Source organism: Anolis sagrei, chromosome 12 (assembly GCF_037176765.1).
Source record: "Anolis sagrei isolate rAnoSag1 chromosome 12, rAnoSag1.mat, whole genome shotgun sequence".
In the NCBI taxonomy this organism is placed as follows: Eukaryota; Metazoa; Chordata; class Lepidosauria; order Squamata; family Dactyloidae; genus Anolis; species Anolis sagrei.
In genome coordinates, this window is record NC_090032.1 from 12,035,517 (window position 1) to 12,106,865 (window position 71,349).

General features: G+C 44.7%; 1 protein-coding gene across 1 annotated transcript; it reads right to left on the bottom strand.

Annotated features, from left to right (window-relative positions):
• Positions 1–34,943: 34,943 nt before the first annotated feature.
• On the bottom strand, positions 34,944–50,287 carry LOC132769678 (secretory carrier-associated membrane protein 3-like). Its single transcript, XM_067472438.1, has 3 exons — positions 50,084–50,287; positions 49,800–49,917; positions 34,944–35,788 (listed from the first exon to the last, which is right to left on the bottom strand). The coding sequence occupies exons 1-3, from the start codon at positions 50,248–50,250 to the stop codon at positions 35,708–35,710; spliced, it is 366 nt and encodes a 121-aa protein (XP_067328539.1). The 5' UTR covers positions 50,251–50,287; the 3' UTR covers positions 34,944–35,707.
• Positions 50,288–71,349: the final 21,062 nt, after the last annotated feature.

Below are 71,349 nucleotides of genomic sequence, written 5' to 3' on the forward strand. Positions count from 1 at the left end.
TACTCTTTGCTACTCAAATCATGCATGTTAATGGAGAGGTTGGATGGCTATCTGTCAAGAGACCTTTCATAGAATCATAGAATCAAAGAGTTGGAAGAGACCTCATGGGCCATCCAATCCAACCCCATTCTGCCAAGAAGCAGGAATATTGCATTCAAATCACCCCTGACAAATGGCCATCCAGCCTCTGCTTAAAAGCTTCCAAAGAAGGAGCCTCCACCACACTCCGGGGCAGAGAGTTCCACTGCTGAACGGCTCTCACAGTCAGGAAGTTCCTCCTAATGTTCAGATGGAATCTCCTCTCTTGTAGTTTGAAGCCATTGTTCCGCGTCCTAGTCTCCAAGGAAGCAGAAAACAAGCTTGCTCCCTCCTCCCTGTGGCTTCCTCTCACATATTTATACCTGGCTATCATATCTCCTCTCAGCCTTCTCTTCTTCAGGCTAAACATGCCCAGCTCCTTAAGCCGCTCCTCATAGGGCTTTTTCTCCAGACCCTTGATCATTTTAGTCGCCCTCCTCTGGACACATTCCAGCTTGTCAATATCTCTCTTGAATTGTGGTGCCCAGAATTGATGGTGTTTGATGGTGTTTTTCTGCCTAGCAGAAAGGGGTTGGACTAGATGGCCCTTCGGGATCCCATCCACTATCAAAATATATTATATTGCCGAATGGAGCTGGTACTGAAGAAGGCACAGGAAATACAAAACCACAGAAGTCCAAAAGCAGAGACAAGAGAAATTTACTAAACTTATCCCAGTATTGGAAAATAAGACTCACACAGTACAAATGTAAAATCAGTACAAAAAAGCTAAGACGTGGCAAAGACATATAGTTTGGATGCAGCATGTCAACACTAGGGATGGGCAAGAGAAATGCCAAATAGTAAACAAATGGAAATATAACCAAGGACATGATCTTCAGAACTATATCTATGGCCCCAACTGATATAAAACGTGAATATTTTGTTGTTATTGGAGTTGGAAGGGATGGTGTTAGACTCAAGAGGGGAACCTTGCGTTTTCCCAAACTGAGCTCCAACAAGCCGATAATTGTCAATCAAGGGACCGACAAAGTTGACATCTAACAACATCTGTGGATGACTCCACAGGTCAGTGATAGGAATGTATAAGGAATTAGGAAGGCAAGTGAAGACAAGACACGGATGAGTTAGAGAGTTCATTAGATAGAAAAAGAGAATGCTGCTTCCGTTCAAGAATTAAAACACTGCCTGTTTCAAAGAGCAGTAGCACAGAAGGACTTGATGACAGGCTTAAGCCACGTACACAAAGCTCAGCAAAAGCCCTTCCAAGGGCTCCAACTTCAGGCCCTGCAGGCTCAGCTGTTTCTTCTCCCGGCTGGGATTCGTGCTGAGCTCCACCACAACTTCGGGGGGCAGGTGGGCGTGCGCTATGGAGACGGTACTCTCTTGGGCCTCGAAGTTGAGCACCGCCAGGAAGCGCTTGTTCTGGTCCCAGACCCGCAAGTAGGAGAAGACCCCTGGGCTGGAACTGCATATAATCTTTTTTGTAATTTTTAAAAAATGTTTTCAAATGTCAAGCATATCTAAAACAAAATGATAAAAGTGGCTAAGCTGTTCCTCTTCCTCCTCCTCCTCTTCCTCTTCTTCTTCTTCCTTCTCTTTCTCTTCTTCCTTCTCTTCCCGTTGTTCCTCCTCTACTTCCTCTTCTTCCTCCTCCTCTTCCTCCTCTTCTTCTTCTTTGTCTTCCTCCTCCCCATCGGTGGGGACGTCTGGAGGCAGACTGGCCAGCTCCTCCAGGACCACTTCCTCCTCTTCCTCCTCTAAGATGGTCTCGAGAGATGGAATGCGGCTAGCCAGCCTCCCCCTCTGGCCCTTCTGCGGGCGCACCACAGCCCTCCTTTCGGCCGAGATACAAGAGAATAAACTCTTTACCCTCTTCCAGAAGCTTCTACGCTTTCGTGGAATACTTAGTAGAAGCTTTTCCTCCTCCGTTTGAATGTCTGCAACACGATGGGGCCTCTGGAAAGGTAGTCTCCAGCGTGGCATGGCTGTAAGAAAAACAAGAACAGACTTAGCAAGTGTTATATGGATTAAAACAAAGAACTATACAATTTTCGAAATATCCTCCATTAAAGCACACACCTTTCCCCCCCAATCCCGCCTCGCTCTTCCCACCCGTGAACCCCCAGCCATGACTCCCGACATAGCATCTAACAATACTAGGCCTGGGCGGTTTCGTTCGTTAATTTTGTAATTCGTTAAATATTCGTTAATTTTAACAATTACAAAACGATTACAAAACATATTTTCAAACCCGGAAGTGTTTTTAAACATCGAAACGGCATCCTCCATCTTTTTTACGGGCTTCCGCCCGTTTCGGAAATGACGTTTTAGGGATGGAGGATGCTGGGTGCGCCGGGAGCCAATCCTGCGCTCCCAAGCACCGTGGCTGATTGTGATTGGGCGGGCTGCCCTTTAAAAGCGGCTCCGCATGGCCGCATTGCTCATTGCGAAGGAGACGGGAGGTGCGGGAGGGAGGCTTGATGGTTGGCTCTGTCTTGGCTGCTTGCTTCCATTCATTCATTCATTCATTCATTGCTTGTGCTTGCATTCATTCATTCATTCATTGCTGGGAGCAGCGGGGAGGCTTTGCCCTGTTTTCGCCCCACAACAGGGTAGGGCAAGCATTTTGTTAATTTTCCATTTTTAAATATTTCTGAAAAATATCTTTTTCTTTTATTCTTAAAAAAATTCAAAAAATATTCTAAAAAAAGAAAAGACCCTTGTGTGCCTGTGTGTGTGAGTTTGTCCCTGTCCTGTGGCTGTGTTCGCTCCACAACAGGGCAAGCATTGTTAATTTTCCATTTTTAAATATTTCTGAAACAATTACGAAACAATTACGAAATAAATTTTAAAAATTCGTTTCGATTTTAAGTTGCTCCTGAATGGTTCAATATCGCTTCGTTATAAAAAAAATAACGAATTGATAACGAATTACGAAATTAACGAACGAAACCGCCCAGCCCTATTCTAGAGGCATTTCTCCTGACATTTCGCCTGCATCTATGGCAAGCATCCTCAGAGGTAGTGAGGTCTGTTGGAAATAGGACAATGGGTTTATATATCTGTGGAATGACTGGGGTGGGGCAAAGAGCTCTTCTCTGCTGGAGCTAGGTGTGAATGTTTCAGCTGATCACCTTCATTAGCATTTGAAGGCCTGCCTGAGCCTGGGAAAACCTTTTGTTGAGAGGTGTTAAGATGTGCCTGGTTGTTTCCTCTCTGCTGTTTTGCTGTTGTAATTTTAGAGTTTTCTAATACTGGTAGCCAGATTTTGTTCATTTTCATGGTCTCTTCCTTTCTGTTGAAATTGTCCACATGCTTGTGGATTTCAATGGCTTCTCTGTGTAGTCTGACATGGTGGTTGTTGGAGTGGTCCAGCATTTCTGTGTTCTCAAATAATATGCTGTGTCCAGGCTGGTTCATCAGGTGCTCTGCTATGGCTGACTTCTCTGGTTGAAGGAGTCTACAGTGCCTTTCATGTTCCTTGATGCGTGTCTGGGCAATGCTGCGTTTGGTGGTCCCTCTGTAGACTTGTCCACAGCTGCATGGTACACGGTAGACTCCTGCAGAGGTGAGAGGATCCCTCTTGTCCTTTGCTGAACATAGCATTTGTTGGATTTTCTTGGTGGGTTTGTAGATTGTTTGTATGTTGTGTTTCCTCATCAGCTTCCCTCTGCGGTCAGTGGTTCCCTTGATGTATGGCAGGAACACTTTTCCTCTGAGTGGATCTTCATCTTGGCTCTCGTGGCTTGTTCTTGGTCTTGCAGCTCTTCTGATGTCTGAGGTGGAGTCTCCATTGGCCTGGAGAGCCCGGTTGAGGTGGTTCAGTTCATCTTGGAGGAGGTGGGCTTCGCAGATTCTTTTTGCACGGTTTGCCAAGGCTTTAATGGTGCTTCTTTTTTGACTTGGGTGATGGTTGGAGTTTTCATGTAGTATGTTATGCTTCTTTGATAACGTCTGCTAGCTCACGCCCGGCAAAATTGTTCAAAATAATTCGATCTCTAACGACGGTTCCTACTGTACCAAAAAGTGGTGATCAGACCCATCAGCCGAGGATTTTCAGAGCTATTTTGCAGACAAGATCTCGCTATTTTGCCGGGATCTCCCTGCCACAATTGATACAGTAAGAGAACTTGAGACTCCGTGGCCACTTGCTGGGCCCATCCTCGACCGGTTCATCCCGCTGGACGCAGAGGCTGTCGATAGGCTCATAGCTGCAGCTAGACGGACCACTTGCTCCCTCGATCCGTGTCCCTTTTGATTGGTGAAATCCTGCTTGGAGGGATTACGCGACCCTCTGTTGAAGATCATAAACAGCTCCCTTGAGCAAGGAGTCTTTCCAGAGGGTTTAAAAGAGGCGGTGGTCTCTCTCTCCCCTGCTGAAGAAACCAGATTTAGATCCTTCGGTTCCCTCCAGTTACCGCCCAGTTTCGAATCTCTCGTTCCTGGGCAAGGTGATGGAGAGGGCAGCAGCGGAGCAGTTGCAGCAATTCCTAGACGACACAGCCGGACTATTTCCCTTCCAGTCCGGCTTCCGTGCGGGGCATGGGACAGAGACTGTGCTGGTCTCCATCACGGATCACTTTTGATGCCAGCTTGACCAGGGCGGGTCAGCGCTGCTTGTGCTATTGGATCTCACAGCAGCATTTGACACAGCCGACCACAATCTCTTGACCCACCGCCTTGCTGTCACTGGAGTCAGGGGGAGAGCTCCTTTCTTCACAACCGTGGACAGCGAGTGGAGAGGGGAGGCCTGGTCTCTGAGAGGTCCCCCCTCTCTTGTGGGGTTCCTCAGGGGGCCATTCTCTCCCCTCTGTTGTTTAACATCTCTATGCGACCACTTGCTCAGCAGGTTCGAGGTTTTGGGCTGGAGTGTTAGCAGTACGCCGATGACACTCAGCTGGTGCTGAAGATGGAAGGCCGACCGGACTCTGTACCCGATAGTTTCCATCAGTGCCTCGAGGCCGTGACTGGATGGCTGCGTGCCAGCAGGTTGAGGGTGAATCCAGCAAAGATGGGGATCCTATGGCTGGGTCAACCGGGCAGTGGGGACATCCAGCTGCCTACCCTGGATGGCGAGGCGCTACGCCCATCATCATTGGTCAAGAGTCTGGGAGTCCTTTTGGACCCTCTGCTGACGATGGAGGCCCAGGTCTCCGCCGTGAGCAGAACCGCCTTCTTTCACCTGCGGCAGGCTAGACGGCTGGCCCCCTCCCTGTCCAGGGACAACCTAGCTACGGTGATCCAGGCTACGGTCATCTCAAGACTGGACTACTGTAACGCCCTCTACATTGGCCTTCCTCTGTCGGTGATCCGAAAGCTCAAGTTGGTACAAAATGCAGCTGCTCGGCTTCTTGCGGGAATTCCGATGAGATGCCACATAACCCCAATCTTACTACAGCTGCATTGGTTACCAATTGAGCACCGGATCACTTTCAAAGGGATGGTACTCACCTTTAAGGCCTTGCATGGTCTGGGGCCGATGTACCTGAGGGACCGCCTCACCCCCTACCAACCCCAGAGATCCCTCTGTTCTGAGGACCAAGATCTATTGGAAGTCCCCAGTGTCAAGACCTTGCATCTTTCTGTTGGTCACGGGGGTTCTGTGTGGGAAGTTTGCCCCAATTCTGTCGTTGGTGGGGTTCAAAATGCTCTTTCATTGTAGTGAACTATAAATCTCAGTAACTACAAATCCCAAATGTCAAGGTCTATTTCCCCCAAACTCCATCTGTGTTCGTATTTGGGCATAAGGAATATTTGTGCCAAGTTTGGTCCAGATCCATCATTGTTTGAGTCCACAGTCCTCCCTGGATGTAGGTCAACTACAACTCCCAAACTCAATGTCAATAACCACCAAACTCTTCTAGTGTTTTCTGTTGGTCATGGGAGTCCTGTATGCCCTGGTTTGTTCAATTATATCATGCTATTTGATTGTAGGTGAACTATAAATCCCAGCAACTACAATTCCCTATCTATCTGTCTATCTATCTATCTATCTATCTATCTATCTATCTATCTCTATGTCTGGATGGCTCTTTGTCAGGAGGACTTTGACGACGTTTTCTTGCCCTGTTGAACAGAGCTGGACTGGATGGCCTTAAGTATTTTCTGATGGTCATGGGGGTTCAGTGTGGGAAGTTTGCCCCAATTCTGTCGTTTGTGGGGTTCAGAATGCTTTTTGATTGTAGGTGAACTATAAATCCCAGCAACTACAATTCCCTATCTATCTCTCTATCTCTCTATCTATCTATATCTATGGCTGGATGGCTCTTTGTCAGGAGGACTTTGACGACGTTTTCTTGCCCTGTTGAACAGAGCTGGACTGGATGGCCTTAAGTATTTTCTGATGGTCATGGGGGTTCAGTGTGGGAAGTTTGCCCCAATTCTGTCGTTTGTGGGGTTCAGAATGCTTTTTGATTGTAGGTGAACTATAAATCCCAGCAACTACAATTCCCTATCTATCTCTCTATCTCTCTATCTATCTATATCTATGGCTGGATGGCTCTTTGTCAGGAGGACTTTGACGACGTTTTCTTGCCCTGTTGAACAGAGCTGGACTGGATGGCCTTAAGTATTTTCTGATGGTCATGGGGGTTCAGTGTGGGAAGTTTGCCCCGATTCTGTCGTTTGTGGGGTTCAGAATGCTTTTTGATTGTAGGTGAACTGTGAATCCCAGTGACTGCAACTCTCAAATGTCAAGGTCTATTTCCCCCAAATGCCACCTGTGTTCATATTTGGCCATATTGTGCGCTTGTGCCAAGTTTGGTCCAGATCCATCATTGTTTGAGTCCACAGTGCTCTCTGGATGTAGGTGAACTATAATTCCCAAACTCAAGGTTAATGCCCACCAAACCCTTCCAATATTTTCTGTTGGTCATGGAAGTTCTGTGTGCCAAGTATGGTTCAATTCTATCATTGGTGGAGTTCAGAATGCTCTTTGATTGTTTTGTTGTTGTTGTTCATTCGTTCAGTCGTCTCCGACTCTTCGTGACCTCATGGACCAGTCCACGCCAGAGCTCCCTGTCGGCCCTCACCACCCCCAGCTCCTTCAAGGTCAGTCCAATCACTTCAAGGATGCCATCCATCCATCTTGCCCTTGGTCGGCCCCTCTTCCTTTTGCCTTCTACTTTCCCCAACATCATTGTCTTCTCTAGGCTTTGCTGTCTCCTCATGATGTGGCCAAAGGACTTCAACTTTGTCTCTAGTCTCCTTCCCTCCAATGAGCAGCTGGGCTTTATTTCCTGGAGGATGGCCTGGTTGGATCTTCTCGCAGTCCAAGGCACTCTCAGCACTTTCCTCCAGCACCACAGCTCAAAAGCATCGATCTTCCTTCGCTCAGCCTTCCCTAAGGTCCAGCTCTCACATCCGTAGGTGACTACAGGCAAGACCATGGCTTTGACTAGGCAATGGATCTTTGTTGCCAGTCTGATGTCTCTACTCTTTATTTTACTATTTTATTTTTTTGGTTGTAGGTGAACTATAAATCCCAGCAACTACAACTCCCAAATGACAAAATCATCATTTTTTGATTGATGGTCACTCCTTGTGGTTCTGAGACGTTTTGTTGCCAAATTTGGTGTGATTTCGTTCATTGGTTCTTTTGTTTTTAAGCTACTCATTATGCACAGAGCATTTTTAGATAGATAGATGGGTGTTTGTTCTTAATAAAAATAGCACTTTATGAGATGATGATCATTACTTTTTCTCTTCAAACTAACAAAGTCTTAGCACTGAAATCCCAAGGGAAAAAATGTATTTTATTTCCAGTTTTGCATTTGGCTTACCTGATGGTGTGGTGATAGGATTTAAGAAGATGAGAAGTTTTGTATGGAAGGACTGCTCCTGGTTCAGCCACGATCTAACCTGAGGAAATAGAATGAGACACAAAGAAGCACAGGCTTAATTTGTAGGATATTTCTTAAAAGTTCAGTATAATTCACCATCTATCTACAAATCAGTTGCAAGAAAATGTATTGTCGAAGGCTTTCATGGCCGGAATCACTGGGTTGTTGTAGGTTTTTTCGGGCTATATGGCTATGGTCTAGAGGCATTCTCTCCTGACGTTTCGCCTGCATCTATGGCAAGCATCCTCAGAGGTAGTGAGGTCTGTTGGAACTAGGAAATGAGCAGGGTGGGACAAAGGACTGCTGGAGCTAGGTGTGAATGTTTCAACTGACCACCTTGATTAGCATATAATGGCCTGACAGTGCCTAGAGCAAAGTTTTGTTAAGAGGTGATTAGGTGTCCTTAGAATCATAGAATCAAAGAGTTGGAAGAGACCTCATGGGCCATCCAGTCCAACCCCATTCTGCCAAGAAGCAGGAATATTGCACTCAAATCACCCCTGACAGATGGCCATCCAGTCTCTGTTTAAAAGCTTCCAAAGAAGGAGCCTCCACCACACCCCAGGGCAGAGAGTTCCACTGCTGAACGGCTCTCACAGTCAGGAAGTTCTTCCTCATGTTCAGATGGAATCTCCTTTCTTGTAGTTTGAAGCCGTTGTTCCGCGTCCTAATCTCCAAGGAAGCAGAAAACACGCTTGCTCCCTCCTCCCTGTGGCTTCCTCTCACATATTTATACATGGCTATTAGGCTTATTTGATCGTGTTTGTTAGTTTCTAAAGTCGTTATTAAATTCGTAATGATTGTGTTCGTTAATTTCTAAAGTATTTAAATTAGCTTACGATCCAATATCGAGCCATGCAGGAATAGTGTGAAGAGTAATTAAGAATCGAAACAATTTTTCCAAATTTTCGTAATTATTTTGTAATTATTTCGTAATTATTAAGACGGGAAAGAAGGAGAGAAAAGGTGCCAGCGTTGCCTTTCCTCCCCATCCTCCTCCTCGTCCTGGAGATATTTTATTATCTTATTACTTATTTTATTATTTTATTTTATTATTTTATTTTATAATTTTATTTTATAATTTTATTTTATTTTATTATTTTATTATTTTATTTTATGATTTTATGATTTTATTATTTTATTTTATTTTATTATTTTATTATTTTATTTTATTTTATTATTAATTTTAAGTGATTTTAATTTGTATTTTTACTAACTTAACGTATTTTAATTTCATCCTGAATTTTAGAAGTTCCCCCGTCCTGTTTGGAGGTGTTTTTAGCGCATTGGGAAATCGCGTCCGCCATTAACGAATCGCTAGGTTCTTGTGGGTTTTTTCGGGCTATAGAGCCATGTTCTAGAGGCATTTCTCCTGACGTTTCGCCTGCATCTATGGCAAGCATCCTCAGAGGTAGTGAGGTCTGTTGGAATTAGGACAATGGGTTTGTATATCTGTGGAATGGCTGGGGTGGGGCAAGGAGCTCTTCTCTGCTGGAGCTAGGTGTGAATGTTACAGCTGATCACCTTCATTAGCATTTGAAGGCCTGCCTGAGCCTGGGAAAATCTCTTGCTGGGAGGTGTTAAGATGTGCCTGGTTGTTTCCTCTCTGTTGTTTTGCTGTTGTAATTTTAGAGTTTTTTTAATACTGGTAGCCAGATTTTGTTCATTTTCACGGTCTCTTCCTTTCTGTTGAAATTGTCCACATGTTTGTGGATTTCAATGGCTTCTCTGTGTAGTCTGACATGGTGGTTGTTGGTGTGGTCCAGCATTTCTGTGTTCTCAAATAATATGCTGTGTCCAGGCTGGTTCATCAGGTGCTCTGCTATGGCTGACTTCTCTGGTTGAAGGAGTCTGCAGTGCCTTTCATGTTCCTTGAACATGGCTCTATAGCCCGAAAAAACCCACAAGAACCTAGTGATTCCAGCCATGAAAGCCTTCGACAATACATTAACAAATCGATTCGTAATTAACAAGATTTCGTAAATTTCGAAATTTCAAAATCTTAAATTTCGGAAGTCCTCAGAAATTCGAAACGCTGGCGCCCCCTGGAAACAAAGCGAGTTTAGAGCCAAATTTTTTCTTGATCAAACAAGCCTAATGGCTATCATGTCTCCTCTCAGCCTTCTCTTCTTCAGGCTAAACATGCCCAGCTCCTTAAGCCGCTCCTCATAGGGCTTGTTCTCCAGACCCTTCGTCATTTGAGTCGCCCTCCTCTGGACACATTCCAGCTTGTCAATATCTCTCTTCAGTTGTGGTGCCCAGAATTGGACACAATATTCCAGGTGTGGTCTAACTAAAGCGGAATAGAGGGGTAGCATGACTTCCCTGGATCTAGACACTATAGAGGCCAAAATCCAATTGGCGTTTTCTGCCGCTACATCACATTGTTGGCTCATGTTTAACTTGTTGTCCACGAGGACTCCAAGATCTCTTTCACACATCCTGCTCTCGAGCCAGGCATCGTCCCCCATTCTGTATCTTTGCATTTCGTTTTTCCTGCCAAAGTGGAGTATCTTGCATTTGTCACTGTTGAACTTCATTTTGTTAGTTTTGGCCAAGCATCTCCCTAATCTGTCAAGATCGTTCCTTGTTTGTTTCCTCTCTGTTGTGGTGCTGTTGTAATTTTAGAGTCATTCCACAGATATAAAAACAAAAACAAACCAGACCTGAATTCCAAAGAAGCACAAGCCAAAAAACCCGAAGGACAGCAAGACACAAGAGCCACCTCCTGTCTCTCTCGCCAACGGTCAACAGTGAGATTCCAGGGCCAACAGCCTTTCCCTGGAATGTCAGCAACGCATCAGAATGGTCTCCATGGCTCCTCCCTGAAGGTTCCAACTGACATCCCCAGGATTCAATAGATTGACTTATTGATTTATCGTGCCTGAAGCAAGTTGAGGGTGCAGTCAAAATGCATAATAAAATAATATATAATAATATATTCAATTATAAAATAATATAATAAAAAGTATTATATTATAATCAGAAATACTAATACTAATATAATTATATTATGATATATGACATTATAATACAATGATATATTACAATACAAAATGATATCATAAAAATAATATAAGAATATATAATAATAATAATGGTATTATATCATTGGGCAGCCCCCGGTGGCGCAGTGGGTTAAAGCACTGAGCTGCTGAGCTTGTTGATCGAAAGGTCGCAGGTTCGAATTCGGGGTGCGGCGTGAGCTTCCGCTGTTAGCCCTAGCTTCTGCCAACCTAGCAGTTCGAAAACATGCAAATGTGAGTAGATCAATAGGTACCGCTCCGGCGGGAAGGTAAGGGTGCTCCATGCAGTCATGCCGGCCACATGACCTTGGAGGTGTCTACGGACAACGCCGGCTCTTCGGCTTAGAAATGGAGATGAGCACCACACCCCAGAGTCAGACATGACTGGACTTAATGTCAGGGGACTACCTTTACCTTTTTATATCATTATCAAAACCATTTTTTGAGTGATGGTCACTCCTTGGGTTAATAGGTGTGCCGTCGCGCCTGGGGCTATAGAGAAAGAGGCATGGACGTGACTGCTTTCCCCAGGGGATTGCTTTCATAGAATCATAGAATCATAGAATCAAAGAGTTGGAAGAGACCTCATGGGCCATCCAATCCAACCCCATTCTGCCAAGAAGCAGGAATATTGCATTCAAATCACCCCTGACAGATGGCCATCCAGCCTCTGCTTAAAAGCTTCCAAAGAAGGAGCCTCCACCACACTCCGGGGCAGAGAGTTCCACTGCTGAACGGCTCTCACAGTCAGGAAGTTCTTCCTAATGTTCAGATGGAATCTCCTCTCTTATAGTTTGAAGCCATTGTTCCGCGTCCTAGTCTCCAAGGAAGCAGAAAACAAGCTTGCTCCCTCCTCCCTGTGGCTTCCTCTCACATATTTATACATGGCTATCATATCTCCTCTCAGCCTTCTCTTCTTCAGGCTAAACATGCCCAGTTCCCCAAGCCGCTCCTCATAGGGCTTGTTCTCCAGACCCTTGATCATTTTAGTCGCCCTCCTCTGGACACATTCCAGCTTGTCAATATCTCTCTTGAATTGTGGTGCCCAGAATTGGACACAATATTCCAGATGTGGTCTAACCAAAGCAGAATAGAGGGGTAGCATTACTTCCTTAGATCTAGACACTATGCTCCTATTGATGCAGGCCAAAATCCCATTGGCTTTTTTTGCCACCACATCACATTGTTGGCTCATGTTTAACTTGTTGTCCACGAGGACTCCAAGATCTTTTTCACACGTACTGCTCTCGAGCCAGGCATTGTCCCCCATTCTGTATCTTTGCATTTCATTTTTTCTGCCAAAGTGGAGTATCTTGCATTTGTCACTGTTGAACTTCATTTTGTTAGTTTTGGCCCATCTCTTTAATCTGTCAAGATCGTTTTGAATTCTGCTCCTGTCCTCTGGACTATTGGCTATCCCTCCCAATTTGGTGTCGTCTGCAAACTTGATGATCATGCCTTCTAGCCCTTCATCTAAGTCATTAATTAAGATGTTGAACAGGACCGGGCCCAGGACGGAACCCTGTGGCACTCCACTTGTCACTTCTTTCCAAGATGAGGAGGAAGCATTAGTGAGCACTCTCTGTGTTTGTCCATTTAACCAATTACAGATCCACCTCACCGTAGTTTTGCCTAGCCCACATTGGACTAGTTTCCTTGCCAGAAGGTCATGGGGGACCTTGTCGAAGGCCTTACTGAAATCCAGGTACGCTACATCCACGGCATTCCCCGCATCTACCCAGCTTGTAGCTCTATCGAAGAAAGAGATCAGATGAGTCTGGCATGACTTGTTTTTGATAAATCCATGTTGACTATTAGCGATGACTGCATTTGTTTCTAAGTGTTTGCAGACCGCTTCCTTAACAATCTTTTCCAGAATCTTGCCCGGTATCGACGTGAGGCTGACCGGACGGTAGTTGTTTGGGTCATCCTTTTTTCCCTTCTTGAAGATTGGGACCACATTGGCCCTCCTCCAATCTGCTGTAACTTCTCCCGTTCTCCAAGAACTCTCAAAGATGGTTGCCAATGGTTCCGAAATGACTTCCGCTAGTTCCTTCAATACTCTGGGGTGTAGTTGATCTGGCCCTGAAAGGGGACTTGAACTCATTAAGAGCGGCCAGGTATTCCTGGACGACTTCTTTCCCAATTTGGGGTTGGATGTCCTCCAATCCCTCATCTTGCCCTCCTTTAGGGAAACTGGAACTCCCAAGGACCAGAACACAACAGTTCACTTGAAATGGTGTTTATTGTTAACAGTTAGCTTTCTTTCTTAGGTACAAACTTTATGTTTCAACGGGGAAAACCACTTTATAAACTCTAAGTTCAGGGTCCCAGGAGTAACAAGCTGAGAAGCTTTTCCTGTTCCCTCTCTCTCAATGGCTATGGATGCCGGAGCAAACCACAAGCCCAGTTCAGTGGCCTAAGCTGAAGGACAAGACCTTCCTATGGTGCCACAGAACCGGTGTGAAGGCGCCTGAGATCTTCACAATTCTATTCAGGGTGGTCTGAACATAAAGAATAAGACTCAGGGGAAATAAACCTAAGAACTGGTAGTAAAAAATGCCTTGACCAGGGGCTTTTGGGCCAAGCTTTTGGACACGTCCATCCAATGAGTCTTTTACTGAGGTAAAAAAGGTGAGGGAGAAACCTTCCCTTTCTCCCTTGGAAGGGGCGGAGCCTAAACAACTGAACTGGGGGAAACAAACCAATTGGCGTACAACAACAATAAATTGACAGCTATAGTAACCAATGAAATTTAACTATACATGTACAAGGTAGACAGAAATAAAATGGCAGTTTAAAATCCTGCAACGAACAGTTCAAAATATATGAGGCGCCACACGCGCCGTCACACTCCCGGCCTAGATTTCCGGACTTTCGGAAATCTAAACCAAATAAAGTTAAACACCTTTAACTATTATAACTTTAAGACTGTATGTCTTGCGAAAATAACAGGATTTATAAACACAGGATCTAATCTTTGCTCTCTTTAGTCTACCTCCAACCCTAAGGAGACCCTCATAGTCTAGGAAGGGGTACAAGTCTTTTAAACAACTATTTTTGGGCAAGGCAACCTTTTTGTTGGAAACAACCTTAACTTGGGCCTTGCGCACTCTATTGTCTGAGCTCGGATATAACTTAGAAACAAAAACCCTTAGTCCAATGGTGTCTGGGAGTGTCCTTTTCTTTAAGTTACTTCTTCTGAGAAACAATGTCTTTGAGTGGATCTCAGGATGACTGTTGAGGCTTTAGAAAGATATTGGGGCTGAATTGCACCAATGTTTTGCTGAATTGCACCAATGTTTTTGGTAGTGACACTTCTTCAACGTTGAGGACAGGAGAAGGCTCATCCATGTCTTTAGTGAGGTCTTCCTGCTTTTCTTCACGGTAACCATGCTTGGATTTGGTGTAAGGAATAGAAGGCCCTTTCTTGGCATTCTTCTTTTTAGCTTCTGGAGTTGGTGAAGGGGAGGGAGAACGCTTCCTTTTCTTATAGTTCCATCCCTTCTTGTCCTGCCGGTCTGAATCAGGGCTATTAACTTCATCAGTGAGAGTTTTGGCAGATATTTTCTTCCTACGTGAGATAGGACTCTTCTCATCATTGATTTGCCCTTGAAGCATGTAGTATTCTCTCGTTTCATCAGGCGGCCATTTGTGCTCTATCAGGTTTTCCACTGGAAAGTAGCTAAAGCTGAAATCTTGGCTTGGAGTTTCACAACTTTGTGAACTGTCCCCTGAGCCCATTCGTCTTCTTTTAGATGGTTGGCTGCCATCGTTTGAATTTTCTTCAGTAACATCCTTGAAGGACTGGGCTGCAGGAGTGGCCTGGTCGCTGTCACATGCCCGTGGGGACAGAACGGCCGTCATCACCGCCGACGGCTGTGGCGAGAAAGGTCCACCATCGGTCTCTTCCTCCTCCTCCGCACACGCAGTGGCTAGTTCGGCGTAGTTGCTGCTGAAAAGGTCTTCCACAAACTGGGTAATCTGGGTCTTCACCTTCGGATCCTTCAGCATCCTTCTTCTTAAGGACAGGAGACGATGAAGGGCAACATCTCTGTTGTTGGGTAGAGATGGTCTTTCCGGTTTGAAAGGTAAAGGTGCTATCCAATTACCTTGGAGGTCTTGAGTGACTTGGTGGTTCATCATCTCAAGGAACTTCTGTGCATTTTTCGAGAAGGCTGTTTGCTCATCTCTCTCTGTGACTTCGAAGATGGAAGAGTAATCGGGTATTACTCCCTGGCAACAAACTGAGATGTGGCTGGCACATCCTTGCATTAGTGAAGGTCTTTTAGTGACAGGCTGGAACATCTTGTTCAGGCAGACTGGGCCTAACACAGTCCATTCTAAAGGCAACTTCTGGGCAATGGGTGATCCCTTAGGACCTTCAATCTGGTTGCTAATACGGAACAGTATGGGGCAATCCGCGCCGATAAGCATGACGATGTCTGTTTCCAAGTCTAGAGCTGGAATTAGATCTTGGATGCCTTTGAGATGAGGATGGGCTTGAACCACCTCCTTTGTGGCTATTTGTTCTTTGTTCCTGGGGATCAGGCTGCATTCTATAAGGTCAGGAAGTTCGTAACTGGCCTTTTGTCCAAAGGGTGAAATTTTGAACCTAGTTGCAACTCTGCCACACATCTTGTTCCTTCCAGAGCAAGTGGACATGGTGTATTCCACTGTCTTGGTGTGAAGGTCGAACATGTCGAAGAACTCTGGGGTTGCAAGCGATGCATCACTTTGGGCATCCAGGGCGACGTAGACCTTTTTCCGATTCCACGGCTGCTTGTCTGGATACACCTCCGCCAGGCAGATTGGATGACAAATTCTGGGCTTGATGTTACTTTGACAAAGCTTCGTGCAGGCAACGGCAGGAGCCCTGAGGGCTACCTGAGGTTCTGTAGGCTTTTGGTCCTTCACTTCTTTGGTCACTTCTTTGACAGGGGACTTTGTATTTGCTCTGAGTTGAGGGGAATCAAAATTATGCATTGCGGAGCAATGCTTGAGGCTGTTGCAATGTTGACATTTCACCTTTTCTTTACAGTCTTTGGAGAAGTGAATAGTGGAGCCACAACATCTGAAACACACCTTGGCCTTCTGAACTATTTGAAGCCGCTCTTTATAGGGCTTCTTCGCGAACTCTCTGCATTCAGCTAGGCTGTGTGGCCTCTGATGAATGGGACAGGTAATGCTGCTGTTGCCAACTGGTTGAACTGAAGCTGGAGGAGTAGTGTCTGTCATCTTGACACTCAAGTTCCTTTTAAGTTCTTTGCCCTGCACTTTGTCTTCTTTGGAGGTCTTTTCAGGCTTTAGGCCTTGGTACAAAGCGGGAAGACCTGTTTGAGGGTCATTCCTCTCACGGGCTGTTCTGGTGACAAAATCCACCAAAAAGTTGAAGGGTGGGTATACATTTGCATTTGCCTCCTTGTACTTGAACACCTCTTTCCCCCAAGCTTCTCGAAAGGGAAAGGGAAGTTTGCAGAGAATGGCACTCTGCGACGTGTGCTGGTCCAGACATGCCAATCCTGGCAGCTCTGGATTTCCTTTGGCTGAAGCTAGCTCTAACAAAAGATCACTGAAGCCCCAAAGTTGTTTGTAATCTTTCATCTTCAGCGATGGGAACCTGTTGAGTCGATCCATGAGGGACGCTTCTATCTCAGTGCTCGAACCGTAGCGCTGGTCCAAGCGAGACCACGCTGTGGACAATGCTTTTTGAAGGTCTGACACGTGAGCAGCATAGAGCCTCTTTACTTGCTCGGCTGAGCTGGATCCAAGCCACGCCATAAGAAGAGACAATTCTTCATCTGCTTCTAATTTGAAATCTCGGATGGCCCTCTTGAAGGTAATTTTCCACAGAAGGTAGTCGTCTGGCCGGTCGGTAAATTTCTGGACGCCTTTGTCTCTGATATCTCTTCTGGGATTTCGCAGGAGGAAGCCCAATTGTGAGTCCGGTGTGTAGGGATACATCTGAGGAGTCTGCTGTGGTGTGACAAAGTCAATGTTCTTCGGTTGAACACGTCTCATTATGATGGTAGGAGATGTTGAGTTCAGCAGATTGCTGGCAGGCAGCGCCTCTGAAGCTTTAATCTTCAGCGATGAAACAATTGGCTTGGTATGCAGGGATGGATGAGGTGGACCACTCCCGGCCATGCCTTGCCAATCTGAGAGAACATCTGGATCCTGCTGAAAGACGTCATCCTTTTGTTCCCACATAGACAGGTGGTATCTCTGAGGCTTAATTACAGGGATGGACTCTGACAGAGACGATGGCACCCTCCCGGCCGTGCTTTGTTGAACTTTAGGGGAATTGGCTGGCTTTGAAGTAGCGAATACTGAAACAGGTGAGCGATCTTCAAGATGATCAAAGGAGACATGACTCTGCACTACAGGTGGTTCCAGTTGCAGGTGTGCTGAAACCTTTGCAATAGACTCTTGTGTTGGCAGGAGGCTAAGGTTTTCTTGAGTTAGCTCCTGTGATAGAGCTTTGGCTAAAACGTTGGCCCTGGCTATCTTTTGAGCTGTGTCTCTTTTTGCTTGGAGCAGATCTAGGTCCCGCTGTAGCGTATCCTGCTTGGCCTTTGCCACTGCAAACTCAATTTCTCTCTGGGCCTTAGCCTGTGCTAAGTCAGCTTCCTGTTGGGCTCTCGTCTGTGGCAAAAGCAGTTCCTGCTGGGCCTTAGCCTGTTGAAGGAGGAGCTCCTCCTCTTCGAAGGCGAGGCCTTGCTTAGCCATCTCCGCAGACGCCTCTGCTTCTAAAACCTCCTTCCTAATTTCTAAACGCATAGCCTCTCTGCTATAATAGGCTGCTTTGGAAGATGTACTAAGAAATGAATGTGCAGATTGGGAGGCACTATGCCTAGATGAATGTTTGGATCTAAGGCTAGCGGCCTTAGGTAGAAGTTTGAGCAGACTGGATCTAAGGCTTACACATGGGGAGCCTTGAACCTTTTCCTCTGCACCTTTGAAGGAGGAACTAGGCTCTAATTCAAATAAAACCGCTCTGTAGTGCCTCCTCTCTTCTTGCATACTAAAAGAAATTTCTTTAGCCCTCTCTAAAGCCTCTGGGGTATTCATCTTGTTCAAAACATCAATTATTTGTTCTGCAATAACACCACCATCATTGAAGGCTTTTAGAAATTCTTGTCTAAGAACCTCCCTTTCTTTTGGGCAAGTGGATGACTTCATTGAATTTGCTAAAATAGGTAGGGTCTGACAAATTTTCTTGAATTTCTGTGAAAGTTGGTTTTCCTGACGCACAAGACAGGACATCGCCTTCTGTGTGGGATGCCTTTCTCTGACAGGGTGGGGGGATTTTGCCCTCACTTGTGGGACCTCCAAGTTATGGCTTGCCATAATGCCAAATACAAAAGAAACTTATCCCACACTTTAAACAGTACAAGTGCAATGCAATTTAAGCATACAATTGCAAAGCACACAAAAAATGCAATGCAATGCTTTGAAAAGAACAATTACAAACAGCTGCCACCTCTTTAAAAGGTAAAACTTGCTTTGCTTTGCTGGTTGAAGCCACTTAGCAATGGTTGCTAAGCAGATTTTGAGCTCTAGCAGCTGCAGTCTTGCTTCTAGGGAAAGATGGGCCTAGCCTGTTTGAGAGGGAAAAACAGGCTATACTCAAGCCTTGGCTCACTTCTAGGCCGCAGGGCCTGACTTGCTTGTGAGGGGGAGACAGGCTTTACTCAAGTCCCCGGCTTGATTTGAGGCCTTGGCTCACTTCTAGGCTGCAGGGCCTGACTTGCTTGTGAGGGGAAAACAGGCTTTACTCAAGTCCCCGGCTTGATTTGAGGCCTTGGCTCACTTCTAGGCCGCAGGGCCTGACTTGCTTGTGAGGGGAAAACAGGCTTTACTCAAGTCCCCGGCTTGATTTGAGGCCTTGGCTCACTTCTAGGCTGCAGGGCCTGACTTGCTTGTGAGGGGAAAACAGGCTTTACTCAAGTCTCCGGCTTGATTTGAGGCCTTGGCTCACTTTTAGGCTGCAGGGCCTGACTTGCTTGTGAGGGGAAAACAGGCTTTACTCAAGTCTCCGGCTTGATTTGAGGCCTTGGCTCACTTCTAGGCCGCAGGGCCTGACTTGCTTGTGAGGGGAAAACAGGCTTTACTCAAGTCCCCGGCTTGATTTGAGGCCTTGGCTCACTTCTAGGCTGCAGGGCCTGACTTGCTTGTGAGGGGAAAACAGGCTTTACTCAAGTCCCCGGCTTGATTTGAGGCCTTGGCTCACTTTTAGGCTGCAGGGCCTGACTTGCTTGTGAGGGGGAGACAGGCTTTACTCAAGTCTCCGGCTTGATTTGAGGCCTTGGCTCACTTTTAGGCTGCAGGGCCTGACTTGCTTGTGAGGGGAAAACAGGCTTTACTCAAGTCTCCGGCTTGATTTGAGGCCTTGGCTCACTTTTAGGCTGCAGGGCCTGACTTGCTTGTGAGGGGAAAACAGGCTTTACTCAAGTCCCCGGCTTGATTTGAGGCCTTGGCTCACTTCTAGGCCGCAGGGCCTGACTTGCTTGTGAGGGGAAAACAGGCTTTAATCAAGTCTCCGGCTTGATTTGAGGCCTTGGCTCACTTCTAGGCCGCAGGGCCTGACTTGCTTGTGAGGGGAAAACAGGCTTTACTCAAGTCCCCGGCTTGATTTGAGGCCTTGGCTCACTTTTAGGCTGCAGGGCCTGACTTGCTTGTGAGGGGAAAACAGGCTTTACTCAAGTCTCCGGCTTGATTTGAGGCCTTGGCTCACTTTTAGGCTGCAGGGCCTGACTTGCTTGTGAGGGGAAAACAGGCTTTACTCAAGTCTCCGGCTTGATTTGAGGCCTTGGCTAACTTCTAGGCCGCAGGGCCTGACTTGCTTGTGAGGGGAAAACAGGCTTTACTCAAGTCCCCGGCTTGATTTGAGGCCTTGGCTCACTTCTAGGCTGCAGGGCCTGACTTGCTTGTGAGGGGAAAACAGGCTTTACTCAAGTCCCCGGCTTGATTTGAGGCCTTGGCTCACTTCTAGGCCGCAGGGCCTGACTTGCTTGTGAGGGGAAAACAGGCTTTACTCAAGTCTCCGGCTTGATTTGAGGCCTTGGCTCACTTTTAGGCTGCAGGGCCTGACTTGCTTGTGAGGGGAAAACAGGCTTTACTCAAGTCTCCGGCTTGATTTGAGGCCTTGGCTCACTTTTAGGCCGCAGGGCCTGACTTGCTTGTGAGGGGAAAACAGGCTTTACTCAAGTCTCCGGCTTGATTTGAGGCCTTGGCTCACTTTTAGGCTGCAGGGCCTGACTTGCTTGTGAGGGGGAGACAGGCTTTACTCAAGTCCCCGGCTTGATTTGAGGCCTTGGCTCACTTCTAGGCCGCAGGGCCTGACTTGCTTGTGAGGGGGAGACAGGCTTTACTCAAGTCCCCGGCTTGATTTGAGGCCTTGGCTCACTTCTAGGCCGCAGGGCCTGACTTGCTTTGTGAAGGGAAGACAGGCTTTACTCAAGTCCCCGGCTTGATTTGAGGCCTTGGCTCACTTCTAGGCCGCAGGGCCTGACTTGCTTGTGAGGGGAAGACAGGCTTTACTCAAGTCCCCGGCTTGATTTGAGGCCTTGGCTCACTTCTAGGCCGCAGGGCCTGACTTGCTTTGTGAAGGGAAGACAGGCTTTACTCAAGTCCCCGGCTTGATTTGAGGCCTTGGCTCACTTCTAGGCCGCAGGGCGTGACTTGCTTGTGAGGGGGAGACAGGCTTTACTCAAGTCCCCGGCTTGATTTGAGGCCTTGGCTCACTTCTAGGCCGCAGGGCCTGACTTGCTTGTGAGGGGAAAACAGGCTTTACTCAAGTCCCCGGCTTGATTTGAGGCCTTGGCTCACTTCTAGGCTGCAGGGCCTGACTTGCTTGTGAGGGGAAAACAGGCTTTACTCAAGTCTCTGGCTTGATTTGAGGCCTTGGCTCACTTCTAGGCCGCAGGGCCTGACTTGCTTGTGAGGGGGAGACAGGCTTTACTCAAGTCTCCAGCTTGATTTGAGGCCTTGGCTCACTTCTAGGCCGCAGGGCCTGACTTGCTTGTGAGGGGGAGACAGGCTTTACTCAAGTCTCCGGCTTGATTTGAGGCCTTGGCTCACTTCTAGGCCGCAGGGCCTGACTTGCTTGTGAGGGGAAAACAGGCTTTACTCAAGTCTCCGGCTTGATTTGAGGCCTTGGCTCACTTCTAGGCTGCAGGGCCTGACTTGCTTTGTGAAGGGAAGACAGGCTTTACTAAGTTTCTAGGCCACAGGGCCTAACTTGCTTCTAGGGCCTGGCTGCTGCTGAGGAAAAAGACAGGCTTGTGGCTTGCTTGAGTCCCCAGCTTGATTTGAGGCTTGGAGGCCCTTCTTTTTGGCTTTATTTTTTCTTTTACTACTTCTTTAAGTAGGCTTTTTTACTACTGATCAAGGGAAGTCATATTTTTACTACTGTGCCGTCGCGCCTGGGGCTATAGAGAAAGAGGCATGGACGTGACTGCTTTCCCCAGGGGATTGCTTTCTTGCCCTCCTTTAGGGAAACTGGAACTCCCAAGGACCAGAACACAACAGTTAACTTGAAATGGTGTTTATTGTTAACAGTTAGCTTTCTTTCTTAGGTACAAACTTTATGTTTCAATGGGGAAAACCACTTTATAAACTCTAAGTTCAGGGTCCCAGGAGTAACAAGCTGAGAAGCTTTTCCTGTTCCCTCTCTCTCAATGGCTATGGATGCCGGAGCAAACCACAAGCCCAGTTCAGTGGCCTAAGCTGAAGGACAAGACCTTCCTATGGTGCCACAGAACCGGTGTGAAGGCGCCTGAGATCTTCACAATTCTATTCAGGGTGGTCTGAACATAAAGAATAAGACTCAATAAGACCTAAGAACTGGTAGTAAAAAATGCCTTGACCAGGGGCTTTTGGGCCAAGCTTTTGGACACGTCCATCCAATGAGTCTTTTACTGAGGTAAAAAAGGTGAGGGAGAAACCTTCCCTTTCTCCCTTGGAAGGGGCGGAGCCTAAACAACTGAACTGGGGGAAACAAACCAATTGGCGTACAACAACAATAAATTGACAGCTATAGTAACCAATGAAATTTAACTATACATGTACAAGGTAGACAGAAATAAAATGGCAGTTTAAAATCCTGCAACTAACAGTTCAAAATATATGAGGCGCCACACACGCCGTCACAGTAGGTGTCTTGTGTCTTAATTTGGCGGCAATTTGTCCAGTGGTTTTCAAGTTAGGTTAATCCCACAACCAAACACCATATAGGAGACTAGAGACAAAGTTGAAGTCCTTTGGCCACATCATGAGGAGACAGCAAAGCCTGGAGAAGACAATTATGCTGGGGAAGGTGGAAGGCAAAAGGAAGAGGGGCCGACCAAGGACAAGATGGATGGATGGCATCCTTGAAGTGACTGGACTGACCTTGAAGGAGCTGGGGGTGGTGACGGCCGACAGGGAGCTCTGGCATGGGCTGGTCCATGAGGTCACGAAGAGTTGGAGACGACTGAACGAATGAACAACAAATATATATATATATATATATATATATATATATATATATATACACACACATATACACACACACACACCTATATATACTAGCCGTCCCCTGCCACGCGTTGCTGTGGCCCACATGGGGTTCTGTGTGGGAGGTTTGGCCCAATTCTATCGTTGGTGGGGTTCAGAATGCTCTGTGGTTGTAGGTGAACTATAAATCCCAGCAACTATAACTCCCAAAAGTCAAGATTCTATTTTCCCCAAACTCCACCAGTGTTCACATTTGGGCATATTGAGTATTCGTGCAGAGTTTGGTCCAGATCCATCATTGTTTGAGTCCACAGTGCTCTCTGGATGTAGGTGGACTACAACTCCAAAAGCAAAGGACACTGCACACCAAACCCTTCCAGTATTTTCAGTTGGTCATGGGAGAACTGTGTGCCAAGTTTGGTTCAATTCCATCGTTGGTGGGGTTCAGCATGCTCTTTGATTGTAGGTGAACTATAAATCCCAGCAACTGCAACTCCCAAATGACAAATCATAATTTTTGAGTGATGGTCACTCCTTGTGTTGTGAGATGTTTTGTTGCCAAATTTGGTGTGATTTCGTTGTAGGTGAACTATAATTCCCAAACTCAAGGTTAATGCCCACCAAACCCTTCCAATATTTTCTGTTGGTCATGGGAGTTCTGTGTGCCAAGTTTGGTTCAATTCTATCGTTGGGGGAGTTCAGAATGCTCTTTGATTGTAGGTGAACTATACATCCCAGCAACTACAACTCCCAAATGACGAAATCATCATTTTTTGAGCGATGGTCACTCCTTGTCTTGTGAGATGTTTTGTTGCCAAATTTGGTGTGATTTCGTTCATTGGTTCTTTTGTTTTTAAGGTACTCATTATGCACATACACACACACACACTACACACTAGCCTTCCCCCGCCACGCATTGCTGTGGCCCAGTCTGTGTATTTTGTGTGTGTGTAGTTTTGTGTATACGTTGTAATGGGTTTTTTTTATGTTTTGGCTTTTTAAGTCCCTTCTGTTGTGTTTTTCGGTGTTTTTATGAGTGGTAGTCACTCGTTGGCCTGAGAGGTGTCTTGTGTCCAAATTTGGTGTCAATTCATCCAGTGGTTTTTGAGTTATGTTAATCCCACAAATGAATGATACACACATACACACTAGCCGTCCCCTGCCACGCGTTGCTGTCGTCTAATCTGTGTATATGTGCTTTGTGTGTGTATATGTTTGTGTATATATGTGTATTTGCATATATGTGTGTGTGTGGTTTTACATATGCATTGTAATTTTTTTTTCAAAAAATGACTTCTTAAGTCTCCTCTGCTGTGTTTTTCAGTGTTGTTATGAGATGGTCACTCGTTGGCCTGATACGTATATTGTGTCCAAATTTGGTGTCAATTCATCCAGTGGTTTTTGAGTTATGTTAATCCCACAAACGAACATTATATACACATGTGTGTGTGTGTCTTATATAAATAAAAATGTAATTTTCGTTTGTGGTATTCACAGAACTCAAAAACCACTGGGGCAATTGGGACCAAATTTGGACACGATACACCTAACAACCTAGCAGATTGGAGGAGGGCCAATGTGGTCCCAATCTTCAAGAAGGGAAAAAAGGATGACCCAAACAATGACCAATGTCCGGTCAGCCTCACGTCGATACCGGGCAAGATTCTGGAAAAGATTGTTAAGGAAGTGGTCTGCAAACACTTAGAAACAAATGCGGTCATCGCTAATAGTCAACATGGATTTATCAAAAACAAGTCATGCCAGACTCATCGGATCTCTTTTTTCGAGAGAGTTACAAGCTGGGTAGATGCGGGGAATGCCGTGGATGGAGCATACCTGGATTTCAGGAAGGCCTTCGACAAGGTCCCCCATGACCTTCTGGCAAGGAAACTAGTCCAATGTGGGCTAGGCAAAACTACGGTGAGGAGGATCAGTAACTGGTTAAATCGTCGAACCCAGAGGGTGATTCTCCCCAAGGCTTCCTCTTCATCCTGGAAAGAAGTGACGAGTGGAATGCCATCCGCAGGGTTCCGTCCTGTGCCCGGTCCTGTTCAACACCTTTATTAATGACTTAGATGAAGGGCTAGAAGGCAGGATCATCAAGTTTGCAGACAACACCAAATTGAGAGGGAGAGCCAAGACTCCAGAGGACAGGAGCAGGATTCAAAACGATCTTGACAGATTAGAGAGATGGGCCAAAACTAACAAAATGAAGTTCAACAGGGACAAATGCAAGATGCTCCACTTTGGCAGGAAAAACGAAATGTAAAGATACAGAATGGGGGACAATGCCTGGCTCGAGAGCAGTACGTGTGAAAAAAGATCTTGGAGTCCTCGTGGACAACAAGTTAAACATGAGCCAACAATGTCATGTGGCGGCAAAAAAAGCCAATGGGATTTTGGCCGGCATCAATAGGAGCATAGTGTCTAGGTCCAGGGAAGTAAAGCTACCCCTCTATTCCGCTTTGGTTAGACCACACCTGAAATATTGTGTTCAATTCTGGGCACTACAATTCAAGAGATAGATAGATACGTTTTATTGATTGGCCTATTGGCCGTATCAAAACATTTAACAGATAATTCAAGAGAGATATTGACAAGCTGGAATGTGTCCAGAGGAGGGCGACTAAAATGATAAAGAATCTGGAGAACAAGCCCTATGAAGAGTGGCTTAAGGAGCTGGGCATGTTTAGCCTGAAGAAGAGAAGGCTGATAGCCATGTATAAATAGGTGAGAGGAAGCCACAGGGAGGAGGGAGCAAGCTTGTTTTCTGCTGTCCTGGAGACTAGGACGCGGAACAATGGCTTCAAACTACAAGAAAGGAGATTCCATCTGAGCATTAGGAAGAACTTCCTGACTGTGAGAGCCGTTCAGCAGTGGAACTCTCTACCCCGGAGTGTGGTGGAGGCTCCTTCTTTGGAAGCTTTTAAGCAGAGGCTGGATGGCCATTTGTCAGGGGTGATTTGAATGCAATATTCCTGCTTCTTGGCAGGGGGTTGGACTGGATGGCCCATGAGGTCTCTTCCAACTCTTTGATTCTATGATTCTATGATTCTATGATTCTACCTCAACATCTCTAAACACCGGCCCAGCTTACTTGTCCGAACTTATCTCCCTCTATGTTCTGCCTCATAGTCTAAGATCCACCGGGGAGGCCCTGCTCTTGGCCCCACCAGCTTCATAAACATGGCTAATGGGGACAAGGGACAGGGCCTTCTCGGTGGTGACCCCCCACCTGTGGAATTCACTCCCCCGTGAAATTAGATTGGTGTCCTCCCTCCTTTCTTTCAGGAAAAAGCTGAAGACATGGTTGTGGAACCAGGCTTTTGGCTAATGCACATTACAGCACTTGAACATTGACTCGGACCATATGATTGTTATAACGGAAATGGCTTCACGATTGTATAACTAATGTTTGTTTTTAATCTATTGTATTGTATGATTTCATCTTGCTATTATAATTGTAATTATTGCGGCATCGAATTGTTGCCATACCATTGCACTTAATTTCCGGGCCTCCCAGAATTTTGGGGCTTGCACAAATCTTGGCCCGGCCTTTTAAATTTTTAAATTGCCTTGAACAAGCAGGATTACTTTTAATATAGGTGTGTTATGGCGACAATTTTTATGCTTATATTTTGTTTGGTTAATCTTATGGTTATGTTGTTTTTACTTTGTATGTTTTGTGATGTTACCTGGGAACCACTCTGAGTCCCCTTGTGGAGATAGAGCGGTATATAAATATAAATATAGATCCCTTCCAGTCTGGCTTCCATGCGGGGCTCGGGACAGAGACTGTGCTGGTCTCCATCACGGATCACCTTCGATGCCAGCTTGACCAGGGCGGGTCAGCGCTGCTTGTGTTATTGGATCTCACAGCAGCATTTGACACAGTCGACCACAATCTTTTGACCCACCGCCTTGCTGTTGCTGGAGTCAGGGGGAGAGCTTTAAACTGGCTGTCCTCCTTTCTTCACAACCGTGGACAGCGAGTGGAGAGGGGAGGCCTGGTCTCTGAGAGGTCCCCTCTCTCTCTCTTGTGGGGTTCCTCAGGGGGCCATTCTCTCCCCTCTGTTGTTTAACATCTATATGTGACCACTTGCTCAGCTGGTTCGAGGTTTTGGGCTTGAGTGTTACCAGTATGCCGATGACACTCAGCTGGTGCTGAAGATGGAAGGCTGACCGGACTCTGTACCCGATTGTTTCCATCAGTGCCTCAAGGCCGTTACTGGATGGCTGCGTGCCAGCAGGTTGAGGGTGAATCCAGCAAAGACGGAGATCCTATGGCTGGGTCGACCGGGCAGTGAGGACATCCATCTGCCTACCCTGGATGGTGAGGCGCTACGCCCGTCGTCATTGGTCAAGAGTCTGGGAGTCCTTTTGGACCCTCTGCTGACGATGGAGGCCCAGGTCTCCGCCGTGAGCAGAACTGCCTTCTTTCATCTGTGGCAGGCTAGACGGCTGGCCCCCTCCCTGTCCAGGGACGACCTAGCTACGGTGATCCAGGCCAAGACTGGACTACTGTAACGCTCTCTACATTGGCCTTCCTCTGTCGGTGATCCGGAAGCTCAAGTTGGTACAAAATGCAGCTGCTCGGCTTCTTGCAGGAATTCCGATGAGATGCCACATAACCCCAATCTTACTACAGCTGCATTGGTTACCAATGGAGCCCCGGATCACTTTCAAAGTGATGGGACTCACCTTTAAGGCCTTGCATGGTCTAGGGCCGATGTACCTGAGGGACCGCCTCACCCCCTACCAACCCCAGAGATCCCTCCGTTCTGAGGACCGAGATCTATTGGAAGTCCCCTGTGTCAAGACCTTGCGTCTAACCGCAACCAGATACAGAGCCTTCACAACAGTGTCACCATCACTCTGGAATACTCTGCCACCTGAAGTCCGTGCCTTGTGGGACTTACCAGCTTTCCGCAGGGCATGTAAGACATACCTGTTTCAACAGGCTTTTAATGTTTGATATTGTTGTTTTTAAATGGTTTTAAACTGCTTTTAAATTTTGTTAGATTTTAGCTATTCTTGTAAGCCTCTCCGAGCCCCAGGGGAGTGGCGGCATATAAGTTTAAATAATAAATAAAATAAAATAAAATAAAAAAATTCAAAATCGAATTGCCAGCGCCCCCTACATCCGAAACGAGTTTAGAAATATTTTTTTCATTGATCAACCAAGCCTAATTAGCTTGTGGACGAAACACACCTATTAAAGCAACAGACTGGAATCCCGTTAAATAGAAAACAAGATCAAGATATTGATATGTTCAGACTAAATAGGAAGAAGAATAAGTTTAAGAACAAGAGAGAAGGGATAGGGAAGATAAGAGGAGTAAATAGGTAAAAGATAGGAAGGGGAGAAGGAAGTGTTGCATTCCAGAGCAGGGAACGAGGCCCTAAGATAACTATCCACCACGCTTGGCTGTGAAAAACAATCCTTTTTTATTGAAGAAAAATGGTTACAAAATAAAGGAAAAATGCAAGTCAAAAGCCACAGCAAAATCAGCAAACATGAATTTAAATGGACAAAGCAAAACCAAAAGCCTCACTGGGAAATACTGGAATCTGTTAGCAATCCACTATCCGTACTTGATATTCTAGAAATCTTCCCAAACTATGGCCAGGGAACCGAGAGAACTGCCAAGGTCTTCATCAATTCTGAAACGATGCCTGAACTGAGACAATCAGCCCGGCGTATTGCAATTAAAACTCAAGAATTGGTTCCGTGAACCGCCCTTCTGTTTTGAAGCCAATGTTTTTAATTCTTGAATTCGCTAGGATCGACGCAAACTGAGTGATTTACTTCTGTCTTTCCAAATTTGGCCCCTTCTGTTGTCAGGTGCAGAAGGGAGGGAAAGTTCAAGGTCTCCCTCTGAAACATTCTCAGGAACACTGGTACTTTCATTTTCCAAATCTACAGAAGTTCCTTCCTCACTAATTTCAGGAACATTGGCATTTTCCAAACCTACAGCAGTTTCTTTCTCACTAATTTCAGGAGCATTGGCATCAAAAGGTACATTTCCACTAGCATCAGTAAATATACTTTCATTAGCATCAGGAGGAACAAACAGAGAATCAGGTTCAAGTTCAAACTCAGGCTGAACCCCAACAGGAAGACAAAAGAAGAAGAGAAACGATAGGAGGAACAGAAGGGAAAGAAGGAAGGAGGATGAAAGAGTGGGAAAGGAGGGGGGGAAAAGAAGAAGAAATTGGAAACTACGACTGCTCGAAATCAAGAAATAGGAGCACCATGGAAGAACTAACAAACTGCACTTTTGAAAACCATGCTAGAGAAGAGTGGAAGTTACAAGCATCTGTCTGTTTTTTTGTAGTTGTTGTTTTTTGTTGTTTTTGTTGTTTTTTTCTTTTTTGCTTGCATTTGTTAAATTTTTGATTTATTATTATTATTATTATTATTATTATATTTTATTTTATTGTTTTCTTTTTTCTCTCCCATTTTTCTCCCTTTTTTCTCTTTCTCTCCCGCCCTTTTTCTTTTTTCTTTTTCTTTTTCTTCTTTTTCTCTTCTCAAAACAAATATTCCTGTTTTTAATCATTGTATCTTTGAAAAATTAGTAAAAACTATTTAAAAATATATAATACAAATGTTTGTTAGCTCCTGACACAATAAATAAATAAATAAATAAATAAATAAATAAATAAATTGTATATGCTGAATTTGTATTTTTCCCATGTTTTTAATATACATTTTATTGAGTTTTCAGATAACACAAAAAGAGGGGGAACATTTGTTGGTATAGGAAAGTAGGAAAGCATAAAGCAGGGATCAAAAACATAGATATAAAGATAAGAGAAAGAAACAAGGGTGGACACTCCCCTCCCCAAGACTTGGGGTTGGGGTTAGGATGGTGTGTTTGGTTGACTTCCAGTCTTCTTCACCTCGGATAAGTCTTTTATCTCTCCTGAAAATTAGACAAGCTTCTTTTCATAGTCTTTTTAAAGAGCAATTCTTGTTTACCTTTATCTTATATCTATTATCCATTTCAGTTCCTTCCTTTGAGGATTTTTCTTCAGTTTTTTTTTCTCCAATTCCGTAATTGCAGTCATTATTTGTTTGGAGGGAGATACCTTCAGTTGTGTTTAATTCAAAGAATTCTCGTAGAATCCCTTTATTTCTTTGTATGTCTTCTTCTGTTCTCAACAATTCTGTATTTAACCTCCATTTTCTCTTAAATTCCCCAGTGTCCCATTTAAATTCTAAGGGACAATGATCAGAATTTATTCTTGGTAAGATTTTTATCTTTTGGATCTTAGTCGAAATAACATTTGTTGTCCAAATCATATCAATTCTTTACCAAGTTTGGTGGCAATCCAAATAAAAGGTAAAGTCTCTCTCTCTTGGATTTCTACTTCTCCATACATATTGTAGGTTAAATTCTTCCTTCAGATTGGCGAAATTTTTGGTAGTTCCCCAGCCTTTTTTGTCTTTATTGTGTTGTGTCAAAATGTTTCTGTCTAATTTGTTGCCTAGTACTCCATTGAAGTCTCCCATAATAATTAGCTCCTCAGACTCTTGTTTAAGTATCTATTCTTTTAAATTCTTGACAAATTTTGTTTTTGCACCATTTGGAGCATAGATGTTGCAAAGTAAGATCTTACTTCTGGTTATTCAAGGTAATTAGAACTCCAATATATCTCCCTTCATGATCTTTAAATGCTGTCTCTGCAGGAATTCATGTGTCTATATATATTACCACTCCTTTTTTCTCATTGCCTAGCGCATTGAATTCTTTTCCTAAATCTTTTTGGATAAGATGGGAGGCATGTTTTTGTTTTATGTGGGTATCTTGTAGAGCAGTTATTGTATATTTTCCTTTCCTGATTTGGTTGAAATTTTTTCTCCTTTTTGATGGGGAGTTTAGGCCATTCATGTTGTTCACGAAGCATTTGATTTCCATCTTAACTTCTCTCTTCTTGGTCTGGTTCTTTTTCTGATTCTTGTTTCTCTTCTTCTCCCTTTTCTGTTTGTGGTTCCAGTGTCGTCATTGCCAGTCCAAAATGCATCTCGTAGTCTTCAGGGGATAGCTCTCTTAGTCTCTTACTACCTGGTTTTGTCTGAAATCTTCTTCTTTGGATTGTTTTTGTTTTCCAGATTCAGCACTTTTATTTTTCTTTTGGTCCTTCATCAGTTTTTGGTAAAATTCTCTAGCTGTCTCTTATCCAATGTCTCACTTCATTGTATGTGAGCATGAGGCCTCTATTCTTTATATTTCTTCTCTTGAGTTCTTCCGTAAGAAAGGTATATTTCCTTCTTTTAATTAGGGTTGATTGTGGGAGTTCTTTTAGTATAGCCACCTTAGATTGGTTAAAGTATATTGTATTTTTTGCATTGTTTTTCAAAATTTCATCTCTTACCTTTCTTCTTCCAAATTGGACAATAACGTCTCTTGAGACTTTGTTTCTTCTTGCATAATTAGTATTTATTCTGTACACTCTGTCAATATTTTATTCTATTTGTTCTTGAGGGATCTTGAGAAGGTTTACTGTTAAATTGACGATGACTTGTCGGATATTTTCTTTAGAGTCTTGTAGATTTCTAAATCTTAATTGGAATTCTAATTCACGTTTATTTCTTGTCTTTTTTTGAGCTTTGAGTCAACTTCTTCTAGTTTAAGATTTTATTCTTGTTTTTACCTGTTCTTTTTCTGTTTTCTTACAATCCTGTTTCAATGCTTTTAATTCATCTTTAAAGGTTATCATCTCTTTTTTCATGATATCCACGTCTTCTTTTATATCTTTTTGAAGGCCTGTTATTTGTTCATTGAATTGTTGTTGAAGTGAATCTTGCTTAGAAGATCTCTGCCATTATATCTTTTATATCTATCTCTCTTGGAGTAGACCTTCTTCTAGGAAGGGGTGGTTTCTTCTGTTTCTCTTTCTCCATCTTAGCTTTTGGTGTTGTCATAATACCCCCTCAATTTTTTTGTGTCAGTTTTTTTATTTTTTTTATTTTTTTGTCAAAATGAATGAGTATCTCAATTGAAATTAATTTCTTAATGTTATCTTAATATTGTAACTATTTGATACAGTCTGATATAGGTTTTTAGATTATTCTCAATTCTCAGTTCTGTTAATTAATAGTATATATCTGTTAATGAATTGATCAAATGTATTGTAATCAAATTGATTTTTGAAGCGTCTTACTTTGATCACTTTAATTATTGGAACTCATCCATTTTTTTGAAATTTCATTAATTAATTAATCAAGTCTCACTCAAATGGTTACTTTTACAGTACTTCTTTGTTGAATCTTCTCTCTGTCTTTTAATTCTTCTTCCTCCCTTCCCTTCTCTGCAGTCCTTTTTCCGGCTCTGAAACTTTCCTTTTATTTGTTTGTTTATTTTGACTTGGCTTGCTTTGCCTTCTTGTTGTCTTCAATCTACTAGTTTCGTGAATTTCCGCCCTTCTCTTGGCGTTTGCCTCTTTTGCCCTTCTTGCGTCTCTCGTCACTTCCTCTTCCTCATTGGGCATTTCTCTCCTTTCCCTCCTCCCATTTGTAGTCTCGCGATCTTTCCCTCTTAGTTCCGCCCTTCTCTCTTTGGTCTTTGCCCTCTTTGTCCTTCGTCCGTCACTTCCTGAGCTCCTCCTGTCTCCTCTTCCCTCTCTGGCTCGATTGGATGTTTATGAAGATGGGCTTCACTAGACTAAACAAACTTCCTCTCAAGGTCAGCTTTGTCTTTCTTTCTTTGCAGTAATTGCACTTTTTCTTATAGCATTAGATATTAACTTATAATTGTCTCTTTGCCTTATCTTCCTCCCCCCGTTCCACAAGGCAATAATATAGTAGGAAAAAAAGTTTTTATATATGTAGTTTTCTCTCTTTTCTTCTCTGATTTTGCTCTTAAGTTTTTTGCTTTTTCATATAATATCAAGTTGCCTCTTTTCCTTGGTGAATAGGTTTTTTTCTTGGAAACTTACATTTCATTTGATTTCTTGACTCTCCTCTCCTCTCCTCTTCTGTTCTTGTCTTTAAAATGTGGATTGGTCTGCTGTAGCCGAGTCTCGTCCGAGACTCGGACCGCATTGTCTGTTTCGGAAAAGCTTTGGCTTTTCCCTCTGTATTAAGCCAATATCTTGTGTCATTTAAGGTTGCAGTGATTCCTTCTATCTTTTCCCATCTAAATTTAAATTTTCTTTTAATCTGTTCTTCAGTTAGAAAGGAGTATTTCCTTCGCCGGGCCAAGCTTTGTTATGAGATTTCCTTCATAATAATTACTCTCTTGTCTTTATAAAATATTGGTCTTCTTGCATCTGCTTTGAGTACGTGATCCCTGGTCCTTTTTCTGCTACTTTAAAAAAATGTTTTTTGTCATTTAAAAAACTCCTTTAAAAAACTTTAAAGAACTTTAAAAAACTTTTTTTTGTTGTGTCAGGAGCTATTGCTCCTTTAAAACACTTTTAAAAACTTTAAAGAACTTTAAAAAATTTTGAAAAACTTTGAAAAACTTTGAAAAACTTTGAAAAACTTTGAAAAACTTTGAAAAACTTTGAAAAACTGGATTGTGTTATGTGGTGTACCAATGAATCTATATTCATACAATGCAAAGCTTTGGGGCCACTGTGTACACATAGGGAGTAATATTCTCTGTAGACCAACAGGAATTGGTCTGCATTACAGCCTATGAGAAAAATGGTTCAAAACATTGCAAGGTTTCAGTATCATTGTCGTTTGAAAACATCAGCACATTCTATTAAAATAAGGAAAACATATTCACGCTCACTTTAGCTTGAAACCGATTTCAAGTCTTGAATCAACCAACGCATACTTTACAGTAGAAATATATTTTAAAAATATAAATATTTGTTACTCTATAAATAATTAGTTTAAACATTTGACAACTGTAAAGAACTGTATATGCTACTTTAAAAAACTTTTTTTTGTTGTGTCAGGAGCAACCGCTCCTTTAAAATACTTTTAAAAACTTTAAAGAACTTTGAAAAACTTTGAAAAACTGGATTGTGAGGATTAAAAGGACATTTTAAATAAGAAAACATTTAGCAACTGAAGAAGAGAACTGTTTCTAGAGCAGGTGATGGGAAACTTGTAGTTCTTCCATATGATGTTGAATTCCAACTCCCATCATTACTAATGATGGGACTAATGGGAAGTAAAAGCCCAACCGCTAAAGGTTCCCCAGTCTAGCTTGCAGTGATAGATCTGACTGGCAGAACAAGGACTGCTGTTATGTAGTGTACCAATGAATCTATTAATATAATGAAAAGCTTTGGGGCCACTGTGTACACATAGGGAGTAATATTCTCTGTAGACCAACAGGAATTGGTCTGCATTACAGCATATGAGAAAAATTGTTCAAAACATTGCTTGGCCATAACAAGGTTTCAGTGTCATTGTCGTTTGAAAACATCAGCACATTCTATTAAAAATAAGGAAAACATATTCACGCTCACTTTAGCTTGAAACCGATTTCAAGTCTTGAATCAACCAACGCATACTTTACAGTAGAAATATATTTTAAAATATATAAATATTTGTTATTCTAAAAATAATTAGTTTCAACATTTGACAACTGTAAACAACTGTATATGCTACTTTAAAAAAACTTTTTTTTTGTTGTGTCAGGAGCAACCGCTCCTTTAAAACACTTTTTAGAACTTTAAAGAATTTTGAAAAACTTTGAAAAACTTTGAAAAACTTTGAAAAACTTTGAAAAACTTTGAAAAACTTTGGAAAATTGGATTGTGAGGATTAAAAGAAAACATTCTGCTAGGCCTGGATCAGCTTTGGTCCACTTGGAGAAAACCAAAATGGCTCCTCCTTGGTTCAAACCAGAAGGGGAGACACTCCACACTGAGCTCTCCTTTCCAACGGGCTCACGCTTGCCTTCCTTCCTGTGGCTCGGAAAGGGTTTCGAAAGAATAAGCCGTTGGAAAGCGTCGTCCCTCGACCCGGCGAGCCTGCCTTCCCTTAGCAAGCTTTTCCTTTGATTTTCCTCCTTGTAATTCCCTTTCCGGTGGCGTGTGTCATGGATGTTGCTTGCCTCCGATAATCAGCTGGTGTATTCTCAGGGGGCAGTTGCTTTGTCACAAATTCTGGTTTTGCTCTAGCAAATCATCTTTGTTTTGTGCTGGTGGCGGTGTGGGTATTGGAGGCCAATGGCTTCCTTGCTGTGGACATCCCTCTTTGTGCGCCATTGCCGGGCATTTTGGAGGCACCTCCTTGAGGGGGGTGCCCCTTCTGACACCGTCGGCCGGTCGCACGATGAGGGTCTTACCTCCTAGACCTCTGACCGTCTTTCAAAGGAGGGGGTTATTGTGCACCCAGACTCACATGTCTCAGCTGTCTCTCAGAGCCCTGAGAGACTTGTCATCCACAATGCACAATGGTTTGAGTCAAGAAGCCTTCTTTTTTTTTTTTAATAAATTTTTATTAGTGAATTTTCTTTAACAACAATATAAAAACCAAGGTTAGGGTCAGGGGGTAGGGGAGGGGGGGGAAGTGGGGGGGTAGTGCAAGTGGAAGGGTGGATAGGGTAAAAATGGATTGGGGGAGGGGAAAAAATTGTTTATATTTCTCCCAGGTCTTCAGCAGGGCGGAGCGTATGAAGTGGTTTCCAAAATTTTTTTCAATACATTTCCTTCCTAGCCAGAGGTATGCGTGCCATCCCGCACGCAGATCGTGACCCTCTAATATCAACAGTTTTTTATTTTTCAAATTTATCCATTCCTGTATCCAATGTAGAGCGCAGGCTTCACTGTAGAGGGCCAGGTTTGGCAAGAGTCAAGAAGCCTTCTTGAGTTAGGACTGAAGCACTGCTAGAGCTGCCAACGCACAAATTTGCTACAGGAGGGTCTCAACCAACCGGAAGTCCTTCCTCCTCCACTTCTTTTTTGTAATTTTTTAAAAATGTTTTCAAATGTCAAGCATATTTAAAACAAAATGATAAAAGTGGCTAAGCTGTTCCTCTTCCTCCTCCTCCTCTTCCTCTTCTTCTTCTTCCTTCTCTTTCCCTTCTTCCTTTTCTTCCCGTTGTTCCTCCTCTACTTCCTCTTCTTCCTCCTCCTCTTCCTCCTCTTCTTCTTCTTTGTCTTCCTCCTCCCCGTCGGTGGGGACGTCTGGAGGCAGACTGGCCAGCTCCTCCAGGACCACTTCCTCCTCTTCCTCCTCTAAGATGGTCTCGAGAGATGGAATGCGACTAGCCAGCCTCCCCCTCTGGCCCTTCTGCGGGCGCACCACAGCCCTCCTTTCGGCCGAGATACAAGAGAATAAACTCTTTACCCTCTTCCAGAAGCTTTTACGCTTTCGTGGAATACTTAGTAGAAGCTTCTCCTCCTCCGTTTGAATGTCTGCAACACGATGGCGCCTCTGAAACGGTAGTCTCCAGCGTGGCATGGCTGTAAGAACAACAAGAACAGACTTAGCAAGTGTTATATGAATTAAAACAAAAACTATACAATTTTCGAAATATCCTCCACTAAAGCACACACCTTTTCCCCCCAATCCCGCCTTGCTCTTCCCATCCGTGAACCCCCAGCCATGACTCCCGACATAACATCTAACAATACCCAAGGCTCAAATTGTTAACAAACCCCTCATCAGGTTCTTGTTAGGGCTGGGTGGTTTCGTTTCGTAATTTCGTAATTCGTTAAAAATTCATTATTTTTTTTGATAACGAAGCGATATTGAACCATTCAGGAGCAACTAAAAAATGAAATGAATTTTTCCAATTCATTTCGTAATTGTTTCGTAATTGATTCGTTATTGATTTGTAAATGTTTCGTTATTATTTCCGCATGTCTGGTGCAAGTTTTAGGGTTGCTGTTTGTTTTCTCAGTGAAAAAAAATATAATTATCACAACAGCAGTCAACAACAGAGAGAGAGGGAAGTTTCAGAAGTTTTTTTAGCGTATTGTGTGATCGCGGCCGCCATTAACGAATCGATTCGTAATCGATTCGTAATCGATTCGTAATTGTTTTATAATTTCCGAAATTTCATAAATATTGAACTTTTTTAAAGGAAAATTTCAGAATTATTTTAAATAACGAAACGCAAAAAACCCCTAAAAACAAATCGAGGTTAGAAACAGATTTTTCCGTGTTTGGACAGCCCTAGTTCTTGTGGGGTTTTTTCGGGCTATAGGGCCATGTTCTAGAGTAGGGCTGTCCAACCACGGAAAAATTTGTTTCTAAACTTGATTCGTTTTTAGGCGGTTTTTGCGTTTCGTTATTTATAGAATCAGAGAATCAGAGAATCAAAGAGTTGGAAGAGACCTCATGGGCCATCCAGTCCAACCCCTTTCTGCCAAAAAGCAGGAATATTGCATTCAAATCAACCCTGACAGATGGCCATCCAGCCTCTGCTTAAAAGCCTCCAAAGAAGGAGCCTCCACCACACTCCGGGGCAGAGAGTTCCACTGCTGAACGGCTCTCACAGTCAGGAAGTTCATGGAATCTCCTCTCTTGTAGTTTGAAGCCATTGTTCCGCGTCTTAGTCTCCAAGGAAGCAGAAAACAAGCTTGCTCCCTCCTCCCTGTGACTTCCTCTCACATATTTATACACGGCTATCATATCTCTTCTCAGCCTTCTCTTCTTCAGGCTAAACATGCCCAGCTCCTTAAGCCGCTTCTCATAGGGCTTCCAAAATTTTTCTTTAAAAAAGTTTGATATTTATGAAATTTCGGAAATTACGAAACAATTTCGAAACAATAACGAATCGATTCGTTAATGGCGGGCGCGATTGCGCAATACGCTAAAAAACCCTCCAAATGGGACAGGGGGAACTTCTGAAGCTTCCCTCTCCCTCTGTTGTTGACTGTTGGTGTGATAATTTATTTTTTTATCACTGATAAAACAAACAACAACTATAAAACTTGCACCAGACATACGGAAATAATAACGAAATAATAACGAAACAATTTCGAAACAATTACGAAACAATTACGAAATAAATTTTAAAAATTCGTTTCGATTTTAAGTTGCTCCTGAATGGTTCAATATCGCTTCGTTATCAAAAAAAATAACGAATTAATAACGAATTACGAAATTAACGAACGAAACCGCCCAGCCCTATTCTAGAGGCATTTCTCCTGACGTTTCGCCTGCATCTATGGCAAGCATCCTCAGAGGTAGTGAGGTCTGTTGAAAATAGGACAATGGGTTTATATATCTGTGGAATGACTGGGGTGGGGCAAAGAGCTCTTCTCTGCTGGAGCTAGGTGTGAATGTTTCAGCTGATCACCTTCATTAGCATTTGAAGGCCTGCCTGAGCCTGGGAAAACCTTTTGTTGAGAGGTGTTAAGATGTGCCTGGTTGTTTCCCCTCTGTTGTTTTGCTGTTGTAATTTTAGAGTTTTTTTAATACTGGTAACCAGATTTTGTTCATTTTCATGGTCTCTTCCTTTCTGTTGAAATTGTCCACATGCTTGTGGATTTCAATGGCTTCTCTGTGTAGCCTGACATGGTGGTTGTTGGTGTGGTCCAGCATTTCTGTGTTCTCAAATAATATACTGTGTCCAGGCTGGTTCATCAGGTGCTCTGCTATGGTTGACTTCTCTGGTTGGAGTAGTCTGCAGTGCCTTTCATGTTCCTTGATTCGTGTTTGGGCAATGCTGCTGCGTTTGGTGGTCCCTCTGTAGACTTGTCCACAGCTGCAAGGTATACGGTAGACTCCTGCAGAGGTGAGAGGATCCTTCTTGTCCTTTGCTGAACGTAGCATTTGTTGGATTTTCTTGGTGGGTTTGTAGATTGTTTGCATGTTGTGTTTCCTCATCAGCTTCCCTCTGCGGTCAGTGGTTCCTTTGATGTATGGCAGGAACACTTTTCCTTTGGGTGGATCTTCATCTTGACTCTCATGGCTTGTTCTTGGTCTTGCAGCTCTTCTGATGTCTGAGGTGGAGTCTCCATTGGCCTGGAGAGCCCAGTTGAGGTGGTTCAGTTCATCTTGGAGGAGGTGGGGTTCGCAGATTCTTTTTGTACGGTCTGCCAAGGCTTTAATGGTGCTTCTTTTTTGACTTGGGTGATGGTTGGAGTTTTCATGTAGTATATTATGCTTCTTTGATAGCGTCTGCTAGCTCACGCCCGGCAAAATTGTTCAAAATAATTCGATCTCTAATGACGGTTCCTACTGTCCCAAAAAGTGGTGATCAGACCCATCAGCTGAGGATTTTCAGAGCTATTTTGCAGACAAGATCTCGCTATTTTGCCAGGATCTCCCTGCCACAATTGATACAGTGAGAGAACTTGAGACTCCGTGGCCACTTGCTGGGCCCATCCTCGATTGGTTCGTCCCACTGGACACAGAGGCTGTCGATAGGCTCATAGCTGCAGCTAGACCGACCACTTGCTCCCTCGATCCGTGTCCCTCTTGATTGGTGAAATCCTGCTTGGAGGGATTACGCGACCCTCTGTTGAAGATCATAAACAGCTGCCTTGAGCAAGGAGTTTTTCCAGAGGGTTTAAAAGAGGCAGTGGTGTCTCTCACTCCTGCTGAAGAAACCAGATTTAGATCCTTCGGTTCCCTCCAGTTACCGCCCAGTTTTGAATCTCTCATTCCTGGGCAAGATGATTGAGAGGGCAGCAGCGGAGCAGTTGCAGCAATTCCTAGACGACACAGCCGGACTATTTCCCTTCCAGTCCGGCTTCCGTGTGGGGCACGGGACAGAGAGTGTGCTGGTCTCCATCACGGATCACCTTCGATGCCAGCTTGACCAGGGCGGGTCAGTGCTGCTCGTGTTATTGGATCTCACAGCAGCATTTGACACAGTCGACCACAATCTTTTGACCCACCGCCTTGCTGTTGCTGGAATCAGGGGGAGAGCTTTAAACTGGCTGTCCTCCTTTCTTCACAACCGTGGACAGCGAGTGGAGAGGGGAGGCCTGGTCTCTGAGAGGTCCCCTCTCTCTTGTGGGGTTCCTCAGGGGGCCATTCTCTCCCCTATAGTTTAACATCTATATGCGACCACTTGCTCAGCTGGTTCGAGGTTTTGGGCTTGAGTGTTACCAGTACGCCGATGACACTCAGCTGGTGCTGAAGATGCAAGGCCGACCGGACTCTGTACCCGATTGTTTCCATCAGTGCCTCGAGGCCGTTACTGGATGGCTGCGTGCCAGCAGGTTGAGGGTGAATCCAGCAAAGACGGAGATCCTATGGCTGGGTCAACCGGGCAGTGGGGATATCCAGCTGCCTACCCTGGATGGCGAGGCGCTATGCCCGTCATCATTAGTAAAGAGTCTGGGAGTCCTTTTGGACCCTCTGCTGACGATGGAGGCCCAGGTCTCCGCCGTGAGCAGAACCGCCTTCTTTCACCTGCGGCAGGCTAGACGGCTGGCCCCCTCCCTGTCCAGGGACGAGCTAGCTACGGTGATCCAGGCTACGGTCATCTCAAGACTGGACTACTGTAATGCCCTCTACATTGGCCTTCCTCTGTTGGTGATCCGGAAGGCCAAGTTAGTATAAAATGCAGCTGCTCGGCTTCTTGCGGGAACTCCGCTGAGATGCCACATAAGCCCAATCTTACTACAGCTGCATTGGTTACCCATTGAGCACCGGATCACTTTCAAAGTGATGGCACTCACCTTCAAGGCCTTGCATGGTCTGGGGCCGATGTACCTGAGGGACCGCCTCACCCCCTACCAACCCCAGAGATCCCTCCGTTCTGAGGACCAAGATTTGTTGGAAATTCCCAGTGTCAAGACCTTGTGTCTAACAGCAACCAGACGCAGAGCTTTTACAGCAGTGGCACCATCACTCTGGAATACTCTGCCACCTGAAGTCCGTGCCTTGTGGGACTTATCAGCTTTCCGCAGGGCATGTAAGACATATCTATTTCGACGGGCCTTTGATCTCTGATTGTTTTTAAATTGTTTTAAATTGTTTTTAAATTGTGTTCGATTGTAGCCTGTTCTTGTAAGCCGCTCCGAGCCCCAAGGGAGTGGCGGCATATAAGTTCGAATAATAAATAAAAAAATAAAATATATTTAAATTCAACTGTCAACAACAGGAAGAAAATCTTTTTAAAAAGTACTAGCTGTCCCCTGCCACACGTTGCTGTGGCCCAGTCTGTTGATATGGAAAATAACGTAATGAGAAAACGTTGGTTTCTTCAGGGGCCCCTTTCAAATCTATGATACAATATTTGTGTGTGTGAATCATGTCTATCTATCCCTATGGCTGGATGGCTCTTTGTCAGGAGGGCTTTGATTACGTTTTCTTGCCCTGATGAAGGGAGTTGGACTGGATGGCCTTAAGTATTTTCTGTCGGTCATGGGGGTTCTGTGTGGGAAGTTTGCCCCGATTCTGTCGTTCGTGGGGTTCAGAATGCTTTTTGATTGTAGGTGAACTGTGAATCCCAGTGACTACAACTCTCAAATGTCAAGGTCTATTTCCCCCAAATGCCATCTGTGTTCATATTTGGGCGTATTGTGTGCTTGTGCCAAATTTGGTCCAGATCCATCATTGTTTGAGTCCATGGTAGTCTCTGGATGTAGGTGAACTACAACTCCCAAACTTGGTCATGGGGGTTCTGTGTGGGAAGTTTGCCCCAATTCTGTCGTTGGTGGGGTTCAGAATGCTCTTTGATTGTAGGTGAACTATAAATCCCAGTAACGACAACTCCCAAATGTCAAGGTCTATTTCCCCCAAACTCTATCTGTGTTCATATTTGAGCATATGGAATATTCGTGCCAAGTTTGGTCCAGATCCATCATTGTTTGAGTCCATGGTAGTCTCTGGTTGTATTTATTTATTTGATGCACTTATTAACCGCCATTCTCAGCCCTTACGGGCGACTCATGGCGGTGTACAGTACACATAAAAAGACAGTTACAAAACTGTCTTTCAGAATGCTTTTTGATTTCAGGTGAACTGTGAATCCCAGTGACTACAACTCTCAAATGTCAGGGTCTATTTCCCCCAAATGCCATCTGTGTTCAAATGCCATCTGTATTTGGCCGTATTGTGTGCTTGTGCCACGTTTGGTCCAGTTCCATCATTGTTTGAGTCCACAGTGCTCTCTGGATGTAGGTGAACTATAATTCCCAAACTCAAGGTTAATGCCCACCAAACCCTTCCAATATTTTCTGTTGGTCGTGGGAGTTCTGTGTGCCATGTTTGGTTCAATTCTATCATTGGTGGAGTTCAGAATGCTCTTTGATTGTGTTGTTGTTGTTGTTCATTCGTTCCGTCGTCTCCGACTCTTCGTGACCTCATGGACCAGCCCATGCCATAGCTCCCTGTCGGCCGTCACCACCCCCAGCTCCTTCAAGGTCAGTCCAGTCACTTCAAGGATGCCATCCATCCATCTTGCCCTTGGTCGGCCCCTCTTCCTTTTGCCTTCCACTTTCCCCAGCATCATTGTCTTCTCTAGGCTTTGCTGTCTCCTCATGATGTGGCCAAAGGACTTCAACTTTGTCTCTAGTCTCCTTCCCTCCAATGAGCAGTCGGGCTTTATTTCCTGGAGGATGGACTGGTTGGATCTTCTCGCAGTCCAAGGCACTCTCAGAACTTTCCTCCAGCACCACAGCTCAAAAGCATCTCTCTTCCTTCGCTCAGCCTTCCCTAAGGTCCAGCTCTCACATCCGTAGGTGACTACAGGGAATACCATGGCTTTGACTAGGCAATGGATCTTTGTTGCCAGTCTGATGTCTCTACTCTTGACTATTTTATCGAGACTGGACATTGCTGTCCTTCCAAGAAGGAAGCGTCTCCTGATTTCCTGGCCACAGTCTGCGTCTGCACTCATCTTTGCACCTAGAAATACAAAGTCTGTCACGGCCTCCACATTTTCTCCCTCTATTTTCCAGTTGTCAATCATTCTTGTTGCCATCATCTTGGTTTTTTTGACGTTTAGCTGCAACCCGGCTTTTGCGCTTTCTTCTTTCACCTTGATTAGAAGGCTCCTCGGCTCCTCCTCGCTTTCGGCCATCAGAGTGGTGTCATCTGCATATCTGAGGTTGTTACTGTTTCTTCCAGCAATTTTCACCCCAGCTTTGCATTCATCCAGCCCCGCACATCCTCGCATGATGTGTTCCGCATACAAGTTAAAAAGGTTGGGTGAGAGGATGCAGCCTTGCCGGACGCCTTTCCCAATCTTGAACCAGTCTCCTGTTCCGTGGTCAGTTCTGACTGTTGCTCCTTGGTCCTTGTACAGATTCCTCAGGAGAGAGGGAAGGGGGCTTGGGATGCCCATCCCACCAAGAACTTGCCACAATTTATTATGATCCACACAGTCAAAGGCTTTAGAATAGTCAATGAAGCAAAAATAGATGTTTTTCTGAAACTCCCTGCCTTTCTCCATTCTCCAGCGGAGATTGGCAATCTGGTCTCTCATTCCTCTGCCTTTTCTAAACCCAGCTTGAACATCCGGCAACTCTCGCTCCATGTATTGCTGGAGTCTTCCTTGCAGGATCTTGAACATTCCCTTACTGGCATGAGAAATAAGGGCCACTGTACGGAAGTTTGAGCAGTCTTTCGCATTTCCCTTTTTTGGTTGTTTTGTTGTTCATTCGTTCAGTTGTCTCCGACTCTTCGTGACCTCATGGACCAGTCCACGCCAGAGCTCCCTGTCGGCCGTCACCACCCCCAGCTCCCTCAAGGTCAGTCCAGTCACTTCAAGGATGCCATCCATCCATCTTGCCCTTGGTCGCCCCTCTTCCTTTTTCCTTCCATTTTCCCCAGCATAATTGTCTTCTCTAAGCTTTCCTTTCTTCTCATGATGTGGCCAAAGGACTTCATCTTGGCCTCTACTCTCCTTCCCTCCAATGAGCAGCTGGGCTTTATTTCCTGGAGGATGGCCTGGTTGGATCTTCTCGCAGTCCAAGGCACTCTCAGCACTTTCCTCCAACACCACAGCTCAAAAGCATCGATCTTCCTTCGCTCAGCCTTCCCTAAGGTCCAGCTCTCACATCCGTAGGTGACTACAGGCAAGACCATGGTTTGACTATGCAATGGATCTTGGTTGCCAATCTGATGTCTCTACTCTTTATTTTACTATTTTATTTTTTTGGTTGTAGGTGAACTACAACCGGTGCCTGGCCGCTGTAATGGTCTGGATGAGGGCGAACAAACTGAAACTAAATCCAGACAAGACAGAGGTACTCCTGGTCAGTCGCAAGGCCGAACAGGGTATAGGGTTACAGCCTGTGCTCGACGGGGTCGCACTCCCCTTGAAGGCGCAGGTTCGCAGCTTGGGTGTGACCCTGGACTCATCGCTGAGCCTGGAGCCTCAGGTTTCAGCGGTGACCAGGGGAGCATTTGCACAGCTTAGGCTCGTGCGCCAGCTGCGCCCGTATCTTGGGAAGTCTGACTTGGCCACGGTGGTACACGCTTTGGTCACATCCCGCCTCGACTACTGCAACGCTCTCTACGTGGGGCTGTCCTTGAAGACGGCCCGGAAGCTTCAGCTAGTCCAACGCGCGGCAGCCATGTTGTTAACGGGAGCAGGACGCAGAGAGCATACAACGCCCCTGCTGTCCCAGCTCCACTGGCTGCCGATTTGCTACCGGGCCCAATTTAAGGTGGTGGTGTTATCCTACAAAGCCCTAAACGGTTCCGGCCCAAAATACCTTGCAGACCGCATCTCGGCCTACGAGCCCACGAGGGCCTTGAGATCATCCGGGGAGGCCCTTCTCTCGGTCCCGCCTGCCTCACAGGCACGTCTGGCGGGGACGAGGGAGCGGGCCTTCTCGGTGGTGGCCCCCCGGCTGTGGAACACCCTCCCTGCTGAAGTTAGACAGGCGCCCTCCTTGATGGCCTTTCGTAGGGGCCTGAAAACATGGCTTTTCGAGCAGGCCTTCAACTGAGTGTATCTTGGAATGAGACTGGAATGAACTAGGACTACGAATTTCGGCTATGACCCCAGGACTTGACGAAGCGGATGTTTAGTATATGTTGTGTTGTATGTGTCTGGTTTGTATTGTCGTGATTCACTGTACACTGTCTTTCCTTGTTGCTGTTCACCGCCCCGAGTCGCCCTCGGGCTGAGAGGGGCGGTCAATGAATGCAAGAAATAAATAAATAAATAAACTATAAATCCCAGCAACTACAACTCCCAAATGACAAAATCATCATTTTTTGATTGATGGTCACTCCTTGTGGTTCTGAGACGTTTTGTTGCCAAATTTGGTGTGATTTCGTTCATTGGTTCTTTTGTTTTTAAGGTACTCATTATGCACAGAGCATTTATATATATACAAAGTCTCAGCACTGAAATCCCAAGGGAAAAAATGTATTTTATTTCCAGTTTTGCATTTGGCTTACCTGATGGTATGGTGATAGGATTTAAGAAGATAAGAAGTTTTGTATGGAAGGACTGCTCCTGGTTCAGCCACGATCTAACCTGAGGAAATAGAATGAGACACAAAGAAGCACAGGCTTAATTTGTAGGATATTTCTTAAAAGTTCAGTATAATTCACCATCTATCTACAAATCAGTTGCAAGAAAATGTATTGTCGAAGGCTTTCATGGCCGGAATCACTGGGTTGTTGTAGGTTTTTTCGGGCTATATGGCCATGGTCTAGAGGCATTCTCTCCTGACGTTTCGCCTGCATCTATGGCAAGCATCCTCAGAGGTAGTGAGGTCTGTTGGAACTAGGAAATGAGCAGGGTGGGACAAAGGACTCTTGTCTGCTGGAGCTAGGTGTGAATGTTTCAACTGACCACCTTGATTAGCATATAATGGCCTGACAGTGCCTAGAGCAAACTTTTGTTAAGAGGTGATTAGGTGTCCTTAGAATCCTAGAATCAAAGAGTTGGAAGAGACCTCACGGGCCATCCAGTCCAACCCCTTTCTGCCAAGAAGCAGGAATATTGCATTCAAATCACCCCTGACAGATGGCCATCCAGCCTCTGTTTAAAAGCTTCCAAAGAAGGAGCCTCAACCACACCCCGGGGCAGAGAGTTCCACTGCTGAACAGCTCTCATGTTCAGAGGAAGAACTTCCTTTAGAGATTGTCGGGAGAGCTTTGATAGTATTTCCTTACTGGTAAAATGGGCTTGGGCTAGATGGCCTTTGGGAGTTCCTTTCCAACTTTAATACAATATAGACTGCCTGGGAGCTTCCAAAGAAGGAGCCTCCACCACACTCCGGGGCAGAGAGTTCCACTGCTGAACGGCTCTCACTGTCAGGAAGTCTTTCCTCATGTTCAGATGGAATCTCCTTTCTTGTAGTTTGAAGCCATTGTTCCGCGTCCTAGTCTCCAAGGAAGCAGAAAACACGCTTGCTCCCTCCTCCCGGTGGCTTCTTCTCACATATTTATACATGGCTATTAGGCTTGTTTGATTGTGTTCGTTAGTTTCTAAAGTCGTTATTAATTCGTATTTAAATTAGCTTACGATCCAATATTGAGCCATGCAGGAATAGTGTGAAGAGTAATTAAGAATCGAAACAATTTTTCCAAATTTTCGTAATTATTTCGTAATTATTTCGTAATTATTAAGACGGGAAAGAAGGAGAGAAAAGGTGCCAGCGTTGCCTTTCCTCCCCATCCTCCTCCTCGTCCTGGAGATATTTTATTATCTTATTACTTATTTTATTATTTTATTTTATTATTTTATTATTTTATTATTTTATTTTATTATTTTATTATTTTTTATTATTTTATTAATTTTAAGTGATTTTAATTTGTATTTTTACTAACTTAATGTATTTTAATTTCATCCTGAATTTCAGAAGTTCCTCCTGTCCTGTTTGGAGGTGATTTTAGCGCATTGGGAAATCGCGTCCGCCATTAACGAATCGCTAGGTTCTTGTGGGTTTTTTTGGGCTATAGAGCCATGTTCTAGAGGCATTTCTCCTGACGTTTCGCCTGCATCTATGGCAAGCATCCTCAGAGGTAGTGAGGTCTGTTGGAATTAGGACAATGGGTTTATATATCTGTGGAATGGCTGGGGTGGGGCAAAGAGCTCTTCTCTGCTGCAGTTAGGTGTGAATGTTTCATTAGCATTTGAAGGCCTGCCTGAGCCTGGGAAAATCTCTTGCTGGGAGGTGTTAATCTGTGCCTGGTTGTTTCCTCTCTGCTGTTTTGCTGTTGTAATTTTAGAGTTTTTTAATACTGGTAGCCAGATTTTGTTCATTTTCATGGGCTCCTCCTTTCTGTTGAAATTGTCCACATGCTTGTGGATTTCAGTGGCTTCTCTGTGTAGTCTGACATGGTGGTTGTTGGTGTGGTCCAGCATTTCTGTGTTCTCAAATAATATGCTGTGTCCAGGCTGGTTCCTCAGGTGCTCTGCTATGGCTGACTTCTCTGGTTGAAGGAGTCTGCAGTGTTGCCTTTCATGTTCCTTGAACATGGCTCTATAGCCCGAAAAAACCCACAAGAACCTAGTGATTCCAGCCATGAAAGCCTTCGACAATACATTAACAAATCGATTCGTAATTAACGAGATTTCTTAAATTTCGAAATTTCGAAATCTTAAATTTCGGAAGTCCTTAGAAATTCGAAACGCTGGCGCCCCCTGGAAACAAAGCGAGTTTAGAGCCAAATTTTTTCTTGATCAAACAAGCCTAATGGCGATCATATCTCCTCTCAGCCTTCTCTTCTTCAGGCTAAACATGCCCAGCTCCTTAAGCCGCTCCTCATAGGGCTTGTTCTCCAGACCCTTGATCATTTTAGTCGCCCTCCTCTGGACACATTCCAGCTTGTCAATATCTCTCTTGAATTGTGGTGCCCAGAATTGGACACAATATTCCAGATGTGGTCTAACCAAAGCGGAATAGAGGGGTAGCATTACTTCCCTGGATCTAGACACTATAGAGGCCAAAATCCAATTGGCGTTTTTTGCCGCCACATCACATTGTTGGCTCATGTTTAACTTGTTGTCCACGAGGACTCCAAGATCTCTTTCCCATGTACTGCTCTCGAGCCAGGCATTGTCCCCCATTCTGTATCGTTGCATTTCGTTTTTCCTGCCAAAGTGGAGTATCCTGCATTTGTCACTGTTGAACTTCATTTTGTTAGTTTTGGCCAAGCATCTCTCTAATCTGTCAAGATCGTTCCTCGTTTGTTTCCTCTCTGTTGTGATGCTGTTGTAATTTTAGAGTCATTCCACAGATATATATATAAAAAACCCAAACCAGACCTGAATTCCAAAGAAGCACAAGCCAAAAACCCCGAAGGACAGCAAGACACAAGAGCCACCTCCTGTCTCTCTCGCCAACGGTCAACAGTGAGATTCCAGGGCCAACAGCCTTTCCCTGGAATGTCAGCAACGCATCAGAATGGTCTCCATGGCTCCTCCCTGAAGGTTCCCACTGACATCCCCAGGATTCAATAGATTGACTTATTGATTTATCGTGTCTGAAGCAAGTTGAGGGTGCAGTCAAAATGCATAATAAAATAATATATAATAATATATTCAATTATAAAAGAATATAATAAAAAGTATTATATTATAATCAGAAATACTAATATAATTATATTATGATATATGACATTATAATACAATGATATATTACGATACAAAATGATATCATAAAAATAATATAAGAATATATAATAATAATAATGGTATTATATCATTGGGGAGCCCCCGGTGGCACAGTGGGTTAAAGCACTGAGCTGCTGAGCTTGTTGATCGAAAGGTCGCAGGTTCGATTCCGGGGAGCGGCGTGAGCTTCCGCTGTCAGCCCTAGCTTCTGCCAACCTAGCAGTTCGAAAACATGCAAATGTGAGTAGATCAATAGGTACCGCTCCGGCGGGAAGGTAAGGGCGCTCCATGCAGTCATGCCGGCCACATGACCTTGGAGGTGTCTACGGACAATGCCGGCTCTTCGGCTTAGAAATGGAGATGAGCACCACACCCCAGAGTCAGACATGACTGGACTTAATGTCAGGGGACTACCTTTACCTTTTTATATCATTATCAAAACCATTTTTTGAGTGATGGTCACTCCTTGGGTTAGTAGGTGTCTTGTGCCTTAATTTGGCGGCAATTTGTCCAGTGGTTTTCAAGTTATGTTAATCCCACAACCAAACACTATATATATATACATTAAGTCCAGTCATGTCTGACTCTGGGGTGTGGTGCTCATCTCCATTTCTAAGCCGAAGAGCCAGCGTTGTCCGTAGACACCTCCAAGGTCATGTGGCCGGCATGACTGCCCTTACCTTCCCGCCGGAGCGGTACCTATTGATCTACTCACATTTGTAATGTAAATGTAATAATAATAATAATAATAATAATAATAATAATAATGGAAATGTAAATGTAAAAATACCAGTAATAATATCATAAAATAATAAATGTTATAACAATAATAGGGTAAAATTATAAATGTAATAATAAGAGTAAAATTATAAATGCATTAAAAATAATAACAGAGGAAAGTAGTAAATAACCTTGACTCGAGTATAAGCCGAGGGGATTTTTTCAGCCTAAAAAAAGGGCTGAAAAACTAGGCTTATACTCGAGTATATACAGTACATACAATATATTATATTATTAGCATAGTACGATATCAGTATTATATATTACTATATTGTACTATACCATTATATTGCAATATTATTAGTAATATTACATGTAATATCAAATATTTAATTATAATATCATATTATTACATTATATGGAGCCCCCTTGTGCCGGCAGGACTGAAGACCGACAGGTCGCAGGTTCGAATCTGGGGAGAGGCGGATGAGCTCCCTCTGTCAGCTCCAGCTCCCCAAGCGGGGACATGAGAGAAGCCTCCCACAGGGATGATAAAAAAATCAAATCATCCGGGCGTCTCCTGGGCAACGTCCTTGCAGACGGCCAATTCTCTCACACCAGAAGCGACTTGCAGTTTCTCAAGTCGCTCCTGACACGACAAATTACATTGTATTGCATTATAATATTATAAATATTATATGTATATACAATATATTATATTATATTATATTATTAGCATAGCACAAGAGACAAGATGGAACTGTCCCCTGGCCCCCTCTTTGCTTTGGCTTTGATAGAAGAAGAACAATCCCTATGAGGAGCGGCTTAAGGAGCTGGGCATGTTTAGCCTGAAGAAGACAAGGATGAGAGGAGATAAGATAGCCATGTATAAATATGTGAGAGGAAGCCACAGGGAGGAGGGAGCAAGCTTGTTTTCTGCTTCCTTGGAGACTAGGACACGGAACAATGGCTTCAAACTACAAGAGAGGAGATTCCATCTGAACATGAGGAAGAACTTCCTGACTGTGAGAGCCGTTCAGCAGTGGAACTCTCTGCCCCGGAGTGTGGTGGAGGTTCCTTCTTTGGAAGCTTTTAAACAGAGGCTGGATGGCCATCTGTTGGGGGTGATTTGAATGCAATATTCCTGCTTCTTGGCGGAATGGGGTTAGACTGGATGGCCCATGAGGTCTCTTCCAACTCTGATTCTATGATTCTATGATAGAAAGCCTGAGACAGAGCCAGCCTGCGGCCTTGGCACTCACCCGTTTGAGCATGATAATGCCCAGTCCAGCCACAGCCGTGAATTGGGTCGCAACCAGCATCATGAGGACGGCCACACCAGTGTTCAGCTTCAGGGCTGAGAGGCTCACGATCCAACCACTGCAAGCAAAGATGAGAAAAGAAGAAAACAGTATACTCTTGATATGTGTGCATTTCACAGTGACCACGACGGAGAAACAAATAAATATGGCAGGACAGAGCCCTCCTTCTAATCCAACCCACAACATAAGACAAACAATGCAAGGATGCAAGGATTTCGCCCCACCTGAAGCCCCAGCCGGGAATGCCGATGGCCTGCAGAACAAAAACCACGTCCTGTGCAAAGAAGATGAAGAAGAAGACGAAGAAGTTGAAAGAGCTGTCGCTCCTGGAAGAAAAGAAGAGAGCAAGGAGCCAGTTAGCACATCTTGTTCTCTGAGCCTTACCCACCATATTGGTCCAGAAAATTTGGGGAGTAATATTCACCACAAAAAAATGGAGAAAATATTGACAAAAATATTCATAAAAATACTCAAGAAAATATTTCCTTCCCCGAGTTAAAAAAAGACTTTTGGGTCTAAATATAGCTTTATTGAGATGGATGCTCATCTGTTGTGAGGACTTTGATGGTGTTCTGGAACAGCTGTTCCAGGAGCTACAGATTTATTTGCTGTGTTTATATGTTTGTGTGCAAACCCATGCTTGGGATTTTGCAGCAGGGGGTTTCCTGTTATAATTTGCATTTATAGGGTAGGCCACCTGCCAATTATAGTTAGGATTCCTGGTCCCGCCCCTTTTTTGCTTTTTGGAGGGAAGGGAGCCTTTTCCAGTCAGTCACAGAAAGGTTAGCCAATGTATAGGATGTGTTTACTTCCCTGTACAAAGGCTTCAACCTTTAAGAGCTCCAGGGAAAGAACACCAGGGAAGCATTCCCACAGCTTTAAGGGTCTCCTAAGAACTCCAGGGATTCCTTCCTACAGCCTTGGGAGTTTCCAGGAAGACAGCCAACTCTAAAGAACATCCATTGCCTGTCTGCTAGGTCCTCTCAGTGTCTCGAGAAGCAGTTCGGCCTGGCAGAGGAGCCCACACCAGCGGGGGTTGGATTTTAGTTAGCCTTGGGAGAAGTTAAAAAGGGGAATTTTCCTTTGAAGAAAGTTATGTGGACAAGTTTGAGAGAGCTGATACCTTACCAAGAAAGCTTTACAATTCCTGTTGGATTCATTAATAAAAGACTTTGTTGTACCTTTTAAGCCACTTGAAGATTCCTTCTGTAAAGGAAGCCTCTGAGAACTTTTCCTAGGGTCCCTGGCTTCCCGCTGGGTAAAGGTTGCACATCCTATATCTAAAGTCAACTAGCTATAGGCCCAGCGGTGACAGAACATTAAAGATTGGAGCCGGTGGCTTCTGCCACCCGGGAGGACAGAAAAGGACTTTTAGAGTTTCAAACATTGTATAAAGAAGCCTGTACCAGCCATTTCAAGCCTTTATTACCAGCATCCATCTGTGTGTGTCTGAGGAGTTTCAGCCATCTTGAAGAGGAGCCCATCTGTTCGTGCTTCTTCATTTTCGGCCATTTTGGAAGACCAGAAGGGAGGGGCTGGCAACCTCCTCCTTTGCTTCAGCTCTCTTCCCACCATTTTGAAGATCTACTCAGTTTGCAAGTTGCTACATTTCTCCTCCAGCTTTTGCACAGCAGGTCTGCATGGAATTGCAACAGTTTGTTCCAGCTACAGTTTCCAGACAGGAGCAAGCTTTTCCCGCCCTTTTTGAAGCTCAGCTCTGCAGAAGCCTTTGGTGCTTGGCTTCCAGATTCCTGGAAAGGGTTTTTTTTTTTTTTGCAATCGCCTTTGGCTTTTTACAGCCTTTCAGCAAGAGTTCAATGTGCATCTGAATTATTGCATCTGCTGTGTTTATTCTCTGCTTTAAAGTTATAAGGTTTTGAGTGTGTTTGCAACTGCATTGATTGAATTGCTTGCCCTGTCCTAACTGCATTGCTTTAAAGTGATAAGCCATTTGTGTGTGCGCATTATTGCTTTGATATATTGCTTGTTTTATCTGTTATACTTGCATTGATTCACTGACTGCTTTATTACTGCATTTCCATATTGTGTGTTCCATTGACTGCTGGTTATTGATATACTGATTGCTCCAATTGGCATTTTACCTGTATTGCTATACTGTTTGGGCAATTTGCTGTCATGGCTCACATCTCAGGTTCCCCAAAGGCTTTAAGTGTACAGAGCAGTCAGGAAGGTGCTTCTGGCCAAAGCAAGCACAGCCACACCAGCAGGAAGCATAGCAACAGACATGGCTCCGCGTCAGGATCGTCTGTCTCCAGAAGCAGCTCCTCATCGATGGCGGCCTTTTACAACAGGGAAACAAGGTGTCTCAAACTGCAAGAAAAAATCCTAGAAGCAGAAGCTGAGGCCGCAGCGGCAGACCTAGGCCTGAACTTCGAGCGGGCTCAACTAGAGTTAGAGGCGAAGCAAAAGCAGTCACAAGCCGAGTTAGAGGCGAAATTAAAGTTGTCGTGCATCCAGCAGGAGGCAGCGCAGAAAAGAGTCCGTGCCGACATCTTGGCAAAGGCGCTGCAAGGAGAACTATCTCAAGAAAATGTCAACCGTTTGCCAACGCCTCCTACCACACCTCTTCTGCCAACCCACGTTGGTTTCCAAGACGGCAACCTGGTGCATGCGGACAGCGACATTGCGCCACACAGGCTGGTCGAGCAATTCAGGGCCAGGAGCCCACAGCCATCAACTCAGGTACCAAAGTCTAGTCCAGAAATCAGAGTTTCGCCCAGAAGGACAAAAAAGGGAAAGAAGGAAGGAAGGACGCAAAAGGGAAAGAAGGAAGGAAGGAAGGGAGAAGGAGGGAGGAAGAAGGAAAGGAAAGAAGAGAAGGAAGGAAGGAAGGAAGAAGGGATGAAGACAGAAAGATGGAAAGAAGGAAGGAAAGAAGGACAAAAAAGGGAAAGAAGGAAGGAAGGAAAGAAAATAGGGAGAAGGAGGAAGAAGGAAAGGAAAGAAGAGAAGGAAGGAAGGAAGAAGACAGAAAGATGGAAAGAAGGAAGGGAAGAAGGATAAAAAAGGGAAAGAAGGAAGGAAGGAAGGAAAAGGGAAAGAAAGGAAGAAGGAAAGAAGAAAGGGAGAGGGAGGGAGGAAGAAGGAAAGGAAAGAAGAGAAGGGAGGAAGAAGGGAGGAAGACAGAAAGATGGAAAGAAGGAAGGAAAGAAAAGGGAAAGAAGGAAGGAATGAAAGAAAGAAGAAGGAAAGAAGAAAGGGAGAAGGAGGGAGGAAGGAGGAAAGCAAAGAAGAGAAGGAGGGAAGGAAGAAGGGAGGAAAGACAGAAAGATGGAAGGAAAGAAGGAAGGACGGAAAAGGGAAAGAAAGAAGGAAAGAAGAAAGGGAGAGGGAGGGAGGAATAAGGAAAGGAAAGAAGAGAAGGAAGAAGGGAGGAAGACAGAAAGATGGAAAGAAGGAAGGAAAGGACAAAAAAGGGAAAGAAGGAAGGAAGGAAAGAAGAAAGGAAGTAAGGGAGAAGGAGGGAAAAAGAAGGAAAGGAAAGAAGAGAAGGAAGAAGGGAGGAAAGACAGAAAGATGGAAAGAAGGAAGGGAAGAAGGACAAAAAAGGGAAAGAAGGAAGGAAGGAAAAGGGAAAGAAAGAAAGAAGGAAGGAAGAAGGAAAGAAGAAAGGGAGAGGGAGGGAGGAAGAAGGAAAGAAGAGAAGGGAGAAGGGAGGAAACACAGAAAGATCGAAAGAAGGAAGGAAAGAAGGACAAAAAAGGGAAAGAAGGAAGGAAGGGAAAGAAAGAAGGAAGGAAGAAGGAAAGAAGAAAGTGAGAGTGAAGAAGGGAAGAAGAAAGAAAGGAAAGAAGAGAAGGAAGGAAGACAGAAAGATAGAAAGAAGGAAGGAAAGAAGGACAAAAAGGGAAAGAAGGAAGGAAAGAAGAAAGGGAGAAGGAGGGAGGGAGGAAGAAGGAAAGAGGAAAAGAAGAAAAGGAAAGAAGGAAGGAGACAAGAAGGAAGGAAGGAAGGAGGAAGGCAAGAAGCTGCACCCATACCTTGGGAAGTCAGACTTGGCCACGGTGGTCCACGGTCTCTTTACATCAGGATAGACTACTGCAACATGCTCTATGTGGGGCTGCCTTTGAAGACTGTTCGGAAGCTTCAAATAGTCCAATGAGAGGCAGCCAGGTCAATAACTGGGGCGGTACACAGGGAATACACAACCCCCATGTTACGTCAGCTCTGCTGGCTGCCTGTTTGCTACCAGGCACAATTCAAAGTGCTGGCTTTGGCCTTATAGCCCTCAATGGCCCAGTTTACCTGTCCAAACACGTGTCCCTTTACAAACCACCACAAAGACTGAGATCTTCTGGGGAGGCCCTGCTCTTGGTCCCACCACCATCACAGGCAGGTTTGGCAGGGACGAGAGACAGGGTCTTATCAGTGATTGCCCCCCAGCTATGGAACTCCCTTCCTGGTGAGATTAGACCAGCCCCCTCCCTCCTGTCCTTCAGAAAGATGGTGAAGACTTGGCTGTGGGACCAAGCCTTTGGGGCAGGGCAAGGAGGCAATCCTAGTATGGTGTCCTGAGATGGATTTTAAGCAGCTGATGTTAAAGCGGATATACGTGATTGTAATGTTTGTGTATATTTATGGTTGTATGTCCCAGCATTGAATGTTTGCCGCATATATATTGTGCTCCGCCCTGAGTCTCCTGCGGGGTGAGAAGGGCGGATTATAAACGTTCCAAATCAATCAATAATCAATCAAATACTTCTCTCCTTGGGCTCTCACAAGCTCCACACTCCACAGTGGCCACGAGAGGCTCCTTTTGAGCTCTAAAGGCAGGCGGCTGAGGCTGGAGGTGGAAAGATCAGGGGAGGGTGGGTGGGTAGGTTTTGACCCATCCGGTTCAGTCCGCAGAGGTGACGTTGAGCATGCACCCCCCCCCCCCAACAAGGGAAGGTGACTTATAGTTCTGCAAAGGACAAAGGTACCAGACTCCGCAATAGGGGTTAAGTCTTGGTCACATTGCCAAGGCATTGACAACAACAAGGATCCCACGAGGCTTTTGGGAAACGGCTGGATCTTGGGACTTCTGCCCTTCGTGAGAGTTGTAGTTTCCCAAGGACCAAAGTATGAATCAGTTGCAGCACAGCTGGGGTTTCATCTGCCAGCCTTCCCAATGATCATGGACTCTCTGCCTGCATGTCTTGGACTTCAGTACATACTATCTCTCTCATGAACTCTCCTCAAAGACCTTTTAAAACTTCTGACTCCAAGCTTTCAAATAAAATGATAATTTTCCTTTATTAAATATTTGGGATGAGGGATGGGGACGGGATCTTTTCCCATATGAAATATTGATTATATATGTGTGAAATACTGAATCCAGACAAGACAGAGGTCCTCCTGGTCAGTCGCAAGGCCGAACAGGGTATAGGGTTACAGCCTGTGGTGGATGGGGTCGCACTCCCCTTGAAGGCGCAGGTTCGCAGCTTGGGTGTAATCCTGGATTCATCGGTGAAGAGGGGAGCATTTGCACAGCTTAGGCTCGTGCGCCAGCTGCGCCCGTACCTTGGGAAGTCTGACTTGGCCACGGTAGTCCACGCTCTGGTTACATCCCGTTTAGACTGCTGCAACGCTCTCTATGTGGGGTTGCCCTTGAAGACGGCCCGGAAGCTCCAACTGGTCCAACGTGCGGCAGCCATGATACTAACAGGAGCGGGGCGCAGGGAGCATACAACCCCCCTGCTGTACCAGCTCCACTGGCTGCCGATCTGCTACCGGGCTCAATTCAAGGTGCTGGCATTGGCCTATAAAGCCCTAAACGGTTCCGGCCCAAGATACCTAACTGACCGCCTCTCGGCCTATGAGCCCACGAGGACTTTGAGATCTTCCGGGGAGGCCCTGCTCTCGATCCCGCCTGCGTCACAGGCACGGCTGGCGGGGACGAGAGATAGGGCCTTCTCGGTGGTGGCTCCTCGGCTGTGGAACACCCTTCCCGTAGACATCAGGCTAGCCCCCTCCCCGCAGGAAGCTAAAGACCTGGCTGTTTCAGAAGGCATTTGAATAGAAGTGCAATGACTGGTAACTTGACCATGGAATGGAACAACGGAAATGATATTGGATTGTGAACTTGACGATGAGACGACTCGGAATGGCTTTGTAATAATGTTGATGTTTTTGATGAGATGTTTGCTAATGATGTACTGCGGATTATTTGTCACTATGTTTGTATTTTGCACCTGTTTTTCGATGTTGTACACCGCAATGAGTCGCCATTAGGCTGAGAATTGCGGTATAGAAGCGTAGTAAATAAATACATACATAAATAAATAAATATTCTTTGCCCTCCTGCCTTTCCTCATGCTCTTTGCCCCAGAAAAAGTGTGACCAGAGACTGTTTAGTGCCGGAGGGAGAGTCATTATCTCTCCCCGAAACCAACCTTGCCACCAAACATCAGCATGGACAATAACAAGTGAAATATCCTGTTGTTTGCTCTCATCTGGCAGACAAGGAAGTTTCTTTGGACATCATGATTGCTTTACAAAGGGACGAGGCTAACCCCAGGGGGTCCCCTCGCCCCGGCTCTGTTTGTTTCCTCCACAAGGCTCATCAAGGACACTCCTTATCAGATCTGGGACAGGAAAACCTTTCTTAATCCCATCACCTCCCATTCTGAATTTTGCCTATAAAAATGCCGGTAAACTCTATGCTGGTATGTAGGGCTGGGCGGTTTCATTCGTTAATTTCGTAATTCGTTATTAATTCGTTATTTTTTTTGATAACGAAGCGATATTGAACCATTCAGGAGCAACTAAAAAACGAAACGAATTTTTTCAATTCGTTTCGTAATTGTTTCGTAATTGTTTCGAAATCGATTCGTAATTGATTCGAAATCGTTTCGTTATTATTTCCACATGTCTGGTGCAAGTTTTATAGTCGTTGTTTGTTTTCTCAGTGAAAAAAAATAAATTATCACACCAACAGTCAACAACAGAGGGAGAGGGAAGCTTCCTGTCCCATTTGGAGGTTTTTTTAGTGTATTGAGCGATTGCGCCCGCCATTAACGAATCGATTCGTAATTGTTTCGAAATCGATTCGTAATTGATTCGTAATTTACAAAATTTCGTAAATATCGAAATTTTTTAAAGGAAAATTTCGGAATTAATTTAAAAATCGAAACGCAAAACCCCCCTAAAAACGAATCGAGTTTAGAAACAAATTTTTCCGTGGTTGTCCAGCCCTACTGGTATGCTTGTAGTGGAAATATCCCTACAGTGCATCCGATCTCAGCTGAATCGCTCATTAAACCTCGATGCCCCTTCTTCGCTTTGGCAAGAGTCTCATTTCAATTATTAATATTAAATAAAATTGCTGGAATCAGGCTTCTCTGAAGGCTTGCCAAGGTAGCGTTCCCTCTTTAGTGGGAACTAAGGGTCATCTCTCCTTGGAGTTGACCCCCCCTAAAGTCTCATTCGACTTCAGAGGTACAGTCTTTGTGTTGTTTCTATCTTCTGAAGGCCACTGGGGGCATGGTCTTGAAGGCCACTGGGGGCATGGTCTCGGTGACACAATTAACTATTAAGTTTTAAGAGTCTGAAGCTTATTAGTTTGATACTCTCGCAATTACACATAGGGAGGAACATTCTCTGTAGACCAACAGGAATTGGTCTTCATTACAGCCTATGAGAAAAAATGTTCAAAAGATTGCTTGGCCATAACAAGGTTTCAGTGTCATTGTCGTTTGAAAACATCAGCACATTTTATTAAAATAAGGAAAACATATTCACGCTCACTTTAGTTTGAAACCGATTTCAAGTCTTGAATCAACACACTTTACAGTAGAAATATATTTTTAAAATATAAATATTTGTTATAAATAGTTAGTTTAAACATTTGACAACTGTAAACAACTGTAAATGCTACTTTAAAAAACTTTTTTTTTGTCATTTAAAAAACTCCTTTAAAAAACTTTAAAAAACTTTTTTTGTTGTGTCAGGAGCAACTGCTCCTTTAAAACACTTTTAAAAACTTTAAAGAACTTTAAAAAACTTTTAAAAACTTTTTAAAACTTCTAAAAACTTTAAAAAACTGGATTGTAAGGATTAAAAGGACATGTTAAATAAGAAAACATTTAGCAACTGAAGAAGTGAACTGTTTCTAGAGCAGGCGATGGGAAACTTGTAGTTTTTCATATGATGTTGAATTCCAACTCCCATCATTACTAATGCTGGGACTAGTGGAAAGTAAAAGCCCAACCGCTAAAGGTTTGCCAGTCTAGCTTGCAGCGATAGATCTGACTGGCAGAACAAGGACTGCTGTTATGTGGTGTACCAATGAATCTATTCATACAATGCAAAGCTTTGGGGCCACTGTGTAACCTATGGCATCCAAAAAGAAAAGGAAAGGTTGGTTTCACTGCTACACTATAATGGATACAAGAACGAGGTTTTAAGAACATCTACTTGGCCCCTGGCAGACTTTGGCGACTTGCTCAAAGGCAGACAGGAAAGCTTTGGTGCTGGGGCAACGCTACACTGGGTGGTTGGCTGACCTGCCTTGGAACCCCATTGAAGCACATCACCTGGCCGATGCGAGGGATCATCCCAGGGCACTGCGTCCATCAGCGGAGGGTTCGCTCTCCTGTCTGAGCATTCCTGAGGAATTCTTGCATCTGGGCACCCCACTGTTGGGCAACGCTACACTGGGTGGTTGGCTGACCAATGGAACCCCATTGAAGCACATCACCTGGCCGATGCGAGGGATCTTCCCTGGACCCTCTAAACCCTTCTCCATATCTGCCCCTTGCTTCTAGAGCTGGGAAACACAGAAATGCTACGGCAGGCGTTGATCTTGAAATTGGTATTGAGGGGAAAGATATTGAATAAACGACCACCTCTCCTCCACTTTAAGTGCCGCTTTCAGAGTTACAAATGTGTTTCTTCTTCAAAAGCATCTGTTTCAAACGGTGGGGGATTCCGCTAGGCCTGGATCAGCTTTGGTCCGCTTGGAGAAAACCAAAATGGCTCCTCCTTGGTTCAAACCAGAAGGGGAGACACTCCACACCGAGCTCTCTCTTCTGACGGGCTCACACTTGCCTTCCTTCCTGTGGCTTGGAAAGGGTTTCGAAAGAATAAGCCGTCGGAAGGTGTCGTCACTCGACCCGGCGGGCCTGCCTCCCCTTAGCAAGCTTTCCTTTGATTTTCCTTTAATTTCTTGTAATTCCCTTTCCGGTGGCGTGTGCCATGGATGTTGCTTGCCTCCGATAATCAGCTGGTGTATTCTCAGGGGGCAGTTGCTTTGTCACAAATTCTGGTTTTGCTCTAGCAAATCATCTTTGTTTTGTGTTGGTGGCGGTGGCAGTATTGGAGGCCAATGGCTTCCTTGCTGTGGACACGGGTCTTCCCTCTTTGTGCGCCGTTGCCGGGCATTTTGGAGGCACCTCCTTGAGGGGGGTGCCCCTTCTGACACCGTCGGCCGGTCGCACGATGAGGGTCTTACCTCCTAGACCGCTGACCATCCAAAGGAGGGGGTTATTGTGCACCCAGCCTCACATGTCTCAGCTGTCTCTCAGAGCCCTGAGAGACTTGTCATCCACAAAGCACAATGGTTTGAGTCAAGAAGCCTTCTTGAGTCAGGACTGAAGCACTGCTAGAGCTGCCAACGCACAAATTTGCTACAGGAGGGTCTCAACCAACCGGAAGTCCTTCCTGTCTCTCGTCCCTGCCAAACCTGCCTGTGATGGTGGTGGGACGAAGATCTCAGTCTTTGTGGTGGTTCGTAAAGGGACACGTGTTTGGACGGGTAAACTGGGCCATTGAGGGCTATAAGGCCAAAGCCAGCACTTTGAATTGTGCCTGGTAGCAAACAGGCAGCCAGCAGAGCTGACATAACATGGGGGTTGTGTACTCCCTGTGTGCCGCCCCAGTTATTAACCTGGCTGCCTCTCATTGGACTATTTGAAGCTTCCGAACAGTCTTCAAAGGCAGCCCCGCATAGAGCATGTTGCAGTAGTCTAAGCTGATGTAACGAGACCGTGGACCACCGTGGCCAAGTCTGACTTCCCAAGGTATGGGTGCAGCTTCTTGCCTTCCTCCTTCCTTCCTTCCTTCTTGTCTCCTTCCTTCTTTCCTTTTCTTCTTTTCCTCTTTCCTTCTTCCTCCCTCCCTCCTTCTCCCTTCTTTCCTTCCTTCTTTCCCTTTTTGTCCTTCTTTCCTTCCTTCTTTCTATCTTTCTGTCTTCCTTCCTTCTCTTCTTTCCTTTCCTTCTTCTTCCCTTCTTCACTCTCGCTTTCTTCTTTCCTTCTTCCTTCCTTCTTTCTTTTCCTTCCTTCCTTCTTTCCTTTTTGTCCTTCTTTCCTTCCTTCTTTCCATCTTTCTGTCTTTCCTCCCTTCTCCCTTCCTTCTCTTCTTTCCTTCTTTGCTTTCCTTTCCTTCTTCCTCCCTCCCTCACTCTCCCTTTCTTCTTTCCTTCTTCCTTCCTTCTTTCTTTCTTTTCCTTCCTTCTTTCCCTTTTTTGTCCTTCTTTCCTTCCTTCTTTCCATCTTTCTGTGTTTCCTCCCTTCTCCCTTCTCTTCTTTCCTTCTTCCTCCCTCCCTCCCTCCCTCCCTCTCCCTTTCTTCTTCCTTCCTTCTTTCTTTCTTTCCCTTTTCCTTCCTTCCTTCTTTCCCTTTTTTGTCCTTCTTCCCTTCCTTCTTTCCATCTTTCTGTCTTTCCTCCCTTCTTCCTTCTCCCTTTTTCCCTCCTTCTCCCTTACTTCCTTTCTTCTTTCCTTCCTTCCTTCTTTCCCTTTTTTGTCCTTCTTTCCTTCCTTCTTTCCATCTTTCTGTCTTCCTCCCTTCTTCCTTCTCTTCTTTCCTTCTTTCTCCCTCCCTCTCCCTTTCTTCTTTCCTTCTTTCTTTCTTTCCCTTTTCCGTCCTTCCTTCCTTCTTTCCCTTTTTTGTCCTTCTTTCCTTCCTTCTTTCCATCTTTCTGTCTTTCCTCCCTTCTTCCTTCCTTCCTTCTTTCCTTTCCTTCTTCCTCCCTCTCTCCCCCTTTCTTCTTTCCTTCTTTCTTTCCCTTTTCCGTCCTTCCTTCTTTCCTTCTTTCATTCCATCTTTCTGTCTTTCCTCCCTTCTTCCTTTCTTCCTTCCTTCTCTTCTTTCCTTTCCTTCTTCCTCCCTCCCTCTCCCTTTCTTTTTTCCTTCTTCCTTCCTTCTTTCCCTTTTTGTCCTTCTTTCCTTCCTTCTTTCCATCTTTCTGTCTTTCCTCCCTTCTTCCTTCTCTTCTTTCCTTTCCTTCTTTTTCCCTCCTTCTCCCTTACTTCCTTTCTTCTTTCCTTCCTTCCTTCTTTCCCTTTTTTGTCCTTCTTTCCTTCCTTCTTTCCATCTTTCTGTCTTCCTCCCTTCTTCCTTCTCTTCTTTCCTTTCCTTCTTTCTCCCTCCCTCTCCCTTTCTTCTTTCCTTCTTTCTTTCTTTCCCTTTTCCGTCCTTCCTTCCTTCTTTCCCTTTTTTGTCCTTCTTTCCTTCCTTCTTTCCATCTTTCTGTCTTTCCTCCCTTCTTCCTTCCTTCCTTCTTTCCTTTCCTTCTTCCTCCCTCTCTCCCCCTTTCTTCTTTCCTTCTTTCTTTCCCTTTTCCGTCCTTCCTTCTTTCCTTCTTTCATTCCATCTTTCTGTCTTTCCTCCCTTCTTCCTTTCTTCCTTCCTTCTCTTCTTTCCTTTCCTTCTTCCTCCCTCCCTCTCCCTTTCTTTTTTCCTTCTTCCTTCCTTCTTTCCCTTTTTGTCCTTCTTTCCTTCCTTCTTTCCATCTTTCTGTCTTTCCTCCCTTCTTCCTTCTCTTCTTTCCTTTCCTTCTTTTTCCCTCCTTCTCCCTTACTTCCTTTCTTCTTTCCTTCCTTCCTTCTTTCCCTTTTTTGTCCTTCTTTCCTTCCTTCTTTCCATCTTTCTGTCTTCCTCCCTTCTTCCTTCTCTTCTTTCCTTTCCTTCTTTCTCCCTCCCTCTCCCTTTCTTCTTTCCTTCTTTCTTTCTTTCTTTCCCTTTTCCGTCCTTCCTTCCTTCCTTCTTTCCCTTTTTTGTCCTTCTTTCCTTCCTTCTTTCCATCTTTCTGTCTTCCTCCCTTCTTCCTTCTCTTCTTTCCTTTCCTTCTTCCTCCCTCCCTCTCCCTTTCTTCTTTCCTTCTTTCTTTCCCTTTTCCGTCCTTCCTTCTTTCCTTCCATCTTTCTGTCTTTCCTCCCTTCTTCCTTCCCTCCTTCTCTTCTTTCCTTTCCTTCTTCCTCCCTCCTTCTCCCTTTCTTCTTTCCTTCTTCTTTCTTTCATTCCTTCCTTCCCTTTTCTTTCCTTCCTTCTTTCCATCTTTCTGTCTTCCTCCCTTCTTCCTTCCTTCTCTTCTTTCCTTCTTCCTCCCTCACTCTCCCTTTCTTCTTTCCTTCTTCCTTCCTTCTTTCTTTCTTTCTTTCTTTCCCTTTTCCTTCCTTCCCTCCCCCCCTCCTTCCCTCCCTAGAATCATAGAATCATAGAATCAAAGAGTTGGAAGAGACCTCATGGGCCATCCAGTCCAACCCCATTCTGCCAAGAAGCAGGAATATTGCATTCAAATCACCCCTGACAGATGACCATCCAGCCTCTGTTTAAAAGCTTCCAAAGAAGGAGCCTCCACCACACTCCGGGGCAGAGAGTTCCACTGCTGAACGGCTCTCACAGTCAGGAAGTTCCTCCTAATGTTCACATGGAATCTCCTCTCTTGTAGTTTGAAGCCATTGTTCCACGTCCTAGTCTCCAAGGAAGCAGAAAACAAGCTTGCTCCCTCCTCCCTGTGGCTTCCTCTCACATATTTATACATGGCTATCATATCCCCTCTCAGCCTTCTCTTCTTCAGGCTAAACATGCCCAGCTCCTTAAGCCGCTCCTCATAGGGCTTGTTCTCCAGACCCTTGATCATTTGAGTCTCCCTCCTCTGGACACATTCCAGCTTGTCAATATCTCTCTTCAACTGTGGTGCCCAGAACTGGACACAATATTCCAGGTGTGGTCTAACCAAAGCGGAATAGAGCATGGGGAGCATTACTTCCTTAGATCTAGACACTATGCTCCTCTTGATGCAGGCCAAAATCCCACTGGCTTTTTTTGCCGCCACATCACATTCCTGGCTCATGTTTAACTTGTTGTCCACGAGGACTCCCCACGAGGGGAAGTCAAAGTGGGGCTTCCTTAAAGGGGACAAGATGGGAATCATTTCAGCTCTGGATTTTCTGTTTGTGTTTTGTCTTGATTTCTTACAATGTTTTATAGTCATACGTTTAACTGTTTGTTTAACTTTGTATTGTACTGTGAATGTTGCAATTGGCCAGCTTGATTATCATTAAATGGCCTTGCAGCTTCAAAGCCTGGCTGCTTCCTGCCTGGGGGGGGGGGCGGTCCTTTGTTAAGAGGTGTTAGCTTTTATTTATTTATCGTGTCAGGAGCAGACCAAACAGTTGCATTGCATTTTTGAACAAACAAACAAACAAAGCCCAAAGTTTGCAAGCTTGGTAGTTAGTTGGCACTAATGTGTTAGTTAGTTGGCTGGAATGTGTCCAGAGGAGGGCCACTCAGATGATCAAGGGTCTGGAGAACAAGCCCTATGAGGAGCGGCTTAAGGAGCTGGGCATGTTTAGCCTGAAGAAGAGAAGACTGAGAGGAGATATGACAGCCATGTATAAATATGTGAGAGGAAGCCACAGGGAGGAGGGAGCAAGCTTCTTTTCTGCTTCCTTGGAGACTAGGACGCGGAACAATGGCTTCAAACTACAAGAGAGGAGATTCCATCTGAACACGAGGAAGAACTTCCTGACTGTGAGAGCCGTTCAGCAGTGGAACTCTCTGCCCCGGAGTGTGGTGGAGGCTCCTTCTTTGGAAGCTTTTAAGCAGAGGCTGGATGGCCATTTGTCAGGGGTGGTTTGAATGCAATATTCCTGCTTCTTGGCAGAATGGGGTTGGACTGGATGGCCCATGAGGTCTCTTCCAACTCTTTGATTCTATGATTCTATGAATGGTTTATACAAACATTTAACTGTTTGTTTAACTTTGTATTGTACTGTGAATGTTGCAATTGGCCAGCTTGATTATCATTAAATGGCTTTGCAGCTTCAAAGCCTGGCTGCTTCCTGCCTGGGGGGCGGGCGGTCCTTTGTTAAGAGGTGTTAGCTTTTATTTATTTATCGTGTCAGGAGCAGACCAAACAGTTGTATTGCATTTTTGAACAAACAAACAAACAAAGCACAAAGTTTTCAAGCTTGGTAGTTAGCTGGCCCTGATTGTTTCCTGAAAGGGAGATGAGCACCAACCCCAGAGTCCGACACGACTAGACTTAATGGCAGGGGAAACCTTTACCTTTACTACTCAAACCAGTAGCTAGTTCTTCCTGTCTCTACACTGCCACCTTGTGGCTACCTCTGGCCACTACATGCACACAAATTTATTTGCCAGTAGCCATTTTTTCTATCTTAATACTGCCATTCTGTGGATGCCTCTGTGGATGCATACATACAAACTAATAGCCCAGTATAAGACAAGTATAAGACAAGCATCCCGAGCTCTGAGGATGACTTGGGAGGGAATCCCACTGGAGCATTGCAGCGCACCCAAATACCTGGGAGTCACCCTGGACCGAGCTCTGACCTACAAGAAGCACTGCCTGAATATCAAGCAAAAAGTGGGTGCTAGAGCCAATATCATAGGAAAGCTGACTGGCACAACCTGGGGATCACAACCAACACACTGAAGACATCTGCCCTTGCGCTATGCTACTTTGCTGCTGAGTACGCATGCCCATCTCACCAAGCTAAAACACATCTCACCAAGCTAAAACAGTGGATGTGGCTCTTAATGAGACATGCCGCATTATCAAGCGGTGTCTGCGCCCTACACCACTGGAGAAACTACACTGTTTAGCCGGTATTGCACCACTTGACATCCACCAGGAAGTAGCAGCCAATAGTGAAAGGACCAAGGCAGAGACATCTCCAGCTCATCCCGTTTGGGTATCAGACAGCACGTCAACGACTTAAATCAAGAAACAGTTTTCTAAGATCTACAGAGACACTCGCTGGAACACCCCAGCAAGCGAGAGTCCAAAAGTGGCAGGCTCAAACCCAGAACCTCAACCAATGGCTGATACCCAATGAGAGCCTCCCCTCTTTGCACACAGAAGACTGTGCGACTTGGAAGGCGCTGAACAGCCTGCGCTCTGGCACCACGAGATGCAGAGCCAACCTTAGGAAATGGGGCTACAAAGTGGAATCCACGACTTGTGAGTGTGGAGAAGAGCAAACCACTGACCACCTGCTGCAATGCAACCTGAGCCTTGCCACATGCACAATGGAGGACCTCCTCGAGGCAACACCAGAGGCACTCCAAGTGGCCAGATACTGGTCAAAGATACTAATCAACTACCAAGTTTGCAAACTTTGTTTTGTCTGTTTGTTTGTTAAATGTAATGCAACCATTCAGTCTGCTCCTGACATGATAAATAAATATATCCCAGTAGCTAATTCTGGAAGTCTGATGGTGCGAGGTGGAATGAATAAGGGGGATGCGGTCGGATTCCAAAGCACAGGAGCAGGCTTCCTACATTTGGGCAACAGGTGAGTTGTGAACTGGTGCGTTGTCTTGCACAAGGCAAAGGGCACCTTTGGTGAGCATGACACATTGTCTCTTGGTTTGGATGGCCTCCCCCAATTTCCGCAGCAGTGAAGCCCAGTCTGCCCCAGTGATCATGGTCCCCTTTGCTAGGAAATCTATCCATCCCACTCTGTGCTGGTCCCAATATCCTGTGAGCATGACCTTGCCTGCTAAGAGTTGGGCACGAGCCTTTTTTGGAGGCCGTGAGTCAGGATGCTTCCACTGCATCTACTGGACTTGAGTCTCAGGATCAGAGTGATGGACCCAGCTTTCCTCCTGTGTGATCCGTCTGTTGAAAAAGTCCTGGTTTCCATAGCACATCATTGTCAAGAGAGCATTCGACTCGTTCCTACTTCTGGAAAGGTGTGAGCAGCTGGGGGATCCAGCGAGTGGATATCTTATGCATGGGAAGATGGTCTTGGGTGTTTTTTTCCATGGACCCCACACTCATCCTGACATTTTGGGCTAGGTGGCAAATGGTTACGCAGCCATTTTCCAAAATAGCGACCTCCACTTACTGGATGGCGTGTTCCTCAATAACAGAGTGGGGTCACCCTGGAATTGGAGCTGTTTGCACCCAAGTCTGGCCACATTTGAATGGACGACGCCAGTTCTTGACTCCATCATATAATGGGGAATCCTCACCATCAACCTCTTTCATCTCATCAAACGTCTCCTTTGATGTGCAGCCTTGCAAGGAAAGGAACTTGAGGACTGCTTGGTATTCCCACTGGATCTGTTATCAAACCTCACTCCACTCCAGCAACCATCACATCAAGACCATTCTCAGTCCTGAGTTGTAAATTGGCACATACGAGGGGCCTTCATTAAAAATTTCCCCTGACCCACTTCTATTTATCACAGGATGCTGAAACTGCACATGTGTAAAGATAGAAGTCTCTACAGGAATAGCAGCAATGCTTATTTAATAATTATTTGTTTACGACATTTATATGCCGCCCTTCTCATCCCGAAGGGGACTCAGAGCGGCTTACAAAGTATATATACATACAATATATTATTAGTATAGTACAATATCAGTTTTAAATATTGCTATATTGTACTATATCAATTATACTGTAATATTATTAGTAATATTACATGTACCGTATATTCTGGTGTATAAAACTACTTTTTAACCCAAGGAAATCTTCTCAAAAGTCAGGAGTCGTCTTATACGTGGGAGTCGTCTTATGCACAGGAGTCATCTTATAGAGAGGGTGCTGAAACTTCCAATTGGATTGGAGAATCTGTGCTTGCCGCATATGGTGGGGGGAGCTCAAAAATGGCAATGGCCGTGTCCCTGCCGTACGCCGCAACTGCATGAAAGCATTAAGGCCGACGCTGTACAAGTACGGTAGAAGAAAATCCATTCATCAGGATTCGTGGACTTAATGTGGTCCCAATGGTGAGGTGAAGGGGTGCCTCACCGGGAAGGTGTAAGTCAGTGGTTCTCAACCTGGGTCCCCAGATGTTTTTGGCCTACAACTCCCAGAAATCCCAGCCAGTTTACCAGCTCTTAGGATTTCTGGGAGTTGAAGGCCAAAAACATCTGGGGACCCCAGGTTGAGAACCACTGGTGTAAGTGAAGGGCGGAGCAAGCTGCAGGCGTCCGGGGCACCCGGGGTATGGAAACAAGAGATAGAGTGGCTCTGGGCCCAGACAAACACACCTGTCTGGCCCCGCCCTTGTATCCTATTACCATACCTCCTCCTCTGCCTTTCAGATCTTGCTCCTGAAGACTGCAGTGGAATGGTGCAGGTGCGCATGTGCAAGATCTGAGAGGCAGAGAAGGAGGTAAAGTAATAGGAAAATTACCATATTGAAATCAAATCTGATGCTTTTAAAAATGTTACTTGGTGTGCATTGGAAAAGGGGTAGTTTTATATGGCAAATATATTCCAAACTCTATATTTTAACTGGAAAAGTTGGGGGTCGTCTTATACGCCCAGTTGTCTTATATGCAGGAATATACGATAATATAAATATATAATTATAATATCATATCATATTATTATTATATTGCATTACATTATAATATTATAAACCTTGCTTCAAGGATGGATTGCCTACTCTTTGCTACTCAAATCATGTATGTTAATGGAGAGGTTGGATGGCTATCTGTCAAGAGACCTTTCATAGAATCATAGAATCAAAGAGTTGGAAGAGACCTCATGGGCCATCCAGTCCAACCCCATTCTGCCAAGAAGCAGGAATATTGCATTCAAATCACCCCTGACAAATGGCCATCCAGCCTCTGCTTAAAAGCTTCCAAAGAAGGAGCCTCCACCACACTCCGGGGCAGAGAGTTCCACTGCTGAACGGCTCTCACAGTCAGGAAGTTCTTCCTAATGTTCAGATGGAATCTCCTCTCTTGTAGTTTGAAGCCATTGTTCCGCGTCCTAGTCTCCAAGGAAGCAGAAAACAAGCTTGCTCCCTCCTCCCTGTGGCTTCCTCTCACATATTTATACATGGCTATCATGTCTCCTCTCAGCCTTCTCTTCTTCAGGCTAAACATGCCCAGCTCCTTAAGCCGCTCCTCATAGGGCTTTTTCTCCAGACCCTTGATCATTTTAGTCACCCTCCTCTGGACACATTCCAGCTTGTCAATATCTCTCTTGAATTGTGGTGCCCAGAATTGATGGTGTTTGATGGTGTTTTTCTGCCTAGCAGAAAGGGGTTGGACTAGATGGCCCTTCGGGATCCCATCCACTATCAAAATATATTATATTGCCGAATGGAGCTGGTACTGAAGGAGGCACAGGAAATACAAAACCACAGAAGTCCAAAAGCAGAGACAAGAGAAATTTACTAAACTTATCCCAGTATTGGAAAATAAGACTCACACAGTACAAATGTAAAATCAGTACAAAAAAGCTAAGACGTGGCAAAGGCATATAGTTTGGATGCAGCATGTCAACACCGGGGATGGGCAAGAGAAATGCCAAATAGTAAACAAATGGAAATATAACCAAGGACATGATCTTCAGAACTATATCTATGGCCCCAACTGATATAAAACGTGAATATTTTGTTGTTATTGGAGTTGGAAGGGATGGTGTTAGACTCAAGAGGGGAACCTTGCGTTCTCCCAAACTGAGCTCCAACAAGCCGATAATTGTCAATCAAGGGACCGACAAAGTTGACATCTAACAACATCTGTGGATGACTCCACAGGTCAGTGATAGGAATGTATAAGGAATTAGGAAGGCAAGTGAAGACAAGACACGGATGAGTTAGAGAGTTCATTAGATAGAAAAAGAGAATGCTGCTTCCGTTCAAGAATTAAAACACTGCCTGTTTCAAAGAGCAGTAGCACAGAAGGACTTGATGATAGGCTTAAGCCACGTACACGAAGCTCAGCAAAAGCCCTTCCAAGGGCTCCAACTTCAGGCCCTGCAGGCTCAGCTGTTTCTTCTCCCGGCTGGGATTCGTGCTGAGCTCCACCACAACTTCGGGGGGCAGGTGGGCGTGCGCTATGGAGACGGTACTCTCTTGGGCCTCGAAGTTGAGCACCGCCAGGAAGCGCTTGTTCTGGTCCCAGACCCGCAAGTAGGAGAAGACCCCTGGGCTGGAACTGCATATAATCTTTTTTGTAATTTTTAAAAAATGTTTTCAAATGTCAAGCATATCTAAAACAAAATGATAAAAGTGGCTAAGCTGTTCCTCTTCCTCCTCCTCCTCTTCCTCTTCTTCTTCTTCCTTCTCTTTCTCTTCTTCCTTCTCTTCCCATTGTTCCTCCTCTACTTCCTCTTCTTCCTCCTCCTCTTCCTCCTCTGCTTCTTCTTTGTCTTCCTCCTCCCCATCGGTGGGGACGTCTGGAGGCAGACTGGCCAGCTCCTCCAGGACCACTTCCTCCTCTTCCTCCTCTAAGATGGTCTCGAGAGATGGAATGCGGCTAGCCAGCCTCCCCCTCTGGCCCTTCTGGGGGCGCACCACAGCCCTCCTTTCGGCCGAGATACAAGAGAACAAACTCTTTAACCTCTTCCAGAAGCTTCTACGCTTTCGTGGAATACTTAGTAGAAGCTTTTCCTCCTCCGTTTGAATGTCTCCAACACGATGGGGCCTCTGGAAAGGTAGTCTCCAGCGTGGCATGGCTGTAAGAAAAACAAGAACAGACTTAGCAAGTGTTATATGGATTAAAACAAAGAACTATACAATTTTCGAAATATCCTCCACTAAAGCACACACCTTTCCCCCCCAATCCCGCCTCGCTCTTCCCACCCGTGAACCCCCAGCCATGACTCCCGACATAGCATCTAACAATACTAGGCCTGGGCGGTTTCGTTCGTTAATTTTGTAATTCGTTAAATATTCGTTAATTTTAACAATTACAAAACGATTACAAAACATATTTTCAAACCCGGAAGTGTTTTTAAATATCGAAACGGCATCCTCCATCTTTTTTACGGGCTTCCGCCCGTTTCGGAAATGACGTTTTAGGGATGGAGGATGCTGGGTGCGCCGGGAGCCAATCCTGCGCTCCCAAGCACCGTGGCTGATTGTGATTGGGCGGGCTGCCCTTTAAAAGCGGCTCCGCGTGGCCGCATTGCTCACTGCGAAGGAGACGGGAGGTGCGGGAGGGAGGCTTGATGGTTGGCTCTGTCTTGGCTGCTTGCTTGCATTCATTCATTCATTCATTCATTCATTGCTTGTGCTTGCATTCATTCATTCATTCATTGCTGGGAGCAGCGGGGAGGCTTTGCCCTGTTTTCGCCCCACAACAGGGTAGGGCAAGCATTTTGTTAATTTTCCATTTTTAAATATTTCTGAAAAATATCTTTTTCTTTTATTCTTAAAAAAATTCAAAAAATATTCTAAAAAAAGAAAAGACCCTTGTGTGCCTGTGTGTGTGAGTTTGTCCCTGTCCTGTGGCTGTGTTCGCTCCACAACAGGGCAAGCATTGTTAATTTTCCATTTTTAAATATTTCTGAAAAATATCTTTTTCTTTTATTCTTAAAAAAATTCAAAAAATATTCTAAAAAAAGAAAAGACCCTTGTGTGCCTGTGTGTGTGAGTTTTTCCCTGTCCTGTGGCTGTGTTCGCTCCACAACAGGGCAAGCATTGTTAATTTTCCATTTTTAAATATTTCTGAAAAATATCTTTTTCTTTTATTCTTAAAAAAATTCAAAAAGTATTCTAAAAAAAGAAAAGACCCTTGTGTGCCTGTGTGTGTGAGTTTGTCCCTGTCCTGTGGCTGTGTTCGCTCCACAACAGGGCAAGCATTGTTAATTTTCCATTTTTAAATATTTCTGAAAATATTTATAAATAAATATTTCAAAAAAATTCAAAAAATATCCTAAAAACGAAATTAACGAAATTTCGTAAATACTGAACTTTTTCAAAGGAAAATTTTGTAATTATTTTAAATATCGAAACGCAAAAACCCCCCAAATACAAATCGATTTTAGAAACAAATTTTTGCGTTGTTACCCAGGCCTAAACAATACCCAAGGCTCAAATTGTTAACAAACCCCTCATCAGGTTCTTGTGGGGTTTTTTCGGGCTATAGGGCCATGTTCTAGAGTAGGGCTGTCCAACCACGGAAAAATTTGTTTCTAAACTCGATTCGTTTTTAGGCGGTTTTTGCGTTTCGTTATTTAAAAGAATTCCGAATTTTTTCTTTTAAAAAGTTCGATATTTACGAAATTTTGGAAATTACGAAACAATTTCGAAACAATAACAAATCGATTCGTTAATGGCGGACGCGATTGCGCAATACGCTAAAAAACCCTCCAAATGGGACAGGAGGAACTTCTGAAGCTTCCCTCTCCCTCTGTTGTTGACTGTTGGTGTGATAATTATATTTTTTATCACTGATAAAACAAACAACAACTATAAAACTTGCACCAGACATACGGAAACAATTACGAAACAATTACGAAACAATTACGAAACAATTA

What these genes read in the sequence shown, in the direction of transcription:
- LOC132769678 (XM_067472438.1), bottom strand. Translation starts at nt 50,250, where the DNA reads ATGGTGGGTAAGGCTCAGAGAACAAGATGTGCTAACTGGCTCCTTGCT. An exon ending in ATTCCCGGCTGGGGCTTCAG is followed by an intron (nt 49,918 to 50,083) that starts GTGGGGCGAAAT and finishes CTTTGCTTGCAG; the next exon opens with TGGTTGGATCGTGAGCCTCT. An exon ending in GCATTATCATGCTCAAACGG is followed by an intron (nt 35,789 to 49,799) that starts GTGAGTGCCAAG and finishes TTGTTCTTACAG; the next exon opens with CCATGCCACGCTGGAGACTA.